General features: G+C 41.2%; 2 protein-coding genes across 2 annotated transcripts; one reads left to right on the plus strand and one right to left on the minus strand.

The window, feature by feature from the left end:
• Positions 1 to 8,080: 8,080 nt before the first annotated feature.
• VBP1 (VHL binding protein 1) lies at positions 8,081 to 30,202 on the plus strand. Its single transcript, XM_004022244.4, has 6 exons — positions 8,081 to 8,196; positions 12,445 to 12,569; positions 23,846 to 23,912; positions 24,236 to 24,334; positions 27,210 to 27,348; positions 29,909 to 30,202. The coding sequence occupies exons 1-6, from the start codon at positions 8,104 to 8,106 to the stop codon at positions 29,977 to 29,979; spliced, it is 594 nt and encodes a 197-aa protein (XP_004022293.1). The 5' UTR covers positions 8,081 to 8,103; the 3' UTR covers positions 29,980 to 30,202.
• Positions 30,203 to 44,631: 14,429 nt separating this feature from the next.
• On the minus strand, positions 44,632 to 50,342 carry RAB39B (RAB39B, member RAS oncogene family). The gene is made up of 2 exons (XM_004022245.6): positions 49,885 to 50,342; positions 44,632 to 47,486 (listed from the first exon to the last, which is right to left on the minus strand). Exons 1-2 carry the CDS (start codon positions 50,097 to 50,099, stop codon positions 47,060 to 47,062), a joined length of 642 nt encoding a protein of 213 aa, XP_004022294.1. The 5' UTR covers positions 50,100 to 50,342; the 3' UTR covers positions 44,632 to 47,059.
• Between the last annotated feature and the right edge of the window lie 14,941 nt (positions 50,343 to 65,283).

Below are 65,283 nucleotides of genomic sequence, written 5' to 3' on the forward strand. Positions count from 1 at the left end.
GGAAGAACAGACTGGTTCCAAATTGGGAAAGGAGTACATCAAGGCTGTATATTGTCACCCTGCTTATTTAACATATATGCAGAGTACATCGTGAGAAATGCCAGGCTGGATGAAGCACAGGCTGGAATCAAGATCGCAGGGAGAAATATCAATAACCTCAGATATGCAGAAGACACCACCCTTATGGCAGAAAGTGAAGAGGAACTAAAGAGCCTCTTGATGAAAGTGAAAGAGCAGAGTGAAAAAGTTGGTTTAAAACTTCACCCTTCAAAAAGCTAAGATCATGGCATCCGTTGCCATCACTTCATGGTAAATAGATGGGGAAACAATGGAAAGAGTGACAGTTTTTATTTTCTTGGGATCCAAAATCAATGCAGATGGTGACTGCAGCCTTGAAATTAAAAGACACTTGCTCCTTGGAAGAAAAGCTATGACCAACCTAGATAGCATATTAAAAAGCAGAGACATTACTTTGCCTACAAAAGTCCATCTAGTCAAAGCTATGGTTTTTCCAGTGGTCATGTATGGATGTGAGAGTTGGACTATAAAGAAAGCTGAGTGCCAAAGAATTAATGCTTTTGAACTGTGGCATTGGAGAAGACTCTTGAAAGTCCTTTAGTCCATCCTAAAGGAAATCAGTCCTGAATATTCACTGGAAGGACTGATGCTGAAGCTGAAACTCCAATACTTTGGCCACCTGATGCGAAGAACTGACTCATTTGAAAAGACCCTGATGCTGGGAAAGATCGAAGGCAGAGGAGAAGGGGACAACAGAGAATGAAATGGTTGGATGGCATCACCGACTCAATGGACATGAATTTGAGTAAACTCTGGGAGTTGGTGATGGATAGGGAAGCGTGGTGTGCTGCAGTCCATGGGGTTGCAGAGAGTTGAACACGACTGAGTGACTGAACTGAACTGAATGCAAGTAATGGAAACTCTGAAGTCCCTTAGCCCACACAACCTCACAACCAATTCACTCATGCTTTTACTGTTGGTGTCAGTTTGGAAAAACGTTTAAAATGTAGGAAAGTATAGAGGATAACAAGCATCCATGCTTCAACATTCTAAATTACTAAATGTTAACATTTTGTCGTAATTTTTCCAGATCATTTTTTAATGAAATTTTACAAATAAGACCAAACTCTCCTTGGCTCATCCCTTTTCCCAATCACCCTCTGCCACTCTAGAGACAATGACTATGGTGAATTTTCTGTATAGCCTTTCAGAACATTTTCATTCTTTTACTAAGGAAAAGTATGTAGTACTCTTCTATGTGATTTTAGAAAATTAATTATAATTTGTATTATTTTGTATTTATGTTTTTGAGATCTGTATTTATGTTTTGAGATATTATGTTTTATAGATTGGTATATATTAACTATATATATAAAGGCTCAATGATATTTCACATAGGAATATACTACGATTCAGTGGTATATTTTATACCTTTACTGAAAAATTCCTTAAAAGAGTTCTCAAATATGCTATGTAAGTACTTCTTTTCTTTTGGTTCTTTTTTTGAAATTTAAGTCAAAATTTTTATTGGAATATAGTTGATTTACAATGTTGTGATAGTTTCTGCTCTATGGCAAAGGGAATCTGTTACACATAAACATATACCCATTCCTTTTTAGACTGTTTTCCCAGTTAGGTTGTTAAATAACACTAAGCACAGTTCCCTGTGCTATACAGTAGGTCCTTGTTGGTATCTATTTTAAATACAGCAGTGTGTACACGACCAAACTCCGTAAGTATCCTTCCCCCAATCCACCCACCCCCCAGCAACCATAAGTTCCTTATCTAAGTCTGTGAATCTGTTTCTGTTTTGTAAATAAGTCCATTTGTATCATATTTTTAGATCCCACACATAAGTGATCACATATGATATCTGTCTTTCTCTGTCCAACTTATTTTTGAAGTTTTTTTAATTGAAATATAGTTGATGTACACTATTGTATAAGTTCCAGGTGTACAATATAGTCATTCACCATTTTGAAAGGTGATGCTCTGCAATTATTATAAAATATTGGCTATATCCACTGTGGTTTACAATATATCCTTGTAGTTTATGTATATTATACATAGTAGTTTGTACCTCTTAATCCTCGACCCCTATCTTGCCCCTCCCCAGGTCCCTCTCCACACTGGTAGCCACTGGTTTGTTTTCTGTATCTGTGAGTCTGCTTCTGTTTTGTTATATTCACTAGTTTGTTGGGTTTTTGCTCTCCTCCTCTCTTGAACCTGTTCCAGTAAGGATTCTGCCTGCCCCCTCATTGTCCTTATCTCAGTCACAAGTAACCCCCATATTACCGCATTCCTTCTACTTCATGGCTGTGCATCATCTTTTCTTTTTTCTTCCTTGGAGATTTTTCAACAGCCTCTCCAGTGCCAGTATCTGTTGCTTCTTTAGAGACATCAGAGCACTTGATTTGTAAACCAGTGATATTTTATTGTCCTTGAATGCACAAAATGCTGTCAGCATCTGAGCAAAATACTTGAAATTCTAGTTCCATGTTTATCTCCAGGGTCTGCCACGACTCAGCTGGCATCTTCTCATGTTTAAGGATGAAGGCATTTTCTCTTTTTTTTTTTTTCATATCTGACATTTAGCATTTTCAATGGACATCCTTTAAATGTAATATTTGCTCTAGAGCAGTTATTTGTCCTCTTGGTACTATTGTTTTCAGTTTAGTTCAATCGCTCAGTTGTGTCCAACTCTTTGCGACCCCATGGACTGAAGCACGCCAGGCCTCCCTGTCCATCACCAACTCCCGGAGTTTACTCAAACTTATGTCCATCAAGTTGGTGAAGCCATCCAACCATCTCATCCTCTGTCGTCCCCTTCTCCTCCTGCCTTCAGTCTTTCCCAGCATCAGGGTCTTTTCAAATGAGTCAGTTCTATGCATCAGGTGGCCAAAGTATTGGAGTTTCAGCTTCATCAGTCCTTCCAATGAACATTCAGGACTGATTTCCTTTAGGATGGGCTGGTTGAATCTCCTTGTAGTCCAAGGGATTCACAAGAGTCTTCTCTAACACCATGGAGTAATAAAATAGTGATTAAGTTTTTCCTTTGTTTTCTCTTCCATTTGAATTCATAGGTTCCAACTCCAATGAGACTCCCTTCCGTGATGGCACCTCAATCCATGAGTTACACCCAACCAGGCTTAAGGACCAGCAAGGCTTGTGCTGCACCCACAAGAAATAACGTATGTTTGAACTGTTGTTGTTTTGGCCCTTGGTAGACATGTGCAGGGGCTTCCCAGGTGGTACCAGTGGTAAAGAATCCGCCTGCCAGTGCAGGAGACATAGGAAACATGGGTTTGATCCCTGGGTTGGGAAGATCCTTTGAAGGTGGGAATGGCTACCCACTCCAGTATTCTTGCCTGGAGAATTCCATGGACAGAGGAGCCTGGCAGGCTACAGTCCATAATAAAGTTGCAAAGAGTCAGACATGACTGAAGTGACTTAGCATGCATGCAGACGTGCAGTCACTGGAGGCAAGACCAGTGTTAGAACAGAGTTTTGCAGCCTACTGTGCACTGTTGTTTCTTCATAGAAGGAAAAGGAAATGTCACATTTTCAGCCTTCAATTTCAGCATAACAGTTTCAGCATTCTAACATTTTAAAAAGACAAAACTGTAAAAACCCAATCCTCTACAAAGTTGGGTGGTGAAACCTCAACCAAGTTCCGATGTGTAGTAAGCAAACTTATTCATTCATTCAACAGACACAACTGAGAGCAGTGCTGAAGAGGTGGGTAACTCAGTATGAAGGTTTTAGGCACACCTTTCCCAAGGAAGTGATACCTGAGTTGCATGCTGAGACTTAAAAATGGGTAGCCAGTCAAGGGAGTGGGGAAGCGATTGTCCAGACAAGCATATAAACAGATAGGAAAGCCAAAGCACCATAGGAGATCACAGGAGGGAACAATTAATTCAGGGATAAAAGGTTTCAGGGCCTGAATGTGTGGCATTGCTTATAAAATGTTAAGGAGAATTGCGACTAGTGGAGGTATGCATGATAGAAGTTTGACATTAGACATAGAGAAAACAGCCTGAGCACAGAAGTGGAAGCAGGCAGTGGTAACATGGATGAGGTATAGCTAACCTCAGAAGCAAAAGGGAGAGTGTCGTGATCCAGGTGTTCAATGCCTCTGAGTATCGTTCTCTAGAAATCTTTACAAGGTTTCTACTTCAGTCTTCAGACCATGCCCTGGGGGTCCCCTGGTTCCTGAAGGTTTTAAGAGGCCTGATAATGCTTCAAGCATCAGATAGGGAGCAGACTGACCTGAGTTTTATGTAAAAAAATATTTGTAGTTTATTTTATAACCACAAGGAAAAGTATGTGGGAACAATGAAAGATTTATATATCTGTCTTTAACAGACAAAATCCATGTAGAAGTACCAAAGTGAAAATGATTCCGAATCAGAGGTCAAAACAAATGATGATCTCTCTGCAGCCTGAACTGAATCAGCCACATCTTCCAAGTCAATAAACATTCACTTGGGCATTCAATACCCTTGGGATTCTTCAGTTCAGTGTTTTTGAAGTGATGCACTCTCTTGTTTTAATAGTTATCCTGGAAACTTTACCTGTAAAATTATATATATAAAAAACAACCTAAAGTTAATATCTTAATCTCCTCTATTAAATAATACAAAGACCTTAGAATATTTTTAAACTACAAGGGCATTCCCTCCCAACTTATGGATGATGGTGGCCCAATATATTAGCCCTGTCCCAAATTGAAAGTGTTAGAGAGAAACGTTTTTGTTTACATCTGGAAATGTGTTCACAAATTATTTGTTCACCATCCCTTCTTGCTGTGGAACCATTTCCCTCTTATGAAGTACATGTTTTAGAAGTTTATTTAGTGTAGTTATACTGATGATAAATTCAGTTGTTATTGGAAAATGTAGTGCTTCGTACTCATTATTTTAAACTAAATTTTAAATTGATACACACATACAAACTCATTCTTGTTTGAATCTTTTTGTGGACAAATGTGGATCTATCTCTTGGGTAAATACCTAGGAGTAGAATGACAGAGTCATTAGGTAGGTTAAAACTGCCAGGACTTCCCTGGTGGTCCAGTGGTTAAGAATCTGCCTGCCAATAACAGGGGACGTGGGTTCAATCCCTGGTCAGGGAGCTCAAATCCCACAAGATGCGAGGCAACTAATCCCATTCACCATAACTACAGACGCCCACATGCCACAACCAGAGAAGCCTGCGTACCACAATGAAGACCCTGCACGGCCAAAAAATTAAAACTGCCAAAAGTTGTTCAAAATTACTGTACCACTTTATTCCACCAGCAATCTATGAGAATTATATTGCTTTGAATTCTGGCCCAAAATGACTGCTGTTAGTATTTAAAATTTTGGCCATTCTGGTGGGTTTGTAAGTAATATTTCACAGTGGTTTAATTTACCCTTCCCTGATGACTAAGCAACTTTTCATATACTTATTGGCCATTACACCATCTCTTTTACTGTGTGAAGCATCCAACTGTCTTTCCCATTTTAATGTTTTCCTTTTGTTTTCCTTTGATTCCCCCCCTCCCTTGGTTGTACCACATGGTTTGCAGTATCCTACTTTCCCAACCAGGGATCGAACCTGTGCTCCCTGCAGTGGAAGTGGAGAGTCCTAACCACTGGACAGCAAGGGAATTCGTAGCTTTTATGTTTAGATCTATGATCCACCTAAACTACATTTTTGAGCTTGGTGACAGACAGGGGTAGAGGTTAATTTTTTCTATATAATTATCCAGTTGTTCTTGAAACATTTGGGGAAAACAAATTCGTTTCACCTTGCATTGTCTTGGAACATTTCTCAAAAACCAACTGACAACATATTTATGGGTTTGTGTTACCTTTTGTTTTGTTCCATGGATCCAAAGATCTATCCTTAGTCCAATAACACACTGTCTTGATTATCACAGTTTCCTGTAGGTCTCAAAATCAGGCAGTATTAGTCTTCTAGGTTTATGCATATTTTTCAAGATTGGTTCAGGTATTCAGGTGTTCTTTGAATTACATAAAACATTCCAATCAACTGATTAATTTCTATGAAGAACAAAAGGCCTCAGAGAACACGCTGCCTAGGACTACATTGACTCTCTAGTTCAATTTGGAGAAAACAGACATATAGACATTCTAACAATATCTGTCCTTCCCAATCACGAACATGCTGGAGCTCTCAGGCATTCTTTAACTTCTGTCTTCTGATTTGAGGTTTTGAACAGTTACTAGCACTCTTCATTATGTAAATAAAGACTACTACCAAGTATTTTATGTTTTTTAATTCTACCATAATGGTATTCTTTAATTTCATTTTTTAAGTTTTGTCACTACTATATAAAGGCTCTCACTCTGATCCACCACCACCCATGTTGCAAGGCCTCAAGCCTTGCCACTGTCCCAAGTCCTCAGCCCCTTCACAGTTGAGTCTTACTGCCCTGCCCACTTTCTCCACTCCTGGGATACCAGCCATCCCCCCACCCCTCCAACCCCTCCCTTCTTCCCAGTCGTCTAGCCTTTACCCCACCTCTAGTAGCGCCCTCTTTGCCATCCTCCAAACTCTCCGGGAAACTCTGTCCTTCACCACTCAGTCCAGCTCAAAGCTCTGCCCACTTAACTTAGCAGCTGAACAACAATTGCCTCCCTCTTTCCACTTCTTCATCCTGGCCTAGTTCCCTCACTACTGTAGTCCTACTGTATGCCAAGTACTTATTAGGTATTCTGTGGGAAAAGTGAAAGTGTTAGTCGCTCAGTCGTGTCTGCCTCTTTGCAACTCAATGGACTGTAGCCCATAGCCCGCCGGGCTCCTCTGTCCATGGGATTTTCCTGGCAAGAATACTGGAGGGGGTTGCCATTTCCTTCTCCAGGGGATGTTCCTGACCGAGGGATCGAATCTGTGCATTGCAGGCAGACTCCTTACGATCTGAACCAGCAGGAAAACCCAGGTAGTCTATATACATAATCTCATTTAATCTTTACGACAGCCTTGTTGGTACCCATTGCATTTTAATTTTTAAATAACTCAGGTAGTGTCTTCACCTGTGCTCCTTTCCTACCCTGTGCAGGCAAGATAGAGACGTCCGTGTTTCTTAGTTGTGGTTTGGTCACTAAGTCACGTCTGACTCTGTGACCCCATGGACTGTAGCCCACCAGGCTCCTCTGTCCATGGGATTTCCCAGGCAAGCATACTGGAGTGGGTTGTCCTTTCCTTCCCCAGGGGATCTTCCTGACCCAGGGATTGAACCTGTGTTTCCTGCATCTCCTGCATTGGCAGGTGGATTCTTTACCCACTGAGCCACCAGGGAAGCCCGAGGCAGGAACCAACATGGTGCTCCGATGTCAGAAAACAGGGGGGTAGTGGTGAATGAGCTTGGGGATTCCTTGGGTCTAGAAACATCGGGAAAGTTCTTAGGATTTTGTATTAATATGGACAGTGTGAAGTTTTGAAAACGTTTGAGCTGGTGGTGAGAGTCTGATCAGAGGTGCTTTCGGTAAATTGTGATGCAACGGGCGGGGTATTTATTAGAATCAGGCCACTAGGTCCCCTCGGAAGCAGGCTCAAAACAAGCACCCTTCAGGAGCCAAAAAGCTCGCGAGGATCGTGGGCCCAGAATGTCACCGAGGCCCAAGTCCCGTGGTGGCGTCTAGGTCTCGAGTCTGCTTGAATTCGAGAAGGGATCGGGTAGCTCCGATGGTTCTTCTGGAGAGGCCTGTTCCGGGCTGGCAGTGGAGTCTATTCCGGCTTCTTCCGGGATTGTCCGCATCCTCCAGCCCGCCGCCCCACCCACAAAACCCCCGGAATCCCTTTTCCCAGGACTCGGTATTGGTCCTTCCCGCAGAGCCAGCCTCGCCTCCGCGGCCCTTCCACTCCTGTCACTCACCCGCGCAGCCAATTAGAGCCCACAGATCGAGCGACTCTGCCGAGCGGGGGACGGGGCGGGGGGTATTTCCTGTAAGCCAACGAACGCACAGACTCCCAGGCGGGGGGGCGGGCCCGCGACTGTGACCCGAGCCAATCACAGGCCCCCGGCTACAGGCCGCTCGCGAGGCACGTTAGTCGCGCGCTCGCTTCTCCAAAATGGCGGCCTCTAAGGACGGTTGTGGTGTAGGAGAAGTGGCTGCGGGGAACGGGAGGCGACTCCACCTGGGGATTCCTGAAGCGGTTTTTGTGGTGAGTGGCCAGCGGGTGTTTGATGCTACGCTGTTGTACCCTTTCTTCCTGGCCCCTCACCGGGGACTTGGTTGTTGGGGAGAGAGGCGTTGGGCCCAATTACCTGGGAGGGGGCGCTCCGGCCTGGACGGACTAAACTGGGGCGGGACCTGCCTGGGAGGGGGCCTGCCGTCCGAGCAGGTCACAGGCGCTAAGCGGGCGCGGGGCCGGAGGACTTGGGGGCGGAGGCGGGCCGCTTTGAGGGACCGCCTTCCCCCGCCCTCCGTGGCCTGCGGTTCCGACCCCGCTTCCGAGAAGACGGGAGGCGGTGAGAAGCTGGACCCTCAGCCTGGATTCTGGGGAGACCGAGGGGGACGGGGTAACGGAGCTGGGGCTCAGGTGTGAAGCTCGGAAATGACATCTCGGGTGTAGAAGGGCTGCGGCGGCCTGTGGCTTCCGAAGAAGACCCCATGATGGGGGCGTCGGCCGGGAAAGCTCTCGAAGGCCATGTGAAACCCGCTAGGCCATGGAGGCCTTAGCCCGCTGGCTGCGGGCGCTCATTAGACAGTGAAATTGCAGAGTCGTGTCCAACTCTGTGACCCCATGGACTGTAGCCTACCAGGCTCCTCAGTCCATGGGATTTTCCAGGCAGGAATACTGGAGTGGGTTGCCATTTCCTTCTAGTGAAGCCACTTGTAATCACTTTGAGGTACACGGTTCTAACAACGTAGAGAGTCCATAGGGTGCAGTTCACAGAGGAAGCCGGCAGTGCAGTATTGGAGGGTTCATTGAACGGGGAGACTAAACCAAGGCCAAACAGAGAAGCACGTAGAGGCTTTCAATCCTGTCTCTCCATAAGGCTGTACTCGAAATAGTGTTTGAGAACTAGTTGAGTGTTGAGAAAACCTGATGGGTGTTCCAGGCCAGTATCACCCATCTTTCTCCACTCAGTTCTGGCTGAACTACTATGAAACCTTAATGGAAATTTCTCCACCTTTTGCTTTGTCCCGATATTGTCTTAATCTCTGCCTTTAAAAAGAATTTATTTATTTTAATTGGAGGCTAATTACTTTACAATATTGTACTGGTTTTTGCCATACATTGACATGAATCAGCCAGTGGTGTACATATGTTTCCCATCGTGAATCACCCTCCCACCTCCCTCCCCATCCCATCTCTCAGGGTCGTCCCAGTGCACCAGCCCTGAGCACCCTGTCTTATGCATCGAACCTGGATTGGCTTTTTGTTGATGAAATCGTCCACCGTTCAGAAGACCCTTGTCTTTTATTTAGACCACTTTTATATGCACTGTATGAATATTTGCATTGGCTGACTCAGTTTTGTCCTATTTTATTTTATTTTTGTCCTTGAAGTGTGCCATGTATTTCCTTCCACTCATCTCCCACTTAATCATCAACAAGAGACAAAATTTGTTGAGTACCAGGCACATTCTAATGCTTTTACACAACTCAGTAAGAGGCAAATACTGTTATTCTCATTTTGTACATGTTCAGACTGAGCCCCAGAGCCCTTGAGTAATTTGCCCCAAGTCACACAATGTGTGAGTGAGTTATCCAAGCTTTAAACTTGGTCAGTCTGTGGGCTCCAGACCTCTACTTCCATGCCATGCTCTGCTGCTGGGAGGAAAGTGAGGTCATTATCTTGCCCCCGATCCTAGCACAGTGCCTGACACACAGTATAAACTCATAACTAAATGTCAGATTGAATTTCCATAATGCCTTAAAATCCTGCATTCATGGTGCTTAACAAATGATGGCTTCAGAAATCTAATTCAGGAAGATGAAGTTTATCAAGGGGCTATATAAAGTGTTATCTTAAAATGCATTTTCTCTAAAATGTTATGAGTTGCTTTTTCTAGATCTTTAAAATTTCCATCAATACATTATATAAACAATCCACATTTATATAAATATTTTAATGTTCCCCAACTAATGGGAAATAGCATGGTATTTTAGAAAGAACATTGGTTTCGAGACTAGAGTTTGAATCCTGCCTCTGCTTCCCAGTTGCTGCTTATCTTGAGCATATTGTTTTACAACTTTGAGCCCCTCTGTTTCTTAACTGAAATAAGGATAACATTACTTACAGATTTCTTCTGAGAAACAGAGAATGTGCTTTCAGTATTGCAAGTAGATACTTAATACATATTCATTTCGGTAATAAGGCAATGTACCATAGTGGTTAGAAGTCAGATTGCCTTTTCCCCATTCCAGTTGGTACAGTAATTTTTTTCTTTCTCTGCTTTAATTGATCTTTTCCCCCCTTGTCCATTGTTTGGCTGCACCATCTCTCAACATCTAGTTCAGATATGATCTCTGTAGTTTTTTCTGACCACCACCCTGGGGTAGAATTCTTGGTGCTTCCATCTGTTCCCTTAGCCATATCTAATGTTTGTTGAACACTTACTAGCTTCTGTGTCCTCTTCTGAGTCTTTGACATGTGGTAACTCATTTAATCCCCTGTAGGGAAGAGGCACTTTTTTCTTTTACAGATGAGGAAATTGAGGCCAAGACAAGAATTAAACAACTGCCTCACGGTCCACACAGCTAGTACGTGATGCAGCCAGCATTCAAGCCATGCAGCTCCTGGGTCTTAACCACAGACTTTTGCTGCTGTAGTTCCTTCTCCTTGCTCGTGTCTAAGCTTCTAATAACATGTGCCAGAAACATTTCTTTTCCTATAACAATCCTTCTAGGAAGATGCTATCTCCAAAATGCTATCTCCTTGCACTTGATCGCCATGCAGAACTCAGCTGTTGCCTCAGGCTTTTTCAGTTTTCTTTTTTTACAGTGTCTAACTTGATGGCTTCATAGTTCACTCCTTTGCTGTGTTTCTCTTCCTTTTTCTTGTTGCTTGGTTTTGGCTAAAATACTCCTTTCAAGGTGGTAAGCACGTGCTCACCTGTTGTCACTTGTGGTGTCCAACTCTGCGATCCCATGGACTGTAGCCTGCCAGCCTCCTCTGTCCACAGGATTTTCCTGGCAAGAAGACTAGAGTGGGTTGCCGTGCCTTCCTCCAGGGAATCTCCCCCACCCAGGGATTGAACCCTTATCTCCTGCGTCTCCTGTGTTGCAGACCAATTCTTTTCCTGCTGAGGCATCAGGGAAACCTAGCTAGTAAGCATGGATAAGAGTAATGCTTATCCCAGATAAGCAGAGATCCCAGAAACTGTAAGATAATTTGGAAATAAAACGGAGATAGCATCTTCCTAGAAGGATTGTTACTGGAAAATAAATGAGTTTCCAGCACATGTTATTAGAAGCTTAGACACAAGCAAGGAGAATGAACTACAGCAGCAGAAGTCTAAATTAAAGTTTCCTGTATTGAAGGACTAAAGTTGTTTAAACTACTGAAAGGTTCTTACAGAATCTCCTTTGTTTCCATAGAGTTTCACTTAGTTCCTGATCGTTATCTATTTAACTAGCTTTTCTTCAGGGACAAGCATGTGTAGTATACATTAAAAATGCTGTTCAGTTTTATTGCTTTTCTTTTGCTTATTTATTCCTGTTAGGAAAGATTGTTTTGCCTTTTAGGCTTGGGCTTTCCTGGTGGCTCAGATGGTAAAAGAGTCTGCTTGCAATGCGGGAGACCTGGGTTTGATCCCTGGGGCGGGAAGATTCCCTGGAGAAGGGAATGGCAACGCACTCCAGTATTCTGGCCTGGAGAATTCCATGGACAGAGGAGTCTGGCAGGCTACAGTCCATGGGATCACAAAGAGTCAGACCTGACTGAGCAACTAACGCTTTAACACTTTGGCTTACTTTATTTCGATCAGTTGATAACTTAAGGAAGTATTTGTGGCTTCTCTTGGGAACCTAATGACCATATTCAGCATGATTTTTATGGCAGAGCTTGTAGAATTAAAATTGTAAGTAATAAAATGGATAATTTTGAATTATTTTGTGGCTAAGGCACATGACTAAATGACGTTTGTTGGTAATTTTTGTATTTACTGTGAGTGCTGCATGGCATATATATAATGCAGCAAGGTCATCTTTCCCTATGTGTAAATAGGAAGGTGGGAGAAGAATAAATTGACTATATAACGTATGTATGTGCACTGTCTGAAATGGTCTCTAACTTTTTATAACTAAAAAAGTTAAAAACAAGTCTTCAGAGAAAAAGAAACACAAGCTCTCCCCGCCCCCTCGCCCCCAAGCTCCTTTTATGTTTTGAAAAAGCTAAAGCCGTCAAAAATCTGAGGTATAAATTGTAAAATTCTTAATGTATTCTTTTTGATATTAAAAGGAAGATGTAGATTCCTTCATGAAACAGCCTGGGAATGAGACTGCAGATATTGTACTGAAGAAGCTGGATGAACAGTACCAGAAGTATAAGTTTATGGAACTCAATCTTGCCCAAAAAAAAAGGAGGTAAGTGTAAAAATTTCTAAGTTTTTAAGGTTAATATTACATCGCTGAAACTTTTGAAAGATTGAGATACTTTGCATACAGATAAAAAGTCTATGTGTTGAATATTTAGTTTTAAGAATTTTGTTAAATGTATCCATTTCTGTAACCACTGCCCAGATAAACATATGGAACATTTCTGTTACCCAGGAAGTTTCCTCTCAGCCCTTTCCGGCCAACCATGCCCGCTCTTAGAGACAAACACTGTTCTGATTATTTTTACCATAAATTAGTATTGTCTGTTCTTGAGCATCATATGACTGGAACTATATAGTAACTACTCTTTTATGTCAGGCTTCTTACACTTAGTATAGTGGTTTTGAGAGTCTTCATCCATGGTACTGTGGGTATCAATAAATTAGTTTCTTTTTAGTGCTGAGTCATTTTCCACTATATGTGGGTTTACTACAGTTTTTGTCTGTTTTTATCTATTTGCTTATTAATGGACATTTGGGTTGTTTCCCCATTTGGTTTTAAATATTTGCATGGACATATCTTTTCATTTCTCCTGGATTATTATCCAAGAGGTAGAATCACTGACTTGTGTGGTAACTATGTTTAATTTTATGAGAAACTGCCAAAAATCCTAGGTGGCTCTAGCATATTATACGGCCACATTACATTATTACATTACAGCAGTATTACATTATTGCAGTTATTATATGCAATTATAATTGCATTATTTGCAAGTATTGTTGTATATTACATTACAGCAATTTATGGGAATTCCAGTTCTTCAATCTCGCCAGCACTTGCTGTTGTCAGTCTAAGATGCTTTTGAAAACCTAAGAGAATGAGTATTGAAGTCGTTATTCCATAGCATCTAGGATCATAACATCCTAAATGTCTACTTCATTTTTTCATTTTGCCGGTGAGATGGCAGACCCACAGAAGTTATGACTTTCCCAAGATTTCATAACTAATAGGCTTGGGCCAAAAGTATTCTCATTTTCAGTCCTTTATTCCCCTATATTTTTATAGTAGCTTATGCAGTCAATTCACTGTAATAAATACTTATGGAGACCTGCTATGTACATGTGCCAGCATTCTGATATCAAATATTATGGAGTACCTAATAGGTGCCAGATACTGTTTTTGGGTAAAATACCAATATCTGCTTTCAGTAGGGGTGTAGTCTAGTGGCATGATAGGTATGTAAATAAAAGAAGTACACAAAATACAGCTGTTAAGGTGCTGTGGTACAGAGTGATGAGTTAGCAGAGGGGAAGGGGTGAACTGCACGGAAACACAGGCTTTCAGGGGAAACTTCCAAGAGGAGCAGATAGCTGTGTAGAATGTTGAAGGCTGGTTATGAGCTTAGAAGCAGACTAAAGGGAGGAAGGGTAGTCTGGGTGTGAGGGTATCTCTTAGGCAGAGATACAAAAGTTGGTGTTTAGATGGGAATTCCTCTTTTTTAAAATGGATACACTGTAGACATTCTGTTTGACTTACCATTTAATTTGAATGTACTTTGATTTAACAGGTTTTTTTTTTTCCTTAATGGTTAGTGCTTTTTGTATCCTGTTTAAGAAATATCCCAAGTTCATGAGGGTATTCTCTTCATTCTTTTATTCTCAGAGCTTTATTGTTTATCTCACACTTAGATCTATAATCTATGGGTTGTTCAGAAGGATGTTGCTAAATTTCACAGCAGTAGTGGGCTTTTCAAGTATTGCCCTTTCTGTGTATACATTGATAGTTGTCTCTGTAGTCTTGTTCATAATCAGGTTTTTCTTTTGTTTCTCTCTTTTTTTGTTTTGGTAACACTTTCATAGGTTTGTGTATGGTTTCTCCATTAAGAGGCAGATAGTATCTAGTTCTCTCCTACAATAATACTTAATTCCTCAATCCATTAATGATGAGTCGCAAAATGCTGATGTTCTAATTCAGTTATTTATTTTTTATTTCTTAATAAGCTGGCATGTTGCTATAAACAGAAACGTCCCTTTATGTTCTCTTTGGTAAAAGTGGCTGTAAGAAATCAGCTCACCTCTCAGTTTGTCCCTGGCAAGATTAGCCCTGTAGTCCCTGTCACCTCAACAGCTCTCTGCTGCCTGGCTGCAAAGGAAGTGTGTATTTTCCCTGGCTACTTGAACAGTTAGAAGCATACATGTTGAGTCTGCCGCCATCTTAACCGGAAACAATTTCCATCCTTTTTTTTTTTTTTTAAAGCTTTTTACTCTGTTTCTTTAGATACGTGCAGTTTGAGAATTATGAAGTCTTCTTGCTGATTTTAAACCCGTGTAAAATAATGCTTCTTGTTTTAGGCAGTTTTGTTGGAAACTTAGAGCTATTTCACCTTTGTTTTGGCTAACATTTAAAAATTTGTTGGTGTATGTTGATTTATAATAAATACTATATTTCTGCCATATAGCAAAGGGAATCAGCTGTACATACACATATATCCACTCTTTTTTAGATTCTTTTCCCATATAGGTCATTACAGAGTTCCCTGTGCTATATAGTAGGTCCTCACTAGTTATGTGATTTCTGTAAAGTAGCGTGTATATGTCAATCCCAATTTCTGAATTTATCCCTCACCTTTTATTTCCTCCCTAGTAATCATAAGTTTGTTTTTTACATCTGTGAGTCTGTTTCTGTTTTGTAAATAAGTACATGTGTACCCTTTTTTTTTTAGATTCCCCATGTAAGCAGTGTCACATGATATTTGTCTTTCTCTGACTTAATTCACTCCATATCACAATCTCTAGGTCTCTCCATGTTGCTGCAAATGGCATGATGTCATTCCTTTTTATGGCTGAGTAATGTTTCATGGTACATGTGTACTGCATCTTCTCTATCCATTCCTCTGTCCCTAGACATTTAGGTTGCTTCCATGTCCTGGCTGTTGTAAACAGTGCTGCAATGAACATTGAGGTGCATGTATCCTTTCGAATCATGGCTTTCTCCAGATATATGCCCGGGAGTGGTGGCTAACATTTTCTTGGTATATCTTCTCCAATGCCTTTTCTTTCAACTGTTTTTACTATTTATATTTAAGGGTGTTCCATGTAAACAACATGCTTTTTTTTTTTCCTTTTTTTTTTTAAATTCAACCTATCTATTTAGATAAGCTCATTTTTCTTTTTGGATACTTTCAAGATTGTCAGCTCTTTTGTGTTCAGTTCAGTTCAGTTGCATCCTACTCTTTGTGACTGTATGCACTGCAGCACACCTGTCTGTCACCAACTCCCGGAGCTTGCTCAAACTCATGTCCATTGAGTCAGTGATGCCATCCAACCATCTCATCCTCTGCCGTCCCCTTCTCCTCCTGCCTTCAATCTTTCCCAGCATCAGGATTTTTTCCAGTGAGTCAGTTCTTCACATTGCATGGCCAAAGTTTTGGAATTCAGCTTCAGCATCAGTCCTTCCAGTGAATATTCAGGAGTTGTTTCCTTCAGGATGGACTGGTTGGATCTTGCAGTTGAAGGGACTCTCAAGAGTTCACCAACACCACAGTTCAAAAGCATCAATTCTTTGGCAGTCAGCTTTCTTTATGGTCCAACTCTCACATCTATACATGACTGCTGGAAAAACCATAGCTTTGACTATACGGACCTTTGTCAGTTAAGTAATGTCTCTGCTTTTAAATATGCTGTCTAGGTTGGTCATAGCTTTTCTTGTAAGGAACAAGTGTCTTTTGATTTCATGGCTGCAGTCACCATTGCAGTGATATTGGAGCCCCCCCAAAATAAAGTCTGTCTCACTGTTTCCATTGTTTCCTCATCTATTTGCCATGAAGTGAGAAACTGGATGCCATGATCTTAGTTTTTTGAATGTTGGAGTTTTAAGCCAACTTTTTCACTCTCCTGTGTCACTTTCATCAAGAGGCTCTTTAGTTCTTCTTTGCTTTCTTCCATAAGGGTGGTGTCATCTGCATATTTGAGGTTATTGATATTTCTCCTGGCGATCTTGCTTCCAGCTAGTGCTTCATCCAGTCCGGCATTTTGCATGATGTACTCTGCATATAAGTTAAATAAGCAGGGTGACAGTATACAGCATTGTATACTCCTTTCCCAATTTGGAACCAGTCCATTGTTGCATGTCTGGTTCTTACTGTTGCTTCTTGACCTGCATACAGATTTGTCTTTTTTGAGGCTATCTTTCTTAAATTCTTTCTTAACTGACTTCTATTCAGGTTCCTGTAGCCATGGATACCTGTGTGGATTGCTTTTATCCATAGAGGAGTTTGCTTTTTGGGAGCTGTGCATCTGTATCAGCCTTGGACCTCTTGAACTCTGTTCCTAGTTCTTGCACTTAATATGTGAGCTCCCAACTGAAGTGCGAGTCAGGGGCCCAGGCTCAGGTCTCCAGCTGGTATTGGCACCTGCCTTGAGACACATGCTTTTCTGTAGTCCTTAGTGCTCAACTCAAAGCCTTTTCCAGTTTTATTCTTATCTTATTTTTCCTCCTGAAAGTTCCCTAACCTCTGTGATATCAGCCATGCAACAAAACTACTTCTGTGGTTGATTGTTTTACAGCAGATGGCTCTGTGTAGTGTGGATATTAACCTTTTCTTTACACATGTTGTTTATCTTTTCTTACACCCTGTCATATAAATTTACCTTCAGCTTGAAAAGTTACTTGTTAATTCATAATTTTCATGTGGTGGTCTCTGTAACACATTAATTTTTATGTGCTTTTATAAATTTCTGTAACTGGAAATTTTGTGATTATCAATTTTTTCGATCATCTGTTAATTTTTTTCCTTTTCTCATTCTGGAATTCATGTTAATGTGGATGTTAATTAACTCTTCTAATTCTGCCTTCCCTTTCTGTTTATTGTTTCCTTTTTTCTGCTGACTTCAGTAATTTTGTCTTTTGGTGATTAAATGGATTACTATCCATGAGTCCTTTATTTCAGCCATTGCATTTTTTATACCTAGTATTTTTGGTTCTTACAGCTACTGATTTCTTTTTTATATTACCAGTATCCTGTCTTGTCTTTTTGAGGTATTTAAAAATATTCACTGTATAATCTTTTAGTATTTGGATGGCATCACCGACTCCATGGACATGAGTTTAGGTAAACTCCAGGAGTTGGTGATGGACAGGGAGTCTTGGCATGCTGCAGTCCATGGGGTCACAAAGAGTCGGACATGACTGAGCGACTGAACTGAACTAAACTGCACTTGTTTCATCCGGTAGAGGTCGTTGAGTTTATTTTTTTTTAATTTATTTTGTAGTTGAGTTTATCAGATGACCATTTTTTTCCCCTGTCAGCTCATATTCCCTCAGGGATATCCGTTCCCTTTGGCCAGTAATATGTGTGGAAGTGGGAGTGAGTAATTCAAGTCCTTCCTGGTGGGCAGAGTTTACACTCTGTGGCATGGCCATCAGACAAACGCTCCTTCTCCTCAGCCAAGTGCCTCAGGCTCTGGGAGATTCTTTCCATTCCTTTCTCTTTGACTGGTTTCACTGGCATCTCCCCTGGGAGGACGATGGGGAGAACAGAACTACTAGGGGCCAGTACTTTCTTCTCAGCCCTCAGTCTGACCTCTCCCTGCCTCTGGCCAATAGTATTGTTTTTCTGCCCTGTTACAGTCATGGGGTAGGTAATGTGATTCATGCAGGGCAATTTAGAGGGAGGAAAAACAACTAGAAATTTGCCCTTTAGCCTTAAATGCTCCTCCCTTTGAAGACTTGATCTAGTTCCTTCTGTCTCTCCTCTCACCTAGAAATTTCCATTGTTCATAGAATAACAAAGACCTAGAACTGACCCAGATGTCCATCAGCAGGATAATGGATGAACAGGTTGTGTTATATTTGTAAATGTATATAACACAGCAGTGAAAATGGATGAACAACTCTTAGGAATTTGATTGGGTTATAAAGCAAACACCAGAAAAATGCAACTAACATGAGCCCATTTGTATCAAGAAACTAGCAAAGAATATATTGTTTAGGAATACATGTAACTAATGAAACTATTTGAAGAAGTAAAAAAGGGACTATAAACCCACAGTTCAGGAGAGCTGCTGTTTTTTGGGACAGAGCAGGGTAGGGAGGAACCAGAGATCAAATTGCCTGTTGGATCATGTTGGATCTGTTGGATCATAGAAAAAGCAAAGGAATTCAGAAAGACGTCTACTTCTGCAACATTGACTATGCTAAAGCTTGTGACTGTGTGGATCACAGCAGACTGGAAAATTCTTAAAGAGATGGGAATACCAGACCATCCTGTCTCCTGAGAAACCTGTATGCAGGTCAAGAAACAACAGTTAGAACTGGATGTGGAACAACAGACTTGTTCAAAATTGGGAAAGGAGTACATCAAGGCTGTATATTGTCACCCTGCTTATTTAACTTTTATGCAGAGTACATCCTGCGAAATGCCAGCCTGGATGAATCACAAGCTGGAATCAAAACTGCCTGGAGAAATAACAACCTCAGATATGCAGATGCAACACTCTAATGGCAGAAAGTGAAGAGGCACTAAAGAGCCTCTTGATGAGCGTGAAAGAGGAGAATGAAAATGACTTACAACTCAACATTCAGAAAGCTAAGATCATGGCATCTGGTCGTATAACTTCATGGCAAACAGATGGGGAAAAAGTGAAAACAGTGTTAGATTTTATCTTCTCAGGCTCTAAAATCACTGTGGATGGTGACTGCGACCACAAAATAAAAGACACTTGCTCCTTGGAAGAAAAACTGAGAAACCTAGACAGCATATTAAAAAGCAGAGACATCACTTTTCCAGTGATGTCAGTAGTTTTGCTAGTAGTCATATACGGATGTGAGAGTTGGTCCATAAAGATGGCTGAGCAATGAAGAATCGATGCTTTCAAATTGTGATGCTGTAGAAGACTCTTAAGAGTCCCTTGGACAGCAAGAAGATCAAACCAGTCCATCCTGAAGGAAATGAACCCTGAATACTCATGGGAAGGACTGATGCTGAAGCTGAAGCTCCAATCCTTTGGCCACCTGATACGAAGAGCCGACTCATTGGAAAAGACACTGATGCTGGGAAAGATTGAGGGTAGAAGAAGGTGGCAATAGAGGGTAAGATGGTTAGATGGCATCACTGACTTAGTGGACATGAGTTTGAGCAAACTCTGGGAGATAGTGAAGTACAGAGAAGCCTGGTGTGCTGCAGTCCATGTGGTTGTGGGGAATCAGACACGACTTAGCGAATGAACAACAAGGGTGGGGAGGGTGTATTGCTCAGACATGCACAGTGGCCTTGGTGGTCTAGTTCCTGAGATGTCCAGAGTTGCAGCTGCTTGACTGATTGCTGTGCTTCATAACCTATATATTACGTGTAATATCTACATGTATAACAATATAACATAGAAATCACTTGTATGACCAAAACAATTTGATCTGAACATACTAATGTTACATGTCTATCAGATACTATACGCATGAACACGTCTATATCTTTCTCGCATTTACGTTATCACCATAGACAAAGAGAAGCAAAATTGAGAGATCTATGACATCTGTATTGAATCGGAAAGAGTTCATAGAACAGTAGCCTTCAAGCTATGCTTAAAAAAAAAATCAATGCTAAATGTGTGTTTCTCCACTCTTCACTGGGTTGTCTTGCCAGATAGTGATACTATTTTTCAAGCAGCAGGCCTCTGTGACACATTTCCCAGGTCAGTAGCACAGATTGTAAAGAAGTTTGCTGTGCTAACCTCGTTCACATGTATTGTGACTTCCTTTATATGATTCAGTAAGTACATGTTCATTATCATATTTAGAATTTATTTACATGCTGATCTCTTAATATTTAGTTGCATGTCTTCTGAAAGAACCACAGCCTTATTTTTAGTCCGTTTTTAGTCCATTTGGTTACAGATTACACTGGGATTTGACAGGACTCCCAGAATAGTTTTGCACATTTTTCCATGTGAAACACTTGAAAGCCTTGGGCAGCTTCTAATCGTCAAAAACAAAAGAGCTAAAACGGTCTCATTCTGTATTCTCTGAGTTTGGCTTTGAGTGTTTTCAGCGTATTGTTATCTCTTGTCAGTGAGAGTGACTTCATTTGGGAATCAGTTGCTAGTAGTTTTTAAAAATTATTTTGAATAAGCTTTATTTTTAAAGGCAGTTTTAGTTTTGTAGCAAAACGGAGCATAAAGTACAGAGGTTTTCTATTTAGCCCCTGCCCCTACACATGTATAACCTTCCCATTATCTATACCTTTCACCAGAGTGGAACATTTGTTACACATGATGAACCAATATTGATATGTTCTTATTAACTAAGGTCCATAGTTTACATTAGTGTCCACTCTTATGTTGTACATTTGATGGGTTTGAACATATGCACAATGACATGTATCTGTCATTATAGTGTCATACAGAGTAGTCTCACTGCCATAAGAATTCTCTGTGTGCAATATATTCATCCCTCCCTCCCCTTCCTAAACTCCTGGCAACCAGTAATGCTTTTACTGTCTCCATAGTTTTGTCTTTTCCAGAAGGTCTTACAGCCAGAATCCTACAGTATGTAGTACCCCTTTCAGGTTGGTTTCTTTCATTTAGTCATATGCATTTAGGCTTCTTGCATGTTTTTTCATAGCTTGATAGATCATTTCTTTTTGGCAGTGAATATTATTCCTTTGTCCATTTGGACCACAACTTATTTCTCCATTTGCCTACCAAGGGCATCTGGGTTGCTTCCAAGTTTGGGCAATTATGAATAAAGTTGCTGTAAACATTTGTGTGTAGTTTTTGTGTGAATCTGAGTTTCCAGCTCCTTTGGATAAATACCAAGGAGCATGATTGCTGGATCGTATGGTAAGTAAAGTTGCTCAATCGTGTCCGTCTCTTTGCGACTGCATGGACTGTAGCCTACAAAACTCCTCCGTCCATGGGATTTTCCAGGCAAGAGTACCAGAGTGGCTTGCCATTTCCTTCTCCAGAGGATCTTCCCAACCCAGGGATCGAACCTGGGTCTCCCACATTGTAGGCAGACGCTTTACCATCTGAGCCACCAGGGAAGATATGGTAAGAATGTGTTTAGTTTTGTAAGAAACTGACAAACTGTCTTCTAAAGTGACTGTTTTTTCAGTTCAGTTCAGTCGCTCAGTCGTGTCCGACTCTTTGCAACCCCATGAATCGTAGCACGCCAGGCCTCCCTGTCCATCACCAACTCCCGGAGTTCACTCAAACTCATGTCCATCGAGTCAGTGATGCCATCTAGCCATCTCATCCTCTGTTGTCCCCTTCTCCTCCTGCCCCCAATCCCTCCCAGCATCAGAGTCTTTTCCAGTGAGTCAACTCTTCACATGAGGTGACCAAAGTACTGGAATTTCAGCTTTAGCGTCATTCCTTCCAAAGAAATCTCAGAGTTGATCTCCTTCAGAATGGACTGTTTGGATCTCCTTGCAGTCCAAGGGACTCTCAGGAGTCTTCTCCAACACCACAGTTCAAAAGCAATCAATTCTTTGGCGCTCAGCTTTCTTCACAGTCCAACTCTCTCATCCATACATGACCACTGGAAAAACCATAGCCTGTAAGTGACTGTACCATGTTGCATTCCCTCCAGCAATGAATGAAAATTAACGTTGCTTCATAACCAGCATCCAGAGCTGTCAGTATTCTGGATTTTGGCCATTGTAATAGGTGTGTGTGTGCTCAGTGGCTCAGTTGTGTCCGACTCTTTGCGATCCCATGGAGTGTAACCCACCAGGTTCCTCTGTCCATTGGATTCTCCAGGCAAGAGTATTGGAGTGGGTGGCCATGCCCGCCTCCAAGAGATTGTCCTGACCCAGGGATCAAACACACATCTCCTGCATTGGCAGGCAGATTCTTTACCACTAGCGCCACCTGGGAAGCGCAGAATAGGTGTGCAGTGGTTATGTCATTGTTTAAATTTGCATTTCTCTGGTGATGGACAGGGAGGCCTGGCATGCTGTGGTTCATGGGGTCGCAAAGAGTCGGACACGACTGAGTGACTGAACTGATACTGATACTGATGATATATGATATGGAGCATCTTTTCATATACTTATTTGCCATTTGTGTATCTTCTTTGGTAGGGTATTAAGTCCTTTGGTCCATTTTTTAATACAATTTTTCCTTATTGTTGAGTTTTGAAAGTTCTTTGTATATATTGGATTCCAGTCCTTTATCACATGTGTCTTTTACAGATATCCCAGTCTGTGGCTTGTCTTTTCATTAAAGTCTATCACATCAATTATTTCTTTTATGGATTATGTCTTTGATATTAATATCTGAAAAATCATTACCAGACTCAAGGTCATCTAGCTTTTTTCCTGTGTTATCTTCTAGGAGCATTATAGTTTGTATCCTACTTTACATATGTGATTCATTTCAACTTAAGTTTTGTGAAATGTGTATGTATGTCTGTGTTTAGATTCATTTTTTTTTAATGTGTGGATGTCCAGTTGGTTCAGTCTGATCAGTCTCATCATGTCTATCATTGTTTTTGTAAATTTCCTGGGTTCAAACCAATGATCCATTTATATTTTAGTAACAATTATTACCTAACTTGAAAAGAAAATAGTATTTTTCAACATAAAAGTTAAATCACCCAAAGTTTAAAAGGATTATGAAATTATACTGTATCTTACTGTGGTGTGTTTCACATTCAGTTGATTTTGCATTGTGAGAAGTGCGGATGCTGAGAAGCTGCCCCTGCACTTGCTGCTGTTAAGTTGGTGGTTTCCAGTTGAGAATATAATACTTGAATGCATGTTATTTAAAAAATTAATCTATTTAAAATGCAATTCTAATTAAATGTAGAACCTCTGAATCACCTCTGGGGGATATGACTTTCTGATGGCTCAGCTGGTAAAGAATCTGCCTGCGGTGCGGGAGACCTGGGTTTAGTCCCTTATTCAGGAAGATCCCCTGGAGGAGGGCATGAAAACCCACTCTGTTATTGCCTGGAGAATCCCCCACGGGCAGAGGAGCCTGGAAGGTTACAGTCCATGGGGTCACAAAGAGTTGGACACGACAGAGTGACTAAGCACACACAGCCCAGAAAAGTTAACTAATGGAGGATTTGACATATAGAACAGGACTCTGTTCACAATAGGTGTTCCATAAGTATTTGCTGTTATATTGAAATAGTTTAATAAATATTTATGTCTAAATTATCTTAGATATTTTAATAAACAGTTCATTTAATATCTTATATATAAAATAGATTGACTATTTCATATTTACATATTGTCCTCAAAACATATCAATAGAAAGTACAAAGCTAGTAAGACTGTTTCTTGGTGCCAGATACTAAAGTAACCTTTTTCTTATTCACAGGCTAAAGGGCCAGATTCCTGAAATTAAGCAGACTTTAGAAATTCTAAAATACATGCAGAAGAAAAAAGTAAGTGCCTTTTTTGTTTGTAAACATGAGCAAACCAGGATAGTTCAGCAGAGACACGTGTTCCTTGATTGCTTGGTCTCTGGTATTTGAACCCATGCTGGAAGGAATCAGGATGCATGCGCTCCCTGCGCAGTCCTGTGGCCCCAGTGGTCCTTTCTTTACCCTTCTCCTTTACCTCTCTGTCCCTCAGTTCCTCCACCTGATTTGTCTGTGGGGTGAGACTGTTTTAAATGGCTTAAGCTCAGCTCTGCAATCGCTTGTATGACCTTGGTATTAAGATGGACAGTTTACAGTACCGTCATGTATTTTTTTTTTTTTTGAAGGAGTCCACCAGTTCACTGGAGACCAGGTTCTTATTGGCAGATAACCTGTATTGCAAAGCTTCAGTTCCTCCTACCGATAAAGTGTGTCTGTGGTTGGGGGTAAGTCAGTGTCATTGTCACAGCTTTCTTGGCTGACATTTGGTAAGGCAGTGTGTTTTCCCCAGCATGGCCGTATTGGAGAGGAGCACTTGACCATGGACGGAATGAAGGGGTAGCATTGCGGGGGACTGGGAGTATGAGAAAGATTGCTGCAGAAACATGCTCGAGTCTCTTCCGGTCAAAACAAAGTGGACCAAAACCCGGCTTTCCCTCCAGCTAGCACTTTATCTGTTAAATGTAACAGAAGGTATTGTCGAACCTCAGATAGATGTTTGTTCATTATCAGAGTTTATGAGTTCTGGAAAGATCTCTCTGAACATAAGGGGGAACAGATTATTATAAAAACCTTGGGGTTAGAACCCATTTGAAAAAGTCAGACATTTCAGTTGTGATGATTTCAGAGACCTTGTCTATGATTTTTCCTGTTACTACTCTTGAGTCCCATGATCAACCAAGTTATGCCTGACCACACAGGTAGGTCTTGCTACCTCAGGCAAGTTCCTATGCAAAGTAGCAAATTGGGAGGATTTCCACTTGCTGCTATCCTGTATAGTCATCCCCGAGAGGCACTCTAGGACCATGAAAGGTTGGCAGGTCATACATGGAAACTCACTTCTCGTATCTGTTAGTTCCTCCTTCCTGATTCCTGTTAGCAGTAACATTTCAGAGTTTATGCATTTATTTCTACAAACATAATTCCCGTTCTTGATTAGTTTTAGTTTTATAAATGGAACGGCTAGCCACCCAGTAGCTCAGATCTAAGGGGTTATCCTCCTTGGTTTCTCTTCTCCTTGGCCCACACTTAATCAGCACGTGGGGATAAGATGATTCCATAAAGTAGACTGGGACAACAGGGAGTGCTCTCCTGAGAATTATGGCTGGAGCCTACCTTACATGAGATGGATTCCAAATGGATCATGTACTCACATGAAATAGTGACACCATCAGAGTTGTAGACCAAGTCACAGATAATTGTTGCCCTGGAATAAGGATGGTTTTTCAGGCCTCAAAACTCGGAAACCATGAGCAAAGTAAAAAGACAACAAGAAAAAATGTATGTGACTCATATTGCATGCAAAGGACTAACAGGTTTGCAGGATGACTTGGAGTTGTCTTTTGGGCATGTTAGTCTTAAGATGCCTGTTAGACTGTCAAGTAGAGAGGAGTTTGAGGAGTGAATTAACTAAGGAGATACACTTGAATGAATGATTGATGGTTTTTGACACGAATGAAGTGTTTTAAAATGTATTCTATTTCCTCTTATTAAAAGTGAAGTGAAGTTGCTCAGTCGTGTCTGACTCTTTGCAACCCCGTGGACTGTAGCCTATCAGGCTACTCCGTCCATGGGATTTTCCAGGCAAGAGTGCTGGAGTGGATTGCCATTTCCTTCTCCAGGGGATCTTCCCGACCTAGGAATCGAACCCGGGTCTCCCGCATTGCAGGCAGATGCTTTACCGTCTGAGCCAGCAGGGAAGCCCTGAAGTTGCTCAGTCGTGTCCAACTCTGTGACCCCATGGACTGTAGCCCACCAGGCTCCTCCATCCATGGAATTTTCTAGGCAAACCATTTTCTACCATTTCCTTCTCCAGGGGATCTTCCTGACCCAGGGATCGAACCCGGGTCTCCCGTATTGTGGGCAGATGCTTTATTGTCTGAGCCACCAGGGAATTCCTCTTGTTACAAGTAAGCAAAGTGTAGACATTTTCTGGGAAAAAATGTGCTAAGTATCAGTAATTGAGAAGTGAGATTGGGAATCTGGGTTTGGAGAAGCCTTTACTTTGCACTGAATATTTTAGTCCTGTCTAAATTTATGCAGCTTTCTAATTATCACAAGGACTTCCCTTGTGGCTTAGCTGGTAAAGAATCCGCCTGCAATGCGGGAGACCTGGGTCGGGAAGATCCCCTGGAGAAGGGAAGGGCTACCCACTCCAGTATTCTGGCCTGGGGAAATCCTTGTCCATGGGGTTGCAAAGAGTCAGACACGACTGAGTGGCTTTCACTTACTCACTTGGAATTATAATGAACTGGCATATTCAGTTGATAAGTATGTAGCAGCTGCTTGGTGCTAAGTCCTTTCATGTTGTCTCATTAATTCTTACAACAGTCCTTCAAGTAATTTTTAAATTCCATTTGTCATGTGATGAAAGTGGTTCAGGAAAGGCCTGGTGGTAAGTCAGGTGATAGTTCAGAGCTGTGAAAGGTACGGTTCCCTGTTACAAAAGTGCATGCCTTCCCAAGTGTCAGCAGTTACTCCAGATCTTAGATCCAGACTTGGTCACCTTGCCTTCGCCTCTGGCATCTGTTGAAGGTTGGAAGGGGGCAGTTAAAGCTAGCTGTTTCTCTTAATGGACCAAATGTAGATAATATGTATGTCTTTGAAAGCTTTAAAGTTCTACCTTAAGCTCAGAAACAACTACTTTAGTTGATTTAGTGTCCCGATAGAGATGGTAGAAAGATAGGGTTTGGTAGCTAAAGATACTGGTTCCTATCCTAATTCTTCCATTTATTTAGTATCTCTGAAATCATAGGTAAGTTGACTTCTCAGAGCCTATTTTCTTCACTGTAGAGTTGAGGAAAAAATGATATAATGTATGTAAATATATTCTCTAACTCAGAGGGCAATAAATATTGTGTTAAAAGCCAGAGAGTAAATATTTTTGGTGTTGCAGACCACATGGTCTCTGCCACAACTAGTACTTGGCTCGCCACTGCGGCATGAAAGTCTTAAGTGAATAAAGAGCAGCTGGGTTTCCAAAAAACTTAGGACAAGAGATGGCTGGCCAAATTTGACCCAAAGGCTTCAGTTTGCCAACCACTGCTCTAACCTATGAAGCACAAAGTCAGTGTTCGCTCATTGTCATGCTTTTCTCTGCAGGCAAACGTAATGCTTGAATATGATATTGATGAAGCTCAGGCGTTGTTGGAAAAGAATTTATTGACGGCCACAAAGAATCTTGATTCTCTTGAGGAAGACCTCGACTTTCTTCGAGATCAGTTTACTACCACGGAAGTCAGTATCCTTTCCTAAAGAAAGGCAAAGGGGGGAAAGGAGAAAAATGTTTTTTATGTTCTTATGTGCATTGCTTTAATGAGAAGAATGTCCTTATTCTTAGACTAATGTTAAGTTGCAGATTTTATAACAGTAGTAAATGACATATTTTAGAACTAATACTGAAATAAGTTTATAGATAGACTTATCTGAATTTGAGGTGTGAAAGTGTGGAAATAGAAAATTCAATTTAGTACATGAGTATTTCTAGTTCAAATATTTTCTCAAAATAGTCTTTATAGCTAGTTAAGTACTAGAGTTCCACAACTCTTTGTTAAGGGTCTCCTGTGTTCCTACAGCTGTGCTAAGCTGTGTGGGGCATGTGCTGGTGAGGAGATCAGTGTAAAAAAAGAATGACAAAACACACGTGAGACAGCTAGTGATCATTTCATAGCAAAATAGAAGTCAGTCAACTTCAGGTAGTCAGTACCAAGGCAGTTTAAAATTAGGGCAATAGATGTGAGCTTGAGTGATTTCAGAAGTCTTTGAGAAGATAGGGCTGAGACTGTATTTAAGGGTAATATAGGATTTCTTTTAGCAGAGAGAAAGGGAAAGCTCTTGTGTTGAAACCCAGCTCTTGGCGTTTTCCCTCTGACCTGTGTCTCCTCATTGTCAGAATCATTGGCCCCACACAGTCATTCAAGACAGAAACCTGGGAGTCAATCTTCTTACCTCTCTGTTATGCTCATTTTGGCCTTTTAGAACCGAGGGTTAGTAGTTTATTTATTTATTGTAATTGGAGGCTAATTATTTTGTGATATTGTGGTGGGTTTTGCCATACATTCACACGAATCAGCCGTGGGTTTACATGTGTTCCTAGCCTGACCCCCCTACCTCCCTCCCCATCCCATCCTGCAGGGTCATCCCAGTGCACCAGCCCTGAGCACCCTGCCTCATGCATAGAACCTGGACTGGCGATCTGTTTCAAATATGATAATATACATGTTACAATGCTGTTCTCTCAAATCATGCCACCCTCACCTTCTCCCACAGATTCCAAAAGTCTGTTCTTTACATCTGTGTTTCTTTTGCTAGGGTCATCGTTACCATCTTTCTAAATTCCATATATATGTGTTAATATACTGTATTGGTATTTTTTTTTCCTCTCTGACTTACTTTACTCTGTACAATAGGCTCCAGTTTCATCCGCCTAATTAGAACTGATTCAAATGAGTTCTTTTTAATAGCTGAGTAATATTCCATTGTGTATATGTACCACAGCTTTCTTATCCATTCCTCTAAGGATGGACATCTAGGTTGCTTCCATGTCCTGGCTATTGTAAACGGTACTGTGATGAACATTGGAGTACACGTGTCTCTTTAATTCTGGTTTCCTCAGTGTGTATGCCCAGCAGTGGAATTGCTGGGTCATATGGCAGTTTTCTACTCTGTTTTCCTCCTCCCAGTCCTTCACACTCTCTCTGCTGTGAATTCACTGAGTCACACTTCTTATTTTTATTCTTCTGGCTATAATGCTTCTTTGTTACATGTCAGCTATGCACATGGGCACTCTGGGCGGGGGTGGTCCCTGCCAGTCTCAATTCCATGTGCCACTGACTGATTTCCTGCCCTGGTCCTCCCCTGGTGCACCCAAGGTCCAAATCACCCCAGGTGGTTTTCCTCACCCCCTAAATGAGGCATGCCCTTTATATGTCCACATTTGGTTCCTCCTACCTAGATTGATATCCCCCTATTTGCATGGGTTCCTCCATCTTATCTTTTGTCTTTCAGCTCAAGCAGCAGAACATTTCTGAACATTTTCTAGTCCTCTCGGGGTGTTCTGTTGCTCCTCTGTGATTCCTGAGCACTTTGCATATAGTACTTAAAATTTGTTTTTCATGCCAGACTGGGAGCTCTTCAAGTGTGGGAGCTCCACGTTCTCTCTCCTCCATAGCATGTAGTGCATGACAGGTTTTAAGGGGTTGGGTGAAGGCCTGTCTGAGGCCTAGAGCAGGGGATAGCACATGACTGGTAATGTGGAGACTTCATTCAGAGGGAACAAAAAGATAAAATACCTAGAAGATAATATTGTACCTTCAGGACACACCACCAAAGGCATTAGCCGGGAAAGAAAGCACTGATAGGTGAAGGCCTATGCAGGGTGGTACTTGTGGAAAGGAAAAGATATAGATGCTGAATAGATTGCATAAATTAAGCCAAACAGAGGGTAAGAGATAAAATTAGTAATAATTAAATTGTAATAATTTAAATATTGCATGTCAGGGTATGCTTTGAACCACCTTTGAAATACTGTGGATGAGGGGCTCTCTTGAAAACTGTTGGGAGTGTCAAGCACACATGTGTCAAATATAATACTATAGTTGACCAGCTATGCTAAACAATCATTGATTTGAGGTCTTGACTAGGTTTTGGTGGAATTTTGTTCCAGTCTTTGCTTGGCAGATGATACTACACCTTGCTGTAGACACTAGTATTTTGTGTGTGTGATTTCTGTTTTTCATTCAGTGTGTGACTGCACAATAACTTTCGAATTGCTTTGGCATTTTCTTTGACAATTCTTGCAGATATGGCCAGAGTTTATAATTGGGATGTTAAGAGAAGAAACAAAGATGATTCTACCAAGAACAAAGCATAAAGATGGCAGTTAAAAATGTGGTTCAGTTTTCCAAACATGTTTATGCTTAAAAGTTGACATACCTAAATGATTTTTAACAGCAAGAATAATTAAAACTTTAAAAACAGATAAGCACCACTTTATTTATTTATAAAAACAAAATTAGTTGCAAATATTTTATGAAACTTACAGTGTTGTTATTTTATTTTTTGCATTTCCAACAAAGTAAATGCTGCTTTCATCATTTTTGTTTGTTTGTCTGTTTTTTATAAGGAAAGTCTTAGCCAAAATGGCTAGAAACTGTGAGATATGTTATAGAAGCTGATTTCTGGACAGTTTAGCGCAGTTTACTTTTTCTGTATTGCCTGGTGTTACTCACTTGTGTTGTGGTTAAACCAGTTTAGAGGTAGAAAAAACAGTTGAAATATTTGAAAATTTGTTTTTCTTTAGTACACGTAGGGCTTTATGGTCCTCTGTTGTTGTTATTTGTCCTTTGTAAATGGAGTTTCATGAATTACTGCTTAGCTAATAACTATGTAATGTTCTGTACTTTTAAGGAAATGGCAATTTGCATTCCTAAATAGTAAGAGGGCTATTGAGACAACACCTTTTCTAACCCGATACAGGTACACAGAGCCCTTGCAATGCGAACATAAAGTACATCTTGGCCAACATGAAATAACAAAATTACCTACTGAAAACTCTTGCCTGAGGTGATTTTGTACTTCTTGACAGTTCTCCAAAGCAGCAAGACAGGAATATTAAGATAAATATAAATCTTCAGTGGTTTAAAAGAGTTGTGAGATTTTTTATTCATGGTAAAACTTCATAAGAGTGGTAGAAAATCCCTGTGGAAAGCCATTGGTACAGTGGCTGGGTGATACAGAATTCTGGTAAAAACACAAATGTATTGTTCCATGTCCCTGTAGCAAAGAGTATACTTGTACAATGTTTTGTACTTGTATTTCATGATACTACAGCAGTGAGGTTAACAATTGTAGCACAGCACCTTTATCATGTTATTCTTTCTAAAATCAACATGGGTCTTTTGTAAAGTTTATTTACTTGCATGTATAACTGGCCACGTCCAGAACCTTTTATGTTTGTAGAAACAACAGAAGATCCCTTTGGAAGGAATATAGATAAGCAAACAATTCAGAAGTTAAATCTGAGAGATACCAAAGTTTCCTCTCAGGGTTTCTTTCATGAGTTTAAATTCCCATATTTTAGAATTTGAGCTTTGTAAACATCTTAATATATTTTTAAGTGTTAAATTTCCCCCAAACTTTATTATGGTAAGTATATTGGTATGAAATGTTCCTGTTAACAGGAATGATTTAGTCAGAAGATCTTCCTTTTGTCTTCCTTTAAGTCCATGAAAATCTAAATAGGAATTTTAGGTTTTCTAAGCACAGCAAATGTTACCTAAGTATGCAGTATGTGTCAGAGAGAGTGTTAGGCTCTGTTAATTAAATAAAAGACATTTAAATCTTGCATCTGCCAGATTATTTCTCTTGTAACAGTTTACATTTTCAGAATAACATAACCATCCTGATTTGACATGATTTTTTCAAGCCTAATATTAGTATAGTGTACCTGAAAGCATAATGAGCACAAGATTGACTATAAAATTGTGATATTGAGTAACAAATGCGTTGAAAATGCAACTGAAATCAACGTTTCCATTGTAAAACATGTTCACTTGAGAACGTTTAGAAAATAGGAGGAAAAAAGACATTTCAGTTCACTTGCAGCTGCCCCTTAATGATTCTATGGTTTCCATTTCTTTTCCTACGCATAGGTTTTTTAAAAAAACATAATTTAAATAATTTTGTCTGCAAAATTTTTATCATACTTTTTTAACATGGAATTTGCAATCTGCCTATTGTATAATGCTTTTAAATTAACATTATTTTACTGGTTTAACAGTAGTCTAAATAGCTGGACCCTAGTAAACTGTGACCTATAGACATTTGATGTTTTGAAATTTTTTGTGTGAAGTAAATAATTCAGCACTTCACATTTTTACAAAAGGATTTTCCCTGAGATTAGATTACCAAAAATAGAATAACAGAGTCAAAGATTGTAACATTTTATTTTCTGAGGTTAACTGAGAGGAGTTTGGTCAGGGGATGATGGGAAGCAACAAGGGATTCAGATGAACACAGGAACTTGAAACAAAAATAAATGTGTCCAAAAAAAAAAGTGACACACTACAGATACTGACGGCCACAACCACATAGCCAGAGTGAAACCAAGGTCTGTTTTGCAGGTGAATTTCCTTCCCTCTGTACCATGGCACATACCGAGTAATTCATTAAGTTCAAGTCCTTAATGAACGAATACTCTGTGTTCTTTTATGTTTGCTATTCTCGGCCCTATACCTCACAATATCTTCAAGGGTCTCGAATCATTTCTTAAAGGTTCATCTTGGTTGGTCCTGACCCCCTATGGAGCCATGTCTGTTGCCTGTTTGGTGCTAAATGTGGGGGTGTATTGTCTCTGAAGACTGCCAAGAGCACAGGCAATACTCATCATAGTGCTGGGTTTAACAACACATTTGAACTCCCAAGACCTGGATAGGCCATGCCTAAATACCAGTTTACTCTGAAGAATACGGGACAGGCAAGACCCCATGGACGCCATGCCAGGGGTCAGCTTGAAGCATCATTCTTAGGTGGAAATTCTTGCAGTGGTCCCCACAGATGACACAGATGGGTGCAGGAGCTGCCGGACTTAGAAGCCGTCTTGTAACAGCCCTCTGTGCACAGCCTGGGTCCCAGCTAGGGTCAAGGCCCGGGAACAAGAGGTCCATTGCACTCAGGGACCCTGAGCTGTGGCCCCCAGCAGATGTTTACATTCAATTGTAGTCCTCCCAGGCCAGGAGTGGGGTACCCGTGACTTCCTACTGGAAGCAGGCACAGTGGTCCCACAGAGGACCATACACCTTCATCACATTTCCAGGACAACCAAACTAGAAAGCGAGTCCAAGGTGAGTGTCTCACCTCGAGGAAGAAAGGGTTTTTCAGTACCTCTCACCTGGCCTGTTGGATCTTGCATGATCATGGTCAGTTTTTGTCAGTGGAGTACTTCCTTTTCTAGTCCCCTTCATAAGGCTGCTTAGCTAGTATCTGCCTCTGCAAAAAAACAAAAGCGATAATCGTTAAGATATTTTAAAGAGCCAGATGGAATCATATCTGTCTAGGTGAGGCAAAAGTCAGGAATCAGCTGAGAGGTCAAGTTTAACAATGACATGATGGATTGGAGAGCTGTTCTCTCCTTAACCCAAAGCCAGGTATTGCCGTAAATTTACTGCACTTCAGGAGCTCGTAGCAGAGTGACTTTTTAGTCTTGTGGCCAAAACTAAGTCAATAAACTTTTGAATTTTTACATTTATTATTTTGAAATTTTATAACCGCAACCAGTATCATAGACTAGATGGGCCTGCTAATTCACCACATCTCTATATTAATACACTTCTGTATTAATATAAAATTATGTAGTTATATATATATAATATGTAAATTGTATATATATGTATGTGTATGTATATAAATTGTGTATATTTAATATATTAAGCTAACATGCTAAAATTATATATTAGTAGCTAATAGGCTAGTATAATGATAAGCTAATATTAAGCTAATATAATATGTAATATATTACTAAGTTGATATAATATTAAGCTGAATCTCCAATAGTTTGGCCTCCTGATGTGAAGAGCCGACTCCTTTGAGGTGTGGATAGTGCTTCAAAGTTCATGTAAAGAATTGACTTTTATTTATGTCTCTTTCTTGTCTTGTGTGCACAGTGTATTTGAGCAGTTTTTGTATAAAGGATCATGCCTCCTAGCCATGGCTTATGTTCAGTAGGTTGTGCAACAACTTGTCTTTGGGGCCATGATTTTTTTCCTGGTTCTATTAGCACCTCCAAGTAAACCCATCTTAGGCTGAATCAGCTTATTTTCTCCAGCTCAAAGCTGTGGATTCTAGAGAGTAAAATACACAAAAATTTTAAAAAGCTAAAGGTCAGGAGATAATGTTCTCTTCCTTTTCGTCAATACCTATATCTTTGGCTACTTAGGTCCATGTTTGGAGTGGCTTGGGCAATAGCTTATTCTCAGTTAGGTGGTCCAGAGGCAGCTTAAGAGTTACATTTTAACTGACCCGGGACATGTAATTTTCAACTCCAGGATCACTGTTGCTTGCAATACCACAGCTAAGTGACAATATTAGCTTTTCAGGATCGACTTGGTGTCACCCTGAAACATCGACTCCAGGGTTCAGTTACAAATGGGCTGTAGTTGCCCTTGTTTTCCATTGGTCCTCAGCTACGCAAGAGATGACCAGGGTCTAGGACTGACCTTGGCTTTAAGGATAGAATCTGCACAGTTCAGATGATACAAAGAAAGTCCCAGAAAAATAAGAATTGGTCCAAGATAAGATAATCCTGGAAGACCCCATCCTTGACTCTCCTCCTATCCTATACATATTCAGGTGGTCACACCACGAACTGCTGAAAGTTGATGGGTCCCAACATACTTCTGGGAGAAATCCAGATAACTAGTGACCGTAGGGAGAATTGTTCACCTGTAGGAATGACCAAGGGAAACGACATTTTAAAAGCAGATAATAAAGCTTGGAAGAGTTTTAAAAAGGGCAGGAATATGGTCAGAGTGCTTTTGTGTAGCTCAAATCTTTCATGTATGACTGCATATGTCATAAGGAAAAATGATTCAGGTAGCTGAATAATGTCAAATATATACCAATATTTAATATTAAGCTTAGAAGTCATGGGGTATACTGAACACTGGTTATGGAAGTCAGTATTCATATTGTAAACATTATCTAGTATGACTTTTGTTAACCCATTTGTTTCTGCTTTTTTCCCACCCCCAAAAAATATTTGCATGGAGTTGTCATTAATACAAATGAAGTTTTTCAGAGTAACATTTTTTTTTAATGTTTTGAACAAGTGAGATAGCAATGGGAGGTTTCGGAGAATCAATTTTGTGTCTTGCAGAATTTAATGGAATGCAAACATTAGGCAACTTGGGAACAGGATTTGGATGAAAATAGAAACTTGAAACAAAAATGTCAAAAAAAAACTAACTTCTGTTGCTTTCCTCACTAGAGGTTGCAGCTAGTCTGTCCTTAAGGTAAGGACAGAGTTTCTCCTGTTTGATTTCCCTCCCTGGGGTGTCTTGTCATCTCTGCATCTCTCAGTCGCAGTCACAGCTGAGACCTTGTCAATCCCTGCAGTGCCTTCTTAATCTCCACCTCAAGCCATTCTGTTCCCTTCCAGGTTTTCACTGTCCCCCACATCTTGACTTGTTTCACGGTCTGTCTTGTTCAGGTCCTTGCACACACCACAAGTGCTTTGGTTCCACTCCTGCTTTGCCGTCCTGACCTGACTAAGCCAGTGTCATGTTTAATCGGACAGCCAATTCCCAGCACTTTAAAGTCAGGGGTGCAAGGCTCCACCATCCGTAGTTCAGCCATTCAGAACTCCACGCCCCCATTCTTGCTCTGTCAATATCTATCAGCCTTGGCTGTCGCTTCCGTCACTCAAAAGCAAAAAAAGTTAGAATAGCATTGAAGTATGTATATTACCATATGTGAAATAGATTGTCCGTCCAGTTTTGATGCATGAAACAGGACGCTCAGAACCGGTGCTCTGGGATGACCTGAGGGATGGGTTGGGATGGGAGGTGGGAGGGGAGTTCAGGATGGGGAACACATGTACACCCGTGGCTGATTCATGTCTATGTATGGCCAAAACCACTCCAATATCGTAAAGTAATTAGCCTCCAATTAAAGAAATTTACAAAAAAAACACCAAAAACCACCCCCCCCCCCAAAAAAAAGAGCTGCTGTTCTTTACATCTGTGTCTCTGGCTGTAAAGAACAGAAGCTTTTTTTGTGCTGTGGTTTCTCTGTAACTTTTTTTATTATAAGGTAATTAGCCTCCAATTAAAATAAATAATAAAAAAGCTTTTGCAGGAGGCCCCTTGCTGAGTGCAGCCCGCAGCCTATGACTGCCTCCGTCCACAGTTGTCTCACCCAACTCAGTTCTGCCTACTGTCAGTCTCTGGCCACCCCACTCTCGCTAAGACATGTGGACCATCATAGGCATTTTGGGCGGTATGTGAAGCATCTTGAATGTGCGCGGGGGTGGCATCTGCTCAGCCAGGTTCTGGCCTGGGTAGTGCACACATTCTGTCCCCAGTGCCAGTGACCAAACCTGTTTGTCCCCTCGTCCTTGTTACTCTTGGCCTCTGATGGCCTAGAAGTGAAGTGAAGATGCTCAGTCATGTCCAACTCTTTGCAACCCCGTGGACTATAGCCCCCTAGGCTCCTCCGTCCATGGGATTCTCCAGGCAAGAAGACTGGAATTGGTGGCCATTTCCTTCTCCAGGAGATCTTCCCCACTCAGGGATCGAACCCAGGTCTCCTGCATTGTAGGCAGACGCTTTACCTTCGGGGCCACCAGGGACGTCTTAAACAACAGAAATGTCTTCAAGCTTTTTCTGGAGGCTGAAGTCTGACATCAAAGGATCCGCGGGGCCACCCCTCTAATGACAGCTTCTGACCCTGTCTCCAAACGAGATCAGATTCACTGTGGTGACCTCAACATATCTTGCTGGGGGGACACAAATCATCCCATGAGAGGCAGATTGTGGCCCTGCAGATTGTGGCCCTGCAGATTCTGGAAATGTCAGAGGAGCATGGGCATCATGTCGTGGTCCACAGCAGAGAAGCTGGCCTCTCTCCACTTCACCCCCCTCCCCACAACCAGGGCCCCTCTCTCCTGAATCTTCTATCTTTGTCCACTGAATTTTTCTTATCTTAAAAACAATTCTCTCCTGGCCTCTCTTCCCCTCAAGCTGCCATCCTCATTTCTCTGCCCTTCGCAGAAAGCATTGTCCTGAAAGTGGTTGTACTCGTGGTCCCCGTTGTTTTTCCTGTTTCTCTCCTGTTCTCAGTCAGATGCAGCTAACACGGAAGATTGCTCTCTCCTCCTGAGACTCCCTCTTGGCTTTTTAGGATCCTTGCCTGGTTTTCCTCCCGCCTCTGGCTGCTGCTTCTCACATTCACGTGCCAGCGCTTCTATCTCCTAGACCTCTGGTTTTTCATTCACCCTCATGTTGCAAGGGCTTCCCTGGTGGCTCAGCCGGAAAAGCATCTGCCTGCAATGCAGGAGACCTGGGTTCGATCCCTGGCTCAGGGAGATCCCCTGGAGAAGGAAATGGCAACGCACTCCAGTACTCTTGCCTAGAAAAGTCCATGGATGTAGGAAATTGCTGGGCTACAGTCCATGGGGTTGAAAGAGTTGGAGACAACTGAGTGACTTCACTTATTTCGTGTTGGAAAACACTCCTTCTGCCCAGGTGAGCCTCAGAATTTGGTCTCCAGCTTGGACCTTGAGAGCTCAGAATTTTGGACTCCTGTATCCAGCTGCTTACTTGACAGTTCCATCTGCCAAACTTCATGGGCATCTCAAGCTCAATGTGTCAAAAACTTAACTCCTTCCCTTGCCTCACCTCCAACTCAAGTCTACCCACACTCCAACATATTCTGATTTCCTATTTGTCCATCTGCAAATCCTGACTCTTTTAACATCGTGATGTATCCAAAATGTGACTGACTCATCACCTCCTCAGCTACAATCCTGGCCCAAGTCCCAACATCTGTTGCCTGGATCACTGCCACAGCCTCCGGAGTGGGCTGTCTGCTTCCACGCTTGTCTCTCTGCAGTCCACCATGTGAAGAGGTCAGAGGTGAGGGCATAAGCCAGCATCCTGACAATGGTCTAAATTCACTGACATGAGCTGGCTTCCACTCCGGCCCTTCGCCTACCTCGTACCCTTCCCCTTGGGCCTTCTGCTCTAGCACACCTGGTTCTGCTCTTCCTGGAATGGACTCATTTTGCTCCTATTTCAGGACTTTTCTTGCTTGCTATTCTTTCTTCCTGGAAAATCCTTCCCCATTTTGTCCAGATGTACAGATGTTATCTACATAGCTTCCCCCTGAACTCCTAAATTCAAGTGTCTGCTCAAAGATAACTTCCTAAATGAGTTTCTTAAGGCCACTATACACACTTTGGAAAGGACTGGCCCCACTGCACAACACACACAAATATGTGTCCTTACCCCTCTTCCTTGCTTTATTTTCCCATGAGTACTTAACTCTAGTATCAGTTCAGCAGTCGCTTAGTCATGTTCGACTCTTTGCGACCCCATGGACTGTACACCAGGCCTCCCTTTCCATCACCAACTCTCGGAGTTTACCCAAACTCATGTCCATTGAGTTGGTGATGCCATTCAACCACCTCATCCTCTGTCATCCCCTTCTCCTCCCGCCTTCAATCCTTCCCAGCATCAGGGTCTTTTCTAATGAGTCAGCTCTTCCCATCAGGTGGCCAAAGTATTGGAGTTTCAGCTTCAGCATCAGTCCTTCCAATGAATATTCAGTCCTTTAGGATGGACTGGTTGGATCTCCTTGCAGTCCAGGGGACTCTCAAGAGTCTTCTCCAACACCAAAGTTCAAAAGCATCAATTCTTCAGTGCTCAGCTTTCTTTATAGTCCAACTCTCACATCCATACATAAATACTTGAAAAACCATAGCCTTGACTAGATGGACCTGTGTTGGCAAAGTAATGTTTCTGCTTTTTAATATGCTGTCTAGGTTGGTCATAGCTTTCCTTCCAAGGAGTGTGTGTCTTTTAATTTCATGGCTGCAGTCACCATCTGCAGTGATTTTGGAGCCCTGAAAAAGAAACTCTAGTATGGATGCCACTGTTTACTAGGGACAGCCCTGCTTTATACTTGTACAGCAGTTAACACTCTATTCTTACCTCCCCTTCTGCCTTCAATTGTGTTGGCTTGGTTGGGAATTCTGACTGGAGCACAGAAAAGGGAAGGCCTTTTAGGTAGGTAACATAAAAATTAATACATTGCAACGCAGAAGAAGCAAAAAAAAAACATAAGACCAAGAACACAACTGATTCTTTGGAAATACTGATAAAAATAGGCAGACCTCTAATAACACCTCTGAATAATAAAATAAAAAATAGAAACGTATCATTGTAAATGGAAGGTTTCTATCCACAAATACAGATACTTTAAAATTATACTAAGCTCAACTGTATGCCAATACATTTGAAATTCTAGATGGAAGATACAAGTTTCAAAGAAAATATAAATTACCAGAATTTACCTACAAGGATTTATGTGTTAATTTAGACAGTCTGTGTGCAGATATGTTGTTAAGTCGCTCAGTTGGGTCTGACTCTCTGAGACCCCATGAACTGCAGCACAGCAGGCCTCACTGTCCTTCACTATCTTCTGGAGTTTGCTCAAACTCATGTCTATTGAGTCCATAATGCCATCCAACCATCTCATCCTCTGTCGTCCCCTTCTCCTCCTGCCTTCAGTCTTTCCCAGCATCAGGATCTTTTCCAATGAAACAGTTCTTTGCATCAGGTGGCCAAAGTATTGGAGCTTCAGCTTCAGCATCTGTCCTTCCAATGAATATTCAGGGTTTATTCCTTTAGGATGGACTGGTTTGATCTACTTGCAGTCCAAGGGACTCTCAAGAGTCTTCTCCAACACCACAGTTCAAAGCATCAATTCTTCAGCGCTCAGCTTTCTTTATGATCCAACTCTCAAATCCATACATGACTACTGGAAAAACCATAGCTTTGACTATAGAGACCTCTGTCAGCAAAGTCATGTCTCTTCTTTTTAATGTACTGTCTAGATTTTATTCCAAGCTTTTCTTTTCTTCCAGTAGCTTTTCCAAGGAGCAAGTGTCTTTTAATTTCATGGCTGCAGTCATTGTCTGCAGTGATTTTGGAGCCCAAGAAAATAAAATATGTCACTGTTTCCAATGTTTCTCCATCTACTTGCCATGAAGTCATAGGACTGGATGCCATGATCTTCGCTTTTTGAATGTTGAGTGTTAAGCCAGCTTTTTCACTCTCCTTTCACCTTCATCAAGATGCTCTTTAGTTCCTCTTTGCTTTCTGCCATAAGGGTGGTGTCATCTGCATATCTGAGGTTATTGATATTTCTCCTGGTAATCTGGATTTCAGCTTGTGCTTCATCCAATTCAGCATTTCACATTATGTACTCTGCATATAAGTTAAATAAAGAGAGTGACAATATACGGCCTTGACGTACTCCTTTCCCAGTTTGGAACCAGTCTGTTGTTCCATGTCTGGTTCTAACTGTTGTTTCTTGACCAGCATGCAGGTTTCTCAGGAGGCAGGTCAGGTGGTCTGGTATTCCTATCTCTTGAAGTATTTTCCACAGTTTATTGTGATCCACACAGTCAAAGGCTTTAGTGTAGTCAATGAAGCAGAAGTAGATGTTTTCTGGAATTTTCTTGCTTTTTATATGCTCCAAGGGATGTTAGAAATTTGATTTCTGGTTCCTCTGCCTTTTCTAAATCCAGCTTGAACATCTGAAGTTCCTCAGTTCACATACTGTTGAAGCCTGGCTTGGAGAATTTTGAGCATTACTTTGCTAGCATGTGAAATGAGTGTGATTGTGTGATAGTATGAACATTCTTTGACACTGCCTTTCTTTGGGATTGGAATGAAAGCTGACCTTTTCCAGTCCTGTAGCCACTGCTGAGTTTTCCAAATTTGCTGGCATATTGAGTGCAGCACTTTCACAGCATCATCTTTTAGGACTTGAAATAGCTCAGCTGGAATTCTATCACCTCCACTAGCTTTGTTCATAGTGAGGCTTCCTAAGGCCTACTTGACTTCACATTCCAGGATGTCTGGCTCTAGGTGAGTGATCTCACCATCATGGTTATCTGCGTCATGAAGATCTTTTTTTGCATAGTTATTGTGTGTATTCTTGCCACCTCTTGTTAATATCTTCTGCTTCTGTTAGGTCCATACCATTTCTGTCCTTTATTGAGCCCATCTTTGCATGAAATGTTCCCTTGGTATCTCTGATTTTCTTGAAGAGATCTCCAGTCTTTCCCATTTTATTTTTTTCCTCTATTTCTTTACACTGATCACTTAGGAAGGCTTTCCTTGCTATTCTTTGGAACTCTGCATTCAGGTGGGTGTATCTTTCTTACTGGATTGAAGTTGGGTAAGAAAAAATCATGATTCAAACCTATATCTATAGTACACATTGTAGAATAGAAATATCTGTGAACAAGATGAATAATGTCCTTACTTTCATGGACCTTACAACTGGGCTGGTAGCCAGAGGCCAGATCATGCATGGCCTTGTAGCCATGTTAAGAAATGTCAAGTTTGTCTGGACTGTGTTCTAAATGTGATGATAAACTGTTGGTGGGTTTCAAGCAGGTGAATGACTTGCTGTGATTTCCTTTTTGAAAAGATCATTCTGGCTGTTATATTGAGAATGTATCATGGGAATAAGAGCTGAAGTAGGGAGACCACTTAGAAAGATAGTAAGTAGTTCAGCAAAGAGTTGATAGTGGTTTGGACAAAGGTGATAGCAATAGGGGCAGAGAAAATGGCAGAGTTGGCTATATTTTGGAGAATGAATTGATAGGACTTGATGACCTATTTGATATGGGAAGTGAGAGGAGTGAGGAAATAGAATAACTTTTAAGTTTCTGTGTTGAACAAGGGGGTAGATGGTGTCATTTACAGAAGCAAGTCTAGGGTTGAAGGAGCTTGTTTTGATTATCATTGATTTCATACTGGATATGTCAAGTTTGAGGAATTTGTGGATGTGTTTAGTAGGCAGGTTGGTTGTATTGGTATAATGCACACAAGAGTGGGCTGGAATTCTTCAGTTGGGAGTCATCAATAAATCATAAAAGATTGGGCCTCCAATAGAACTAAGAACATCAACTTACTAAGAGGCTTGGTGTCGGCAGAATCACTCCACCAGCACTATACTGGCAAAGGTGCATGCCTTCCTGCTCCCTGAAATCCTAGGGATATGTTTTCAGACTTGTCTTTCTGAACCCACTGCTGCATGGGGATACTATTGTCTACTCCTTCCTGGGAAACTATGCTCTCAAAGTTTCCCATTCTCTCCTTCTAAGTTCTATTACTTTGCCAACAAAGGTCCATCTAGTCAAGGCTATGGTTTTTCCAATAGTCATGTATGAATGTGAGAGTTGGACTATAAAGAAAGCTGAGCACCGAAGAACTGATGCTTTTGAACTGTGGTGTTGGATAAGACTCTTGAGTGTCCCTTGAACTGCAAGGAGATCCAGCCAGTCCATCCTAAAGGAGATCGGTCCTGGGTGTTCATTGAAAGGACTGATGTTGAAGCTGAAGCTCCAATACTTTGGCCACCTGATGGGAAGAGCTGACTCATTGGAAAAGACCCTGATGCTGGGAAAGATTGAAGGTGGGAGGAGAAGGGGACAACAGAGGATGAGATAGTTGGATGGCATCATCAATTCAATGGACATGAGTTTGGGTGGACTCCAGGAGTTGGTGATGGACAGGGAGGCCTGTTGTGCTGCTGTCCATGGGGTCGCAAATAGTCAGACACGACTGAGTGACTGAACTGAACTGAACTGAAGTTCCCTTTCCCTAAACCTTGTTGTTTCCCAGGGCAGACTAAGGAGTTAGACTATAGGTTGCACTGTCAGAAACAACTTCTCAAGCCACATCTTCTCTAGGATCAGGAAGCTGCTTGCAGATTTCAGCAGCTGTTGGTTTCAGAACTTGATGAAGGTCAGGGAGAAATCCATGCAGACATCTCAAGGTAGAGAATCTAAGATTGAGTGAAGGGCAAGTACAAACACCCTGAGGTGTGAATGTGCCAGGGTTGTTTGATGAACAAGGCCACACAGGTGATGCAAAGGGATTGAACTTCATTTTGAAGGCCACTGCAAATACTTTGGGTTTTTAGCTGACTAAAATGGATAACCACTGGGGCATTACGATCAGCTGATTGCTGATAATAAATGTTTTATCAGGCTCCTTCTGGCTGCTGTGTGGAGAATAGACTTTGGAAGCAGGGAGATCAGCAATCACAACAACTTTGGCAACGAATGACAGTGTGACATGTTACACTTCTGACCCTAATAGACATTCAAATGGAGACGTTGGCTACACAGTTGGTTCTAAATGTGTAAACTTCATGGGAGAAAGAGATGAGCTGGAGATAGAAAGTCAGGACTCATTGGCTGACAGATGATATTTACAGTCATGTAACTGATGTAACTGAATATTGCATTTTTGGTCCTTCCCTCCCTCCTTTCTCCCCGCCCTCCCTACCTCCTTCATTCACTCAAGAGTATAAAAGTGATAAAGCTTATTCCCAGACTCTGAATCAAACATTTCCCCCTTTTTTCATGTGTGTGTTCAGTCGCTCATTTGTGTCCTACTCTTTGTGACGCCATGGACTGTAGCCCACCAGGCTCCCGTGTCCGTGGGATTCTCCAAACAAGAATACTGGAGTGGGTTGCCATTCCCTTCTCCAGGGGATCTTCCCAACCCAGAGATAGAACCTGTGTCTCCTGCATTGCCGGTGGAGTCTTTACTGCTGAGCTATTGGGAAGGGCTTCCATTTTTTTTTAACTCCCCCACCAAATATGTGCTATAAACCCTAGGCAGTGTATGGAACTCTTGTGTTGTGATCTGGGCTGCATACTGCAAATGACCCTGACACAAAGTGCACATCTTAGTAGTACTTGAAAAGATGGAAGCAATGTAGCCTTGAGAAAAGAAGACTTTCTAGGAAAAACAGTTGTAATAAGCTGCATGGCATCTATCTAAAGCAAATAAAACCTCTAATTTCAAAAGATACACGCACCTGCAGTGTTCACAGCAGCACTATGTACTATACCCAAGCCATGGAAGCAACCTAAGTGGCCATCTATGAATAGACAAACAAGATGTGACATATATATGTGCTATATATATATATATATATAAAATATATATAATATGATATGTGATATAGATATAGTAGAATATTATACAGCCATGAAAAGGAACAAAAATGTGCCATGTGCAGAAACATGGATGGACCTAGAGATTATCATACCGAAGTGAAGTAAGTCAGACAGAGAAAGACAAATATATCACCTGCATGTGAAATCTAAAAAATATAATAAACTGCTGAATATAACAAAACAGGAGCAGACTCATGGATATAGAAAACAAATCAGTAGTTCCTAGCAGGGAGAAAGATAAGAGGCATGATAGGGGTAGAGGATAAAGAGGGACAAACTATGTATGAAATAAATAAGCTACAGGGATATATTGTACAGCACAGGGAATATAGTCAATATTCTGTAATAACTTTAAAAGTAATATAGTTTATAAAAATACTGAATCACTATTTTATAAATCTGAAATGAGTATAATATTATAAATCAACTATACTTCAATTAAAAAACAACCCCCCCCCCAATTTTTAGGAGCTATTTAATAAAAATAGTTAAAATTTAAACAAAAAACCCTTGACTAAAAATTGCAATGATTCATATTTAGGCTTCACAGAACAAATGTTTGCAGAAGTCATATGGCATTTCCAGGCATTAGTGAGGTCTCTGTGACTTTCAACCTGATGATCCTCTAACTTTCTGGCTTTAAGATATTGGTGAATACTGTTGTGCTATGTTCCACCTACCTGATGTTCTTGGTAGCAGTTGCTACACTGTAGGGACAGACTCCTCTGGAAATAGCTACAACACACACTTGGAATCTTACAGTCACATAATCAACCATTTTACTAAATACAAGCATATTTTCATTCACATACAGCTAAAGTTTTTCACATTTCATTACAGTGCACAAAAAGTGAGGAAAAGTACACAGTACATTTTATTCTGGAATATGAGGCAATCTAATCCAACATGCAGTTGTGGTCTTTGTTACAAGTTAGTTTATCTTATCTTCACCTATGTAATAAAATAGCTTCTAGAGCTTTACCCTTAATATTATACTAACACCCGACTTTTTCACACATTTTCCAAAACCCACTTATTGCAGTGACAACAGCACTGAATTCTACTAAAATGAGTTTTAAAGTTCTAGAACTTGTTTAAGCAGTTAAGCTCAGCCACTTCTGCTGAATCTATGATGAGTATTTTTAAACCTGTCTAAAAATGCAAAGAATGAGAAAAATATACATATGATGTATTTAAGTCAAGAAAATGGTTGAGAGTTTTGTTTCTATCCTTTTTTTCTTGAACTGACAGAATCCAGTCAACTCTCATCTATCCACTGGATAATCTTGCTTTCAGAATCTTCTAAACATAATTAAGTATAGCAGTTGATGAAACTTTGTGTTAGCCCAATTTACTATCTTTTATTTGTCTTTGACAACCACAAAGCTGGCAACTTAGTTACTCCACCCAAGCTAGGTCACGCTAAACCAAGGAAGAGACGATGATTGGGTCACTTGTAGTGGATGCTGCAGGTAGGTCCAAGGTGGTTTGTTTCCATAATTTTCATGATTTTACTGCTTTATTTTGACTGAAGTAAATCCTCCAAATTTCAGATTCAGTTACATCCATTCTGAAATTCAATACCATATTTCAAAGAATTTACCATCCTTAGGCATTCCTATCACAATGGAAATGAGAAACCTGACTCTAATCAGAATTGGTTTTTTTCACTACAAAAAGTATGGCTTTTGCCTAGCTGAACTGGCTACAATCAAAAAATCATTTAAAGCATCATGTCTCTTCAAGAAGATAATGGAACTGCAAGGCAACCATTTCAAGTTTCTGATGCAACTAGTTAGCTGTCTGTTCACCTGAGAATTAAGAGTTAACTTTGTAGGGTAGATAGGAGCCCAGTGTAGGCATATGGCAAAAAAGGAGCCAAGGTCATTGTGAAGTGAGTATTTACCCCCACCCCACTCCCCATTGCTGTATTTAGTTCCTTTCAATAATATACCCACTGTATTTCAGCGATAAGAACACTTATAACCCAAACAGTTCTAATGTGTGTTCACTGTGCAATTATTCACTTGTGTAAAATCCTCTTTTCGATAATACCTGAATAGGCTTTACCTTTTGACTTATGCCCAGGTTTCGTCAGGGTTAGAGCTGAGTTATAATCAATAAGGAAACATATCCTAACATGTAGAGAATATTTATTTGCAGTCATATCTCTTCCAAAGTAAACAATAACAGTTTATTCATTGGGCAGCAGGATGATGCAGTGAAGTAAAAACCAGGAGTCAGAAGACCTTCACTTGGGCCTAGTGACTCTCCTCTGCCTCTCAGTTAATTTTTTTGTAAACTGGGGAAGAAAACCTCATGGCCCCTTATAATGATCAAACAGGTCATTCAGTGAACCATAATGTGTCTGTAAGGGTTACAGCCCCTCCTAAGCAGATGTTTATGTTGAGATCATAGTCACCAAAGCAGTGAAACCCAGGTGTGGTCAGAGGCGAAAGGGGGATGGCATCGGTGTTAATAGTATTTCTCTCTTCTAATTCCATGATAATTTGCATGGGAAGATTTCTTACACACTGCTGGTTATTCTTGCACAAGACTGTACATTTTTTTGAATGTGATAATAACAGTATATAAATTGACTCCCTCTTGACATTCACACCATTTTTTTTTTACCAGAACACCAGGCCTTGAATGGGTCTTATGAAAAGACTGGCCCATACCCCTCATTTTACAGATGAGCTATGGAGAGCTAATTGGTACCTTTTAACCAAACCCCACACATACATTTAGTGCAGGATATTCTCATTGGTTGGGTTGATATCTCTCATTTTTGTAGGTTTGATCATTGTTCCCGATGTGATACTCTTCTTCCCTTTACATGTTTTATTATGATCGTGACCTATGCAACACCGAGAAATAGTTGTCCTGACTGTGGGTGTACTTTCCTGGGGGGCCTGGTTCCCTGGACCTCAGCTTTTTGACATACAGTCTACAAAGGGCATACAGAGCAGCCAGTGCGCAGCTTGGGCCACAAAACAGGGCCAGTTCCAGTTCCAGGTTCCCCCACCTACCTACCCATCACCTGTCTGAGGGCCCCTTGGGGAAGAGGCTCACTTGGTATCCAATATAGAGGTTTAAGTTCTCTTGAGTCGCATGATGATTCTATCATTTTGATCAGCTGAAGTCCAGGTGGGACAGCAGGTTTTGGAGACACAAGGGCTGACTAGCACAAACATCTTCTCTCTGATTTGACTACCTCTTCTGAAGAGTGAACCACGTTGGGGACAAATCCACTCTTCACCCCTTCCCAGCCCTCCTGGATGGTAATATCCCCCCTTTTCACCAGCTCATATATGTCTCTCGTCAGGTCTGTGAAGGCCTTCTCTACATTAATGGCGTCTCGGGCTGACGTTTCAATATACTTCATGCCATACGCAGCAGCCAGTTTCTCAGCCTCGTGGCGAGTCACTTGCCTCTGTGTATCCAGGTCACACTTGTGACCCACGAGAACGAATACAATTTGGTAGGGCTGGACGTGTACTTTGGTCTCTTCTAACCACTCGTGGACATTCTGGAAAGACCTGCGGTTGGTAATGTCAAATAAGAGAAGACCACCTACTGAGTTCCTGTAGTAGGCACGAGTGATGGATCTAGAACACAAGAGAGAAGTCAAGATTGAATGCCAAGCCCAAACTCCTGTACTTCAGTGAACTCAAAGAGTGGTCTCTGGTTAGCGACAGAGTCCTTCAGCAAAAATGCTTTTCTCTTTGTAACAAAGGAATACAAACGTCATTCCATCATAATAATGATACATGAATTTGCAATTGAGCTAAACTTTTCAATTGAGCTAAACTTTGAGATGGTATCTTCTAGAAATGAATGCTCATGGGCATACAGGCATTTTCCCTCAGCTTAGGTCAAACCATAGTTAACCCGTCCATTCTCACCACTGAAGAGCTGAATGAGATTTCCTTTTCTGCTAAGTGGGATATCTAAGTAAAAGGTTATCATGAGGCAAATGAAATAATGGATTAAGTATTCTGTCACCTGGAGAGCTCATTACAAATAATCGTAGTTGGCATAGGATTTTCTAAAAAAGAAAAATGAGTTTATGACAGTTGACAGGAAATACAAGTATATATCACAGAAGTGCTCCATTTATCATTACCGTATTTCTCTGTTACCTTTTTATTTTCATCAGAGGTCTTCAATCTCTTCTGTGAGGAGGAACACGATTTTGTTTTTTTACTTTGCAGGCCATGTGGGAATAGGAAAAAGAGGGATAGTCTGCAAAGATCTTGAGCCAAGTGTCTGTCTGCCCCACTTCAGAGAGGCTGACTCAGGAGCTACCAGGTGGGAAAAACTGCCTAAATAGACAAAGCTTCCCCTTAAAATCATATGATTTATTTAAAGCATTGTAATCAGAATGTTTCTAAAACCTATTATACATTTTCTCTACTTTTGAAATGGAAGAAACCATATATATTTTCACTTCTTGATTTGAGGAGCTTCATTTTCAATGTGCATTATGATACTTTTCTCAGGGTGTCTTAGACATTGTAGAACTATTTGCTTATCCAGTCACTTTCCTTAGACTACCATGCTTTTTGACCTATGTCTATTTTTAGTTTTTCTTTCTCCTTGGATGAAGAATATAAACAATGAGGGACTCGATAGCTTAAGCCTTAGGACAAATGGCCCAGTACTAACAGAACAAACATTGTCCAGGGAATTGGAGTCCTAGCTAGATGATGGTAAGAACAAAACAACAAAAAAATTTCTTAATGTAAATAAAGTTAAAAGACAAATGAAAAACTGGAAAAACACTTTACAACATCCATGACAGAAAAGGATTAATATTCTTAATATACAAAGAACCCTTAGAAGTCACTATCATCCAATAAATAATAATCTGTGGATATGAAAAGGCTGTTCATACAGAAAGAAATTGTGACAAACACAAAAGATGCCTTTCTTCGCTTATAGTATGAAACATGAAATCACAAGCTCAAAGTGAACCTGGACAAGGATATTTGTTTGCGGAAGTGGGGAAGTGGAGACAAGTCTAATTTTTCTCTTCTCCCCACCCCTCTTCAACCAGCTAACCAATATCTTCTATGCTTGATTTGTGTTCACTAGCTAAATGATGATTTATTGAGGCCTCTTGATCAAGTTTCGGCTCCTCTGCATGACTGTAGCTCAAAGTTTTCTGTGTACGCTGCTCTGACTTTTGTCTTTATACGTGCAGTTTCCTCACACTCATCAGGCGTCATTGTCTCCAGTAAGCCTTCCCTCATCTGTGTCCATACACATAATTACACGTGATACATGCTACAAGTGAAACAAAGTGTTGGAAGAGAAAATTCCACCTGTTTATTGATCACTCATTATGTGCTAAGTGTTATCGTAGGCTGTGAGCCTACAAATATGAACAAGGCACTCCTTTGTGTAATTACTGACCTAGTTCCCCCTCCACTATGCTAGCAGAGACATTCTAGGAGGGCAATGCCTGTGTCTATTTTGTTTACATGGCATCCCCTTGCAGGAGTTTCCTCAGGCTGTTTCCCCAGTGATAGGTGCAGTGTCTGGCAGAGAGTGAATGATCATTGCATGTGTGCTAGTTGCAAGAAAGAATCAATTATCACAGACATCTCTATTTCTATCTAGTATTTATATCTATATCTTTATCTCTACATCACCTATCTAGATCTGTCATCCTACATTAGGATGACTTGGGAACATTTTTTGAAATGTAGCATAGGGACTGAAATTGATGAATGACAGTGATCAACTCCAGTGAGTTGATTAACCACCAAGGGGGCAAGTTGGTGGAGTTGTGGTACGAGCAATATGTATTATTGATTGGCAGGATGTATCTTTCCCTGTGCTGAATTCCCAGCTAGCTGAAGGTGGGCTTGAGCAGAAACTCTCAGAGCCTCGCTACCTTGGCTAAGGGCGGCGACCAGGACCAGGAAGTCCTCTTCCCCCGGGGATCGGGAAAACCCAGAAGACCCTCCCACTGCTCACGGGCCGAGTCTGCGCTCCCACCTGAACCTCTCTTGACCCGCGGTATCCCAGATCTGGAGCTTGATGCGTTTTCCGGGTTCGATCTCCACCAGACGGGAGAAGAAATCCACCCCCACCGTCGGGTCCGAAACCTGGGCAAAGCGGCCCTCGGTGAAGCGGCGGATCAGACACGACTTGCCCACCGTGGAATCCCCGATGACAATCAGCCGGAACTGATACAGCCAGATGGCCTCCATGGCCGAGGCTCGGCAGGTCTCCTTGGCCCGGGCCGCGGGCGGCGAGATGGGGGCGCCAGGCCGGGGCCTCGGAGAGCGCGGCTCGGTCCTGATCTAGATCGGCCACGAGGGCATCGTTGGCCTGGGAGCCTCAGGCCAGGTAGGCCCAGGCGCGGGGAGGACCGAGGGATGGATGCTGCGCTCGCGGAGGTGATGAAATGGCAGCAGCATCAGCACCACGCACTCTGACTCATCACTGACAACAGGCTTACTGTAATCCTCCAGGTAGAGGCGACGCCCAGCACCGCATTGTCTGTAAGAGCAGCGCACACGGAAATGGCCGGGGGCGGGCGGGGGCGGGGTTGGGGGCTGCGGAAGCTAGTTCCCTGCCTTTCTGGCTGAAAAGTCAGCATTCAAAAATCTAAGAGCACGGCATCCGGTCTCATCACTTCCCCGGCAAACGGATGGGGGGAAAATGGAAACAGTGGCAGACTTTATTTTCTTGGGCTCCAAAATCAAAGGCGATGGTGACTGCAGCCAGGAAATTAAAAGACGCTTGGTCCTTGGAAGAAGACAGTGTTACTCGCTCAGTCGTGTCAGACTCTTTGCGACCCCATGGATGGTAATCCGCCAGGCTCCTCTGTCCATGGGATTTTCCAGGCAAGAATACTGGAGTGGATTGCCATTCCCTTCTCCAGGGGATCTTCCCGAATCAGAGATCAAACCTGGGTCGCCTGCATTGGCAGGCGGATTCTTTACTGTCTGAGCCACTAGGGAAGCCTTGGAAGAAAAGCCATGACAAACCTAGACAGCCTGTTAAAAAGCAGAGACATCACTTTGTGAACAAAGGTACCTATAGTAAATTCTGTGGTTTTTCCAGTAGTCACCTATGAATGTGAGAGTTGGACCCTAAAGAAGGCTGAGCACCAGAAATGACGCTTTTGAACTGTGGTGTTGGAGAGGACTCTTGAGAGTCCCTTGGACTGGAAATAGATCAAGCCAGTCAATCCTAAAGGAAATCAACCCTAAATATACATTGGAAGGACTGATGCAGAGGCTGAAGCTCCAATACTTTGGCCGCCTAATGGGAAGAGCTGACTCACTGGAAAAGACCCTGATGCTAGGAAAGATTGAAGGCAGGAGGAGAAGGGGATGGCAGAGGATGAGATGGTTGGATGGCATCACCGACTCAATGCTTTGAGCAAACTCTGGGAAATAGTGAAGGACAATGAAGCCTGGTGTGCTGCAGTCCATGGGTTCACAAAGAGTGGGACATGATTTAGCCACTGAACAACAACTTCCTTTCTTCCACCCACCTCCTTTTTTTAATTAATTTTTTTTTCTATCTTTCAAATAGCAAAAGTAACACCTCTTCATTAAAACTAGTGAAACAATACAAATATACTGAAAAGAAATATGAAGTTTGCTACATATTCTTCCACATGTATTACTATAAAATATATACATATACACATTTATTGCTGTTATTTCCAACTCAGTTTCCTTTTGCCATAACAATTCTGCAAAACAACCCAAATGTCCCATCAACAGATAAATGGATAAACAACACATATGTTATTTCTATGAAATAGGGTTTTAAAAAGAAGGACCAGAAAGTCAAAGAGTATGAATATTTTAAATGTTATAGATATGGGCATTATACTTTGCAAACATACTTAGCAATTTAAATTCTAGTTGGCAAAGTTTGAAAAGACCATTTCTTTTTTCTTTTCTTTTCTTTTTTTTTTAAGAAAACTATCAGAAGTTACTTTAATAAAATTAAATCCTGCCAAAGCGGGATGGGTACAATGGGGTGTCTGGCTCTCCCAAGATTACAAATTGCAGAGTGGACATCTTGTAGTCTTTGAATATGATGTACTAAAATCATTAACTTTATTCCTGACAAAACCAGTACAAAGTTTAAAACTGTGTTCAAGCCTCTATGGCCTTGTCTTTTGAAGTAAAATGCTGACTTGAGTCAATGATTGGAAAATGTGAAGATTCAGAAACAAAGAATAGCTGTTGGGCTAAGGAACTGGTAACAATTTAGACTCTAATTCTGCCACATAACGGAATCACCTGAACTCCCAGTTCCCTGAAGGATTTAGATAAAGGCCTGATACATATTCCTAAATTGTTTTTACAGGAAGCAGACACCCCCCGGCCACCAGATGAAAACTGCTGAGCTCAAGAACACAGACCCTAGGCTGGCTGAAACCAGAAGTTTGATAATGCTTGAAATGTCACCTTGATGCCAACCAATCCAAGAACTGTCCACAAGCTGATCACACTCTGCTCCTTGAACACTATAGAACTCCTTACTACCCCCTCCAGGCTGGGTCATAGGGTCTTCAGGGCATTAGCTCATTGTGGCCCCCTTTGCCTGGCAAAGCAATAAAAAAAGCTATTCTACTTCATCCAAAACTCTGTCTCCCTGTTCCTATTTGGCACCATTGAACAGAGGCCAAGTTTCAACGACAAGTTTATAGCAGTTAAAAGCCCTAACAGTGAGGCTTGAAAAGACCATTTCTTTGGCATTACTTCAAGCATCATATGTGATATTCTTTATTAATTCTTTCCAATCTGATGTAATTACAAATAAATGGAATCACACAATATATGGACTTTTGTAACTGACTTCTTTCACTTATCATAATGTTTTTGAGTTCATCCACATTGTAACATGTATCAAGACTTTATTCCTTTTTATAACTGAATAATATTCCATTGTATGACATACCATATTTTCTTTATCCATTCATCTGTTGATGGACATTTGGGTTGTTTCCGCCTTGTGACTATTATGGATAATGCTGCTATGAACATTCATGTACAAGTTTTTGTTAAAACCCATGCTTTGAACTCTTTTGGATTTAAACCTAGGAGCAGAATTCCTGTGACCTATAGTAACTCTATGCTAAATCATCTGAAAAAATGCTAGAATGTTTTCCACAGCAGCTGCACCATTTTACATTCCTACCAGCAATGCATGAGGATTCTGGTTTCTCCATATCTTCCAACACTTTATTTTCCTACTTTTTGATTCTAGACATCCTAGTGAGTATGAAGTAGTATTTCACTGTGTCTTTGATTTACATTTCCCTGATGACTAATGACAATGTGCATATTTTCACATTCTTATTGGCCTTTGCATATCTGGCTTGGAGAAATGTAGACTCAGATCCTTTGCCTTTTCTTTCTTTTTCTTTTCTTTTCTTTGGCCACGGCAAGTGGTGAGCAAGTAGCTTGTGGGATCTTATTTCCCCACCAGGGATTGAACCTGGGACCATGGCAGTGAGAGTGTGTTGTCCTAACCACTGGACCACCAGGGAATTCCCCCTTTGCCCATTTAAAAACTGGATTATTTATCTTTTTATTATTGAGTTATAAGAGCTCTTTATATATTGTATGTACAAGTCCCTTATCAGATATGTGATTTGTAAATATTTTCTCCCATTTTGTGTGTCCATTTTTGACTTTTGTTAAGGGTGCCCTTTGAAGTGCAGTTTTAAATTTTGATGAAGATTGTCTATTTTTGCTTTATCGCTTGTGCTTCTGATTCATGTCTAAGAATGCTTTGCCAAATTCAAGTACATGAAGATTTACTCCTGTGCATTGTTCTAGAGTTTTGTAATTTTAGCTCATACATTCAGGTCTATATTTCATTTTATGCTAATTTTTATATATGCTATAAGGTAGGGGACCAGCTGCATTCTTTTGCATGTGGATATCTAGTTGTTCAAGCACCATTTGTTGGAGAGACTATTCTTTCCCCACTGAATGATTTTGACACCCTTGTTGAAAGTCAGTTGACTGTAGACAGGTTTATTTCTGGACTCTCAACTTTATTCCATTGCTCTATGTCTAGTGTCTAGTCTTCTGCCAGTACCACATTGTCTTGATTGTTGTAGCTTTGTAGTCAATTTAGAAATTGGGAAGCAAGAGCCTCTTACTGTGTTCCTTTTTTTCCAAGATTGTTTTTGGCTATTTTGGGGCCCCTTTCAATTCCATATGAATTTTAGCATCTGCTTGTCAGTTTCTGCATATAAGGAAGCTGTGATATTGATTGAGGTTTCATTAAATCTATAGATCAATTTGGGGAATACTGACTGCCATCATAATGAAATTAAGTCTTCCAATGCTTGAACATAGAATATCTTTCCATACATTTAGGTATTTTAAATTTTCTTTCAACAAAGATTTGTAGTTTTCTGTTTACAAGTCTTAAACTTCTTCAGCTAAATTATCTGCTTTCTTAATTTTTCATTTTTGGATTCTTCATTTCATTTTTCAATCATTTTATTTTGACTGCACTGCATAGCTTGCAGGATCTTAGATCTCCAACCAGGCACAGAACCTGGGGCCTGGCAGTGAAAGCACTGAGTTCTAACCACTGGAGAGCCAGGGAATTCCCATTTTTTTTTAGTGCATTCCTTATGATTTGGTCAAATGCTTTTTGCTGCATCTTTGAGGCAAACATGTGATTTTATTCTATTAATATAATGTATTACATTAATTGACTTTTGGATATTGAGTTAACCTTGCATTCTTGGTATAAATCCTACTTGATCATGGTATGTAATTTTTAAAATATGTTTTAAAATTTGATTTTCTAGTATTTTTGGGGATATTTGCATTCTTATGCATGATATTTATTGGTCTATAGTTTTCTTTTATTGTAATGTCCTCTTCTGGCTTTAGCATCAGGGTAATATGAAAACAGTGTCAGACTTTATTTTTTTGGGCTCCAAAATCACTGCAGATGGTGACTGCAGCCATGAAATTAAAAGATGCTTACTCCTTGGAAGAAAAGTTATGACCAACCTAGATAGTATATTCAAAAACAGAGACATTACTTTGCCAACAAAGGTCCGTCTAGTCAAGGCTATGGTTTTTCCAGTGGTCATGTATGGATGTGAGAGTTGGACTGTGAAGAAGGCTGAGCGCCGAAGAATTGATGCTTTTGAACTGTGTTGTTGGAGAAGACTCTTGAGAGTCCCTTGGCCTGCAAAGAGATCCAACCAATTCATTCTGAAGGAGATCAGCTCTGGGTGTTCTTTGGAAGGAATGATGCTAAAGTTGAAACTCCAGTACTTTGGCCACCTCATGTGAAGAGTTGACTCATTGGAAAAGACTCTAATGCTGGGAGGGGTTGGGGGCAGGAGGAAATGGGGGTGACAGAGGATGAGATGGCTGGATGGCATCACAGACTCGACGGACATGAGTTTGGGTGAACTCCGGGAGTTGGTGATGGACAGGGAGGCCTGGCGTGCTGCGATTCATGGGGTCACAAATAGTCGGACACGACTGAGCGACTGAACTGAACTGAATATTGGCCTCCCAAGATTCCTTCCTTTTCTGCTTTTTGGGAGAGTTTGTGAAGAACTAGTATTAATTCTTTTTTATATATCTGCTAGAATTTAGCAATGAAGCCATCTGGGTGTGAGCTTTTCTTTCTGGGTAGTGTTTTGATTACTAATTCAATTTCTTCACTTCTTATAACTCTGTTCAGATTGTCTATGTCTTCTTGAGTAAATTTCAGTAGTTTGTGTATTGGTAGAAATAGCTCCATTTCATCTAAGTTATCCAATTTTTCAGCATCCAATTGTTCATTGTATTACTTTATGGAATATTACATTTTGTAAGGTCAGTGGTAATGTCCCTTCTTTCATTTATGATTCTAGTGATTTTAGAATATTCTTTTTCTTCTTGGTCAATCTAGCTAAAGATGGTGTCAATTTGTTTTCAAAGAACCAGTTTCTGATTTTGTTGATTCTATTTTTTTTTCTCTCCATTTCATTTATCTCTGCTCTAATCTTATTTCATTCTTTCTGTGTGATTTACTTTTAGTTTATTCATCTTTTTCCAGTTCCTTAAGGTGTAGAGGTAGGTTATTGATTTGAGATCTTCTTTTTCTCTGTGCTGTGTGTGCTTAGTCGCTCAGTCGTGTCCAACTCTTTGTGACCCCCATGGACTGCAGCCCGCCAGACTCCTCTGTCCATGGGGATTCTCCAGGGAAGAATACTGGAGTGGGTTGGCATGCTCTTCTCCAGGGCATCTTCCCAACCCAGGAATCAAACAGGGGTCTCCTGCATTGCAGGCAGATTCTTTACCTCTAAGCTACCAGGAGGGCTTCCCTGGTGGCTCAGAGGTTAAAGCATCTGCCTGGAATGTGGGAGACCCTGGTTCGATTCCTGGGTTGGGAAGATGCCCTGGAGAAGAGCATGGCAACCTACTCTAGTACTCTTGCCTGGAGAATCCCATGGAGGGAGGAGCCTGGTAGGCTGCAGTCCATGGGGTCACAAAGAGTCAGACAGGACTTAGCGACTTCACTTCACTTTCACTCACAGTTATAAATTTCCCCCTGAGCAGTTCTTTTTCTGCATCCCATTAATTTTCATAAAAGTATTTTCATTTAGTTCAAATTATTTTGTGATTTCTCTTTTGATTTCTTCTTTGACCCATTTGTTATTTAGGAGGGTTTTGTTTAATTTCTATATATTTGTGAGTTTTCTACATTTTCCCCCACTTGTAATTTTACTTCATGTGGTCAGAGGACATTCTTTGTATTATTTGTAATTTTTAAAATTGAAAATTTGTTTTATGGTAGAGTAAATGGGCTATTTTGGAAAATTCTCCATGTACACTTAAGAAAAATTTATATTCTACTTTTGGGTGGATTGTTCTATATGCGAATTATGTCTTATTTGTTTTTAGCATAGTCCAAGTCTCTAAAAAAATTGGAGATACCAAGGGAACATTTCATGCAAAGATGGGCATGAAAGCTGGGCACAATGAAGGACAGAAACAGTAAGGACCTAACAGAAGCAGAAGAGATTAAGAAGAGGTGGCTAGAATACAGAGAAGAACTATACAAAAAAGGTCTTAATGACCTGGATAACCACAAAGGTGTGGTCACTTACCTAGAGCCAGACATCCTGGAGTGGGAAGTCAGTGGGCCTTAGGAAGTATCACTGTGAACAAAGCTAGTGGAGGTGATGGAATGCCAGCTGAACTATTTCAAATCCTAAAAGATGGTGCTGTGAAAGTGCTGCACTCAATATGCCAGCAAATCTGGAACACTCAGCAGTGACCACAGGACTGGAAAAGGTCAGTTTTCATTCCAATCCCAAAGAAGGGCAATGCCAAAGAATGTTCAAACTACCACACAATTGTGATCATTTCACATGCTAGCAAGGTAATGCTCAAAATTCTTCAAGCTAAGCTTCAACAGAATGTGAACTGAAAGCTTCCAGATGTTCAAGCTGGCTTTAGAAAAGGCGGAGGAACCAGAGATCAAATTGCCAACATCTGTTGGATCATAGAAAAAGCAAGAGAATTCCAGAAAAACATTTTCTTCTGCTTCATTGACTAGGCTAAAGCCTTTGACTGTGTGGATCCCAACAAACTATGGAAAACTCTTCAAGAGATGGGAATACCAGACCACCTTACCTGCCTCCTAAGAAACCTGTATGCAGGTCAAGAAGCAACAGTTAGAACATTACGTAGAATGAAGGACTGGTTCCAAATTGGGAAAGGAGTACGACAAGGTTATATGTTGTCACCCTGATTATTTAATTATATGCAGAGTACATCATGCAAAATGCCAGGCTGGATGAATCACAAGCTGGAATCAAGATTGCTGGTAGAAATATCAACAACCTCAGATATGCAGATGATACCAGAAATTGAAGAGGAATTAAAGAGCTTCTTGATGAGGGTGAAAGAGGAGAGTGAAAAAACTGGCTTAAAATGCAACATTCAAAAAATGAAGATCATTGAGAAAGTCATTTCCTAGGCAGGTTGATAACAAGTCTAGGGGTCCCCAAGGAGAGAGGGGTCTGGAATTCTCAAGGAGGAAGAAAGGACAAACTTTTTTGTCCCTCTACATTCCTTAGGATTATATAACAATAATGTATCCTGCTTGAAGACAGTCTCTCTGGAAAAAACCTTCTGGCTAATCCTGTTATCTTAAGCTGTAAATTATGGGAGTAGGTCTAGTGAGGTCTTTACAACCTCCAGACATTCTTTTGATTCATTGTAATAACTAATTAGAGAGTATATAACTCCATGGCTAACACTAGCAAGGGGGTACTCTTTCTGCTCCCTTTTGATGCCTATGTCAGAAGCTTTCTCTTTATTACACAAAATCTCTGAGCGATCAAGCCTGTCTCTGGCCCCGGATTGAATTCTTCTCCTCCAGAGGCCAAGAATCCCGGCATCTTTGCGTGGTTCAGCAACAACCTTTCATCTTGGGGGCTCATCCGGGATTCTTCAGGGCAAGGTAAGGATGCTTGGAGCTCTAGTTCTTTGTTCTCCTAGCAAACACATTTTCTGCCGTGCTTTACTAACTCTATGGTGTGCTTGCGTGAATGAATGAAATGCCCTGCATGAAGCAAGTGAGGAGCCCTGCTCTGCGGTTCTGCGGTGACCTCATACAGCTTATGGCAGAAACCTGTCGGGGGTTTATACCAACCTGCCCATGCCAAGAGACACCCAATGTCTCCTTTGGGGACTGACCAGAAATGGGTAAAGCATGTGGACCGAACTCTCCTTTCTCAGTCAAACTTTTCGGTCTCTTTGACCATTTCATAACTCCTTGGGAATTAGAAGTACGAACCTAATCTGTCAGATCATAGACTTTCAAGGGACTTGTGATCTATACGGTTACTGTGTACTATGACTTAGACCCCAAACTTGAATTGGTAGTCAGGAAGCACCTAGCCTCGCTAGGCATGGAAAGTTTGGAAGCTAGATGGAGCACTAGCTCCAAGAGCATCTCTGAGGTTAAAGGTTACTCAGACTGGAACTACAATGGATTTTTTTTTTTCCCTTTGGTAATGCTGGCTCTTAGTGGACCAGAGTAGACTGGTGACGCTTGGTAGGAACATTTCAGTTTTATGTTCATATCAGTCTTATTGTGGTCAGGAATATACTCAGGGTCGTGCACAGGCACTCAGGTGATGGAAGGTGCCCCCAGGGTCTTAGCCTTGGAGGTATTCCGGAAGGTTACTCTGATTGCACCCTGGGTGGCATCAGAGGCAAGCAAGGTTTTAATGGTGAGGAGCTAGACGTCAGTCAGGGATTCCATCAGGTTTACCCCTGGTGCATCTCCACCCCATCTCGGTGGTAGAACCGGAAGGGACGAGTATGTCACCTGTGTCAGTAAAGTCCAACCAGGAAAGAAAAGCTTTGGTGTAAAGTCTGTCTACACCCCCATCTAGAGCAGGGAGGGACGCCTCTGGTAGGAAGATGGTGCTGGTCACATTTTTCTCTCATAGATGGGAGCTAACAATTCCAGCCTCACTCCTTTGAACTGTATCCTGAAAAACTGGGATAGATTTGATCCCCACGGCTTAAATAAGACACACCTGGTCTTCCTATGTGATACTGCATCGCCGCGGTACCCACTGGAGGACGGCGAATGGTGGTTGGTTGGAGGGTCTCTTAAGTACAATACTGTTTTACAATTAGAGCAGTTCTGTAGAAAACAAGGAAAATGGGGAGAAGTAGTATATGTGTTGCCCTTTTTCTCTTTGCAAAATATGCCAGACTTATGTCCTAAGGGTACAGATTTGGGTGTGACTCCTTCAGCTCCCTCCTGTCCTCCTACTTTGCTAGATGAGATGGAGCACAGGAGACAAAGAGATAAATAAAAGCAGATTTCTCCAATCTATCCCTGGGATCATATATGCAGAGCAGCCAGAGAGACTGAGGAACAGCCACACAAGCTGTTGCCTCTTCATGAAGCACCCACCAGGAAAAATAATCAGTCTATGAGAGTTAATAAGCCTTTTTCTTATCAAGAAATACAAAGAATCAAGGAGGATCTGGGAGACTATTTAGAGGACCCAGAAAAATATTTTAGAGATTTTAAAGGTGTTACTCTGCTTTATGACCTTACTTGGAAGGATGTGATGTATATCTTGGGACAAACGCTGACTCCCGACTCAAAGACTAGAGTTTTGGGGAAAGCAGTTGCTTATGGAGATGAATGGCTTGGTAATGAATCAGTAGGGAAGAGGGAAGATGAGATAGCGGTCCTCCCCAATGGCAATCAGGCGGTCTCAACTACAGAACCAGACAGGGACTACAACACAGCTAAAGGAAGATGGGATCAGTCATTTTGTCAGATGTATTCTTGAAGGACTCAGGCAGGCGTGTGCTAAGCCTTTAAACTATGGCAAATTGGAAGACATAGAACAGGAGAAGAAGGAAGCTCCTGGTAAATTCCTAGATAGACTGAGAGAAGCCCTTCGCAGATTCACTGAGATTGATCCCGAAAGTGAAGAGAGAAAAGTGATCTTAAAGGATAGATTTCTCACTCAGTCGGCTCCAGATATCCGCTGTAAACTATTAAAATGGGCGTATGGACCAAATCAGTCTTTATATAATCTGTTGCAACTGGCTCAGTCTATTACGGTAGGGAATATGAGGGAAAGAAAGAAAGGCAAAAAAAAAAAAAAAAAAGGACAAAGGAACAGGCAGAAGCCTTTGCAATGGCTATGAAAACCGTTTGTAAACAGCCTGAAAAAAATGCCCAGAGGGACCCAGGTGAAAAGGGATGAGCTTGCTATTACTGTGGAAAGGAGGGGCACCTCAAGCGGAATTGCCCTCAGGCATCTAAGCTGCCCCCGGCTCCATGTCCGGTCTGCAAAGGACCACACTGGAAGAGAGACTGCCCTCAGAGGCGTAGGTTTCAGGGGTCGGGCTCTCAAGACAAACAGGACTAAAGGTGTCCTGGGGTCCCCACACAAGCTCCCGTCCTAATTACACCTGAAGAACCCTGGATATTAATAACTGTGGGGGTCCAATCCTTCGATTTCCTTTTAGATACTGGGGCAACTTACTCCGTGCTTACTGAAGCCCCTTTCTTCCTGATCCACTTCCATAATGGGACTGTCTGGACGAGCCAAAAGGTATTACTTCAGTTATTCTTTAAGCTATAACTGAGACTCTGTGCTATTTTCACATGAGTTTTTGATCGTGCCAGAGTCTCCCTCACCCCTTTTGGGGAGGAATATACTGAGCAAAGTCCATGCCTCTGTTTTCATGAATATGGAGTCTTCCCTTTCTCTCCCTTTAATTGAACAAAATGTAAATCCTAGAGTATAGGCTGAAGGAAAATCTGTGGGTTGAGCACAAAATGCTATTCTTGTAGTTGTCAAGCTCAAAGACCCACACTTATTTCCACATAAGAAGCAGTATCCACTGAAACCTGAGGTTAAGGAAGGGTTAAAACCCATCATTGAAAATTTAAAGGAACAAGGACTATTAATTCCTTGTAACAGTCCATGCAACACTCCTATTTTGGGTATAAAAAATCAAATGGTAAATGGAAACTAGTTCAAGATTTATGAATAATAAATGAGGTTGTAGTTCCTTTACATCCCGTGGTGCCTAATCCTTATACTGTATTGTCTAAAATTCCTGAATGAGCCAAATATTTCTCAGTAATTGATTTGAAAGATGCCTTCTATTCAGTGCCTTTGGCAGAGGAAAGTCAATTTCTATTTGCCTTTGAGGACCCTACACAGCCAGTTTCTCAGTTAACCTGGAAAGTTTTGCCCCAGGGATTTTGTGACAGTTTTCACTTATTTGGATAAAGTTTGTCACGGGATCTACAAAACTTTAATAGCTCCGAAGCAGTGGTGTTACAACATGTAGATGACATTTTGCTCAGTGCTGAGACAGAGGAAGCTTGTTCACGAGCCTCAGAAGACTTCTTAAACTTTCTGGCAGGCTGTGGTTACAAGGCATCAAGAGAAAAGGCTCAGCTTTGTCAACAATCTGTTAGATATCTGGGCCTAATCATATCAGAAGGGACTAGAGCCATAGGCCCCAAGAGAATTAAGCCTATACTAAATCATCCCCTACCTATGACTTTAAGACAATTGAGAGGATTTTTGGGAATCACAGGTTACTGTCACATTTAGATTCTGGGTTATGGGGAATTTGCCCAGCCTTTATATAAACTTATAGCTGAAACTCAGCAGGCTCAAACCGACAAACTTGTTTGGTCTCCAGATACTCAAAAGGCTTTTAAGGTTTTTCAGACTGCTCTCCTGCAAGCTCCAGCTCTGAGCTTGCCCACAGGGTCAGAATTTAATTTGTTTGTCACTGAAAGAAAAGGTGTGGCCTTGGGAGTTTTAACACAATCTCGAGGGCCTCACCAGCAACCTATTGCTTATCTAAACACAGAATTAGATGTAATTTCACGTGGGTGGCCCCACTGCCTAAGAGTAATTGGGGCAGCGGCTTTATTAGCACCTGAAGCTTTAAAAATAATTAATGGACGAAACCTTACTGTACTGACTTCTCATGATGTGAGTGGGATCTTAAATTCTAAGGTTAATATGTGGATGGCAGACAGTAGGCTTATTAAATTTCAGTCATTGTTGTTAGAAGGACCAGTAACTAAGCTTAAAGTTTGTGGAAATTTAAATCCTGCCACCTTCCTTCCTGAGAAGGAAAATGAAACACCTGATCACGATTGTTCCCAATTTCTAACTTTAAACTATGCAGCTCGGGAAGATCTAGTGGATACCCCATTAGACAATCCTGACATGGAAATATTTACTGATGGCAGTTCTTTTGTTTGGGATGGAAAGCATAAAGCAGGTTACACTGTGGTGATGGCTGAACGGGTTTTAGAAGCAAAATCTCTCCCCCAGGGAACCAGTGCTCAGTTAGTGGAGCTTATGGCTCTGACCCGAGCTCTAGAGTTAAGCAAAGGGCAGCGGGTAAATATCTACACTGATTCTAAGTGTGCTTATTTGACTTTACATGCTCATGCTGCAATATGGAAAGAAAGACAGTTTATTTATTTATTTAAATTGTATTATTCTTGTTGCTATTTTATTTATTTATTTTTTTGCTGTGCCTTGCAGCATGTGGGATCTTTGTTCCCCCACCAGGAATCGAACCCATGCCCCCTGCATTGGAAGCACAGAATCTTAACCACTGGACTGCCAGGGAAGTCCCAGAAAGACAGTTTAAAACAGCAACAGGAGAACCTATTAAACATTTCAGAGAGATCGAGAGACTTTTATCTGCTATATATTGTCCTAAAGAAGTAGCTGTTATGCATTGCAAAGGACACAACAGAGATGGGAGTAAAGCAGCTGAAGGCTAACAAACACATGAAAAGATGTTCAACATCACTCATTATTAGAGAAATGCAAATCAAGACCACAATGAGGTATCACTTCACACCAGTCAGAATGGCTGCGATCCAAAAGTCTGCAAGCAACAAATGCTGGAGAGGGTGTGGAGAAAAGGGAACCCTCTTGCACTGTTGGTGGGAATGCAAACTAGTACAGCCACTATAGAGAACAGTGTGGAGATTCCTTAAAAAATTGCAAATAAAACTGCCTTATGACCCAGCAATCCCACTGCTGGGCATTCACACCGAGGAAACCAGAATTGAAAGAGACACATGTACCCCAATGTTCATCGCAGCACTGTTTATAATAGCCAGGACATGGAAACAACCTAGATGTCCATCAGCAGACGAATGGATAAGAAAGCTGTGGTACATATACACAATGGAGTATTACTCAGCCATTAAAAAGAATACATTTGAATCAGTTCTAATGAGGTGGATGAAACTGGAGCCGATTATACAGAGTGAAGTAAGCCAGAAAGAAAAACACCAATAGAGTATACTAACACATATATATGGAATTTAGAAAGATGGTAATGATGACCCTGTATGCGAGACAGCAAAAGAGACACAGATGTGGAGAGCAGACTTTTGGACTCTGAGGGAGAGGGAGAGGGTGGGATGATTTGGAAGAATGGCATTGAAACATGTATACTAGCATGTAAGAAACGAATCGCCAGTCTATGTTTGATGCAGGATACAGGATACTAGGGGCTGGTGCACGGGGATGATCCAGAGAGATGATATGGGGTGGGAGGTGGGAGGGGGGTTCATGTTTGGGAACTCATGTACACCCGTGGTGGATTCATGTCAATGTATGGCAAAACCAATACAGTATTGTAAAGTAAAATAAAGTAAAAATAAAAATTAAAAAAAAAAAAGAAAAGACCCTGATGCTGGGAAAGATTGAAGGCGGGAGAAGAAGGGGACAACAGAGGATGAGATCTTTGGATGGCATTACTGACTCAATGGACACGAGTTTGAGTAAACTCTGGGAGTTGGTGCACAGGGAAGCCTGGTGTGCTGTAGTCCATGGGTTCACAGTCGGACACGACTGAGTGACTGAACTGAACTGAACTTGAACAATACAGGTTTGAAACATGTGGGGCCAAGTGGCTTTTTTTTTCCAGTAAATATGTACCACACTGGTAAACCCAGCTTGGTTGGAGCTACAGAGGCAGAACTGAAGAGGAGACTCTAAAGTTAAATGTGGATTTTCAACTGTGCTTGGGTTAGCACCCCAATCCCTGCATTGTTGGAGGGTCAACTGTATATATGGAGTATTTATCTCCTATCTGATCAATGATAAAAGTCTCTAGTATATTCCAGTAAACTTCTTTTTTTGCTATAAAAAAAAAATAATAAAGCAGCTGAAGGTAATCAGCTGGCTGACTGTCAAGCCAGAAAAGCGGCACTGTACGAAACCCCTTCACTACAGACGCCTTTGATCTGGACAGGTCCTGTGGAACAGGAAAAACCACAATATACTGAGGAAGAATTAGAAAGATATGAGAAAAGAGGAGCAAAGATTACTGATAAAGGATGGTTACAGTCTGAGGATGGACGATTAATAATTCTTGAAAATGCTCAATGGAAAATTCTTAAGGGTTTTCATTTGGGTGAAGAGAGTGCTTACCAGATGGCTTCTCGTTTGTTTGAAGGTAAAAATGTAATGAAAACTTTAACGAACATTATCAAAAGGTGTGAGGTTTGTCAGAAAAATAACCCAAAGACTGAAAAGCTAGCAAAGTCTGAATTACAACGAAGTGGGAAGTATCCTGGAGAGGACTGGGAAATTGATTTTACTCATATGCCAAAAGCTAATGGGTATTCTTGCTTACAAGTTTGGGTGGATACTTTTACTGGATGGATTGAGGCTTTTCCCTGTCATAGTGAACAGGCTAAGGAGGTTATAAAGATTTTAATCCATGAAATTACCCCCAGGTTTTGGCTACCACAGAGCCTTCAGAGTGACAATGGCTCCGCCTTTAAAGCTGCTGTAACTCAGGTGGTGTCTAAGGCTCTAGAAATAGAATATCA

This window comes from Ovis aries, chromosome X (assembly GCF_016772045.2).
Source record: "Ovis aries strain OAR_USU_Benz2616 breed Rambouillet chromosome X, ARS-UI_Ramb_v3.0, whole genome shotgun sequence".
Taxonomy (NCBI): Eukaryota; Metazoa; Chordata; class Mammalia; order Artiodactyla; family Bovidae; genus Ovis; species Ovis aries.

Bases quoted from the DNA above. Each gene is read 5' to 3' on its own strand.
- RAB39B (XM_004022245.6), bottom strand. From the start codon at position 50,099: ATGGAGGCCATCTGGCTGTATCAGTTCCGGCTGATTGTCATCGGGGAT. The intron at 47,487-49,884 runs GTGGGAGCGCAG...CTTGTGTTCTAG, and splicing joins GCGGGTCAAGAGAGGTTCAG to ATCCATCACTCGTGCCTACT.
- VBP1 (XM_004022244.4), top strand. From the start codon at position 8,104: ATGGCGGCCTCTAAGGACGGTTGTGGTGTAGGAGAAGTGGCTGCGGGG. The intron at 8,197-12,444 runs GTGAGTGGCCAG...TGATATTAAAAG, and splicing joins TTCCTGAAGCGGTTTTTGTG to GAAGATGTAGATTCCTTCAT. The intron at 27,349-29,908 runs GTATCCTTTCCT...CAATTCTTGCAG, and splicing joins GTTTACTACCACGGAAGTCA to ATATGGCCAGAGTTTATAAT.